The sequence below is a fragment of the Lynx rufus genome, unplaced genomic scaffold (genome assembly GCF_022079265.1).
Source record: "Lynx rufus isolate CCGP_SWC_20201006 ecotype Redwood Valley unplaced genomic scaffold, mLynRuf1.p SCAF_2, whole genome shotgun sequence".
Taxonomy (NCBI): Eukaryota; Metazoa; Chordata; class Mammalia; order Carnivora; family Felidae; genus Lynx; species Lynx rufus.
Genome location: NW_025814834.1, coordinates 11,181,014 through 11,252,472, shown reverse-complemented (window position 1 = coordinate 11,252,472; position 71,459 = coordinate 11,181,014). Strand labels below are relative to the sequence as shown.

Here is a 71,459-nt window from a genome sequence, read left to right as displayed (position 1 = left end):
CAGGAGATGATGGTAGATAGATAGATAGATAGATAAAATTGTATTTATAATTATATATATTGTTCTAATTATCTGTGTAATTTTTTAAATATTTATTTTTGAGAGAGAGAGGGTGCGAGCAGAAGAGGGCAGAAAGAGAGGGACAGAGGATCTGAAGCCGGTTCTGCGTTGACGGCTCGATGCGGGGCTCGAACTCACAAATTGTGAGATCGTGACCTGAGCCGAAGTCGGAAGCGCAACCCCCTGAGCCGCCCAGGCGCCCCTGTATACATAATTTTTGAGGAACCTATCTATCTATAGATATAATTTTTTCAGTTCTGTCCCACTGATGTAACTGTCCAGTCAGGCTCCAGAATGGTGCTCACTCACTGTGCCTTGTGCTGTGCCGGATACTGGGGCTAGGAGACAGTGAACGATGGCTCCTGGCTTCGGGCTACTCACGTGATGAGGGACACAAACAAGTACATGGGAAATACTGTGTAATGTGACAAGTGCTATGGCTGGGAGCAGCGTGCGGTGTCATAGAGATACAGGAAGACCTAACCCAGGCTTCGGGTGGGGTGCCAGGGTCATAGAAAAGCTCATGGACGAAGTGACACTTAGACCAAGTCCAGAAAGGTTAAGGCAACCTCTGGGAAGAGGGCGTGTCAGGGGACAGGGCGCGGCTGGGGTCTATCTCAGGCAGAGGCACCTAACTGTGTGCAAAGGTCAGAGGTGAGAGGCAGCGTGACCAACGGGGGCAGCCCGAGTTCGGTGTGGCTGCAGAGTGGAGGGTGACGGTGTCACGTGAGGAGACGGGGCTGGAGAGGTGAGCAAAGTCTGGACCAGGAAAAACATTGCACAAATGGGCGGACGTTGTGTTCCACACTGTGCAAGATTCTTTGGAGGGTTTCAGTGGAGGAGTGATATACTTTGGAGAAAATACCAGTCTGGCAGCACAGGGAGAATGGGCGGAGGGAGAGGGAGAAACCCAGACAAGAAGCTGCCGTGGTGATCTGGGCACTGATGATGGCGGCTGGACCTGCCATACAATGGGACATTCGAGAAACATTTCGAGGTTGAGTGGAGAAGCAAATGGACTCAAGAATCCAAGAGTGGGGGCTCCAGCCTAGACAGGTGGGTGGACACTAGATATGGCGGGTGAACGAACCAGGGCAGGTGGGGGAGCCGGGGGAACGGGTCGTTGCGTCACCCATGGAGCCAACGATATCGATGGTGGCCGCTGACATTTCTAGCAAGCCTCCTCCCATGTGGTCCACACGACAATCTAAGAGGCAGGTATGGAAATCATCCCCACTTGTGTACGTAGGAAATCAGGGTTGTGAGGGGGGTCTCTCAGCCTCTGTATGGCGGAGCCTGGATCAAATCCAGTCAGCCGGCTGCCGAGCTGGCTTTCTCAGCTCCCAGACGGTGCTGTAGAGCAGGTGTGCAGGTGGGAACCAGCTTTGCTCATCTCGGTGGCCTTGTAGAACCTGGCATGGCGTTCACGGTGGAGGCCTTTCTCCTGGAGTGATTAGAATTGGAAAGCTGCTCCAGGGGCAATGGGGTCTTAAGTCGTTTGTACTCGTCTGACCACACGTATCTTCCCTCCTGCCACAGTCTTTAATAGGGGAGGGTACGCCATGTTTGTGTTGGTAGATTTGTGGAGGCATTGAAAGAACTGGTCGGTACTAAACCGTGTTAAATGCTTGTGTAGTAAGCTGCGGGGTTGGGACGAGGGGAGGCCGAGTCGGGCAAGTGCGGTGTCCAGCCCTCTGTTTTGGTAAAATGTCGTTATGGTTTTCATCAGGGACTTCTTGCACCTACTTTGATTTCTTTTTTAAATATTGCATTAAAAATATCGTGATGAGTTCAGGTTTTGGGTGCCACCTTAAATTTTCACCCCAGGTGGGTGCCTCATTCACCCCACATTAGCCTTGGGAAGGAGCGTTACACGGATCCAAACATTCCCCACTTACTCTACCGCTGTTATTTCTATGCAGATACAAAAATAGATTTTCTACATGGAACAGTATTCATCTGTTGGAAAGAAATACCACTTTAAATTGGTTATTCGCAGACTGTGACTAGGCGCCCGTGATCCCAAAGACTGGTAAATAAATAGGAAAGCCATCCCAGTTCTGGCGATGGGAACAAAACAGGTTCCACGGAGGAGGGAAGTCAGTTGCAAAAGCTCAGAGAAGGGTGTGGCTTATTTGAGCGGGACAGAGAGCAAAAGAGGCCACCCTCGTACCCCAGTGCAGCTCGTCGGGGTATCAGGTCAAAAACAGTTTGCCTGTACTCAGAATTCCTTTTGGACTGAGCATGCTGCATAATCCAGACCAGGGTTTGGCAAACTTTTCCGTCAAGGACCCGATGAATGTCACATGATCTCTGTCGCAATGACTCAGTTTAGCCACTGTGACTGGAAACTACCATAGACAACACTTAAATGTGGGAGTGGCTTTGTTCCAATAAAACCTCGTGTACAAAGATAGGTGGCAGGCCAAAAGTGGGCCTTAGCGTGTTGACCCCTGATCTGGACGCTGAACTTTGAAGACGGGAAGTACAGGGTTGCGGCGTGGTTGAGAGGGCTGGCTCTGGGATCAGGCTGCCTGTGCCGCTGTCCTGACTCCAGTTTCTTTGTGGCCTTAAGACAATTAATGTTCCAGTGTCTTACTTTTTCTTCATCTGTAAACTGGGAGCATGGACAGTATATTCTTTGGAAGGTTATTGCAAGAATCAAGGCAGATAAAATACTTAGAATTATTTCTGGAATATTAAAAGAGCTGAAAAAAAAAATAGGGGTGGGTGGGTGGCTCAGTCGGTTAAACGACCGACTGTTGATTTTGGCTCAGGTCATGGTCTCACGGTTCATGGGATCAAGCCCCGCATCGGGTTCCACACTGAGCGCGGAGCCTGCTTCAGATTCTCTCTCACTTTCTCTCTTTCTCGCTCTGCCCTTCCCCTGCTCATGCACATACACACACCCTCTGTCTCTCTCTCAAAATAAACACACATTTTATTATTAAAAAATTTTTTTAATGTTTATTTATTATTGAGAGACAGAGAGACAATGCATGAGCGGGGGGCGGGGGGTGGCGCGGGGCAGAGAGAGGAGGAGACACAGAATCCGAAGCAGGCTCCAGGCTCCGAGCTGCCAGCACAGAGCCCGACGCGGGGCTTGAACTCACAGAGTGTGAGATCATGACCTGAGCTGAAGTCGGACGCTCAACCGACCGAGCCACCCAGGCGCCCCGAACTGTAGTCGCTTCTAAGACATAAGCCCATTGTGTTCATTAGTGAATGTAATATGACGAACAAGAGTTTTAATAAGACGTTTGCATTTGAGATCCTTGAATTTTTAATGCAGGTGGAATTTTCTACCTAGAGTCATCTCATTGGTCTCTCTCTAGGTTTTCGTCTTTAATTTATCCTACAAGCTGCTGCCAGGTACGTGCTCCTAAAATACCATTTCTAGGGGCTCCTGGGTGGCTCAGTCGGTTGGGCGTCCGACTTCGGCTCAGGTCACGATCTCGCGGTCCATGAGTTCGAGCCCCGCGTCGGGCTCTGGGCTGATGGCTCAGAGCCTGGAGTCTGTTTCCGATTCTGTGTCTCCCTCTCTCTCTGCCCCTCCCCCGTTCATGCTCTGTCTCTCTCTGTCCCCAAAATGAATAAACGTTAAAAAAAAAAATTAAAAAAATAAAATAAAATACCATTTCTACATGCCACATAATTCGCTTGCAAAAGAAACATCGAAGTCTCTCTGACCTACAGTTCAGACTTAGTTTCAACTTGTATTTGCAGCCTGAATACCTACTAATTCTCTGGAATAAACTTTCCACTATAGGCACATGTACTTTCTTTTCTGCCTCCTGGAGAAGTCTTGTATTTTCCCTTACGACATGCAGCCTACCTCGAAATACTCACGTTGGCTAACATTTATGAGGTCTGTCCCAAGCTCTATTCTAAGCGTTTCTGTGTATGATCATATTTACAGTCCTATGGTATAGGGATTATTATTTTCATCAGGAAATTGAGGTATAGAAAAATCAGGTCACACCGCTGGAGGTGGAGGGAGGAAGCAGCTCATGCAGGATGACCTCAGACTGTACCCCTACCTGCTGCTCCTTCCTCCTCTCTACCTGTTCCCATCTGGTTTCCCATTCAAGACTCAGTTTGAGCTCTGCCTGCTTCATAAAGCTTTCCTACTTTCTCTATGTGATTGGATTTAATTAGCCCCTCCTTGGAACTCTTGCAAGGCTTAATATTCACTTGGAACTTCATCAGCCCATACTCGGAGTCAACTCTTATTAGGCTATTATTTAAATCTTCTTTGTTCCTCAGTTTACCCAGTTATTTCTTCTCATCTCTCTGATCAGCTGGAGTTACTTAGAAGTACATTTCCTTGTGCTGCCCACGTGGCCTGGCACGTAAAATGGGTTCAACAAATGTTTGTTAACTTGGCTTGCTTTTGCTCAAGGGTTTATCATCCCAGGTAGAACTATAAGCAGGAAGTTAATTGATAGATGCGCTGAATGGTACCCTCTGTTTACAACAGCCACGCCTGGTTATTTTTAACTGGCATGCTTATGCATTTGAGCCAGGCTTTAGGCAAGAATTTGTGCTACTGACTAATGGGTCACACATTTCAATGCTCTCTGGTTTCCAATGACCAGGCTGTACTGCTGGGGAGTTGGGATTATTGTATCTCCCAACAGGATGAAGCTGAGCGGACGTTCCCATATCTAAGTTAATCTGAATGCGGTCACACTTTGAGAGCTGATCATTGTCCAATGTTATTTTTTCCAGCTTTGGTACAAATTCAAGAGAAGCAAAGAACCCATTCGATGGTATCTGTGTAGGAGTCTAGTCTTTGGCTAACTGTAGGGATTCCTGCACTCTTTTACAATGGAAAGCATTGTTAAGATTAAATATTATGGTGATCTTGGTGTACTCTGAGTCCTTATTTCTTTAGTCTCTGTCTTTTCCCAGCTTAACTAATTTTTCCCATCATCCCTTGGGCCCCGTGGAGTATCCCTAAAAGACATCCCCTTGCCACATCCAGTGACATCCATTCTTAACTCTAGAGTGGCAGGCGCAACTTTTCTGTCCTTTAGGAGGGAAAGAGGAACACCTTTTTACATAATGTAAAGGTCTCCTATCCTTTCACTAACAAAAAATAAGGGAAACACAGTTAAATGTTCAAGATAAAAACAAATCATTTAATTTCCTTTATAGACATTAAGTAACGTCATGCGGTGCTAATCCCTCCCGTGTCAGCCCATTTAAGAGCAGAGCTTCTGAATGACAATTTCAACTCCGTCATGATCCTGTCAATATCTTCTTTATTATTTGGATATCTTGTTTGAAAGATGGCCTGGAGAGCGGGTGATGGGGGCCCCAATGAAGAATTTCTCTAAACTTTTTCACCTTGACGTTCCACAAATACACTTGGAGCACATGTACCATATGCAGAAACTTACATATTCACCTAACGGTGGGGAGAATTGATACCAAAACAGGGAGCAATAGCAAGTATATGAAGGGGAAGGAATAGAGTTGACTGGCTCATTAAGCTAGAATAAGTAGTTGGAAAGCCATATGGGTCACCACAAATATTTATCAGTTCTGCGTTCATGATGTCACGTACATTTAGGCAATGACAGTCCCATCTGAGCCTCAGCTCTACTGGTCTGGGGATTCTGACATGTCTGGTTAGGTCTTGAGAAATGGGGAGGTGGGTCTGCCAGGGGTCACTTGGGATGAAGACTGAGGCACATCCTAACAAAAACAAAAGCAAGTAAAGTCGTTTTAAGGGACAAGAGCCAGGCGATGGGGTTAATTCCTGTGACCAATGACCCAATTACTAAAGGTCTTTTGAGTGGTTCATGTCGTGGACCTATAGAAGTTGAATCTCATGATGGACTTGGACTTGAGGCATATGGAAAAAAAGGCAATGAGAAACACTTTCTGTGAGGCCCGGTGGGTCCAGGGTGTGGTACAAGGTGGGGGAGGACATTTTCTCCATTGCAGCAGAGGGACATCAGGGCAAGATGATGTGGGTACAGATGTGGCCAGGAAGGTTGGCCGTGGTAGTTACTACGAGACAGTGTGATGGCTGGTGGCGGTGTGGGCTCCATCATGGTATGGCTTTGGCTTAGGACCTTCACCCCTCAAGCAGTACCTGCAGCAGGTGGGATCCACCATGTGCCTTCATGGTTTTTCCTGCCCCCCAGGCCTCGGACTTGCATCACTGCAGGCCCTGGGGGACTGGCCAGGGGAGAAAAGGGCCCTCTCCCAGGGCCGCTGAGTGTGCTACGTTCTTGAGCCCACTGATACCTTGTGGGGATCCCAGGATGGTGGTTGTTGGGGCAGGATGTTGCTGGACTCTGAAGAGGGGTGAGAGGACCTACATAATACATAATGATGAGCAAAATTCAGTTAATCAACTGATCAGTACATTCAACAATATTTACTGACCACTTACTGAGCAACTAAGTAGCAAATCTAGTAAAACACCGTGTGCTACTGTTAATGTGATGCTGTTTTCTCTACTGTAATGGGGCTCCTCTCGGGAATGTTCCATGCCCTGCTTACCATTTGTTCCTTCCCTCTCTCCCCCAGTCTCTAGACCGCTGAGGCTCTCAGGCTAAGACTGTTGTAAAAGCCTTTTGACTCATCCCTATTTTTTTTAATTAAAAAAAAATTTTTTTTTTAAGTTTACTTATTTATTTTGAGAAAGAGCACAAGCAGGGGAGGGGCAGAGAGAAGGAGAGGCAGAATCCCCAGCAGGCTCTGCACCATCAGCACAGAACCCGGCGTGGGGCTCAAACTCACAAACTGTGAGATCATGACCTGAGCCACGATCAAGAGTCAGAGGCTTAACTGACTGAGCCACCCAAGTGCCCCTAACTGGTCTCTGTTTTTGGTCTCGCCTTCCCACGTCCTGGTTCTGTCGTCAGTCCCCTTCCAGAACCCGGAATCCTAGTTCTCACTGACTCCACACCTCTAATGCTTCTTTACCAGAGCACAGGTGTCCCCTGCTCTCTGGAAGCGGAGCATTCCTATGAACACTTTCGAAAACCAAAGTGGCGGAAAGTGGTGAGTCAATTACCGGTAACTTACACGGAGCAAATGCTGAGCATTGCCAGAACCCCAAATCACCTCTCTGGCTTTTTTGCAACCTTAGGACACAGCTTGCCGACAGATGCACAAAATCAATGCAGACAAATCACAGATACTCAGAGACGCAGTTCAAAGCTCTGGAGGCCGGATGCGGAGACGCGGAGTTGCTGAGGGTGCGTCCCGAGAAGGAGCTGGGTGGGGGCGGGGGAGGGGGCTGCTCTTCTGCTCAGGGGCAGTGCTGCCTCTACAAATGCTGAATGCTACTGCGGCCTTTATTGTAAAAGTGAACAACCTCTTGAGATTTCTTTCCGTTAGCAAAAACAGCAGGTCCTAACGTAGGTCTTTGTAAAAGCAAAGTAGCCTAACTACTGAAGGCCTGAGCTTTCGAAACGCGGGGGACACCTGAACCCAAGGATCTCTACCCTTACCTCTACCTATGTTCCCAGGCTCGGCTCTCAGTGTCCTCAGCCCTCCCTGCTCCCCCTGGGTCCCACCTTGTAAGTGCCAGCTGCAGGCCTATGGTGGGCGCTGCCTGGATCGCTCCTCACATTTTCCCATCTCCCATCCTTACTGAAGGTCTTATATGGGAAGGAAGACTTTCCCGCGATAGAGGGTCCCTATCAGTCTTCCCAATTCCCTTTCTCCTACATAAACTCAGAATCAACTTCTTCTTTTAAACAGATGTTTATTCATTTTGAGAAAAAATGAGAGAGAGTGTGTGCATGAGAGCAGGAGGGGCAGAGAGAGAGAGAGAGAATCCCAAGCTATCAGCGCAGAGCCCAACATGGAGTTCGAGCCCACAAACTGTGGGATCATGACCTGAGCCGAAATCAAGAGTCAAACACTTAACCGGCTGAGCCACCCAGGCACCCCCAGAATCCACTCCTTTTTTTCTATAGCTCTGAGAAAGTCAATGGACAGGGTTATTCTGGTTCTTGTCCATGCATTGGAATTCTTTGCGTGGATTCATCTTGCAGATGTCAGAGTTACTTCGTCGTAAGACAAGGATAATTCAACAACTATTTATTAAATTGTGTACGCTGCTTCCCCCCAAGTTTACTCGATGGAAAATCTTAATGTGCCTGAAAACAGAAGTTCAGGGGCCCTTTCAGATAAGAACAGATGAATCTTGAAGGTCAGAGCACTGGGGAGAAATGTGTGTGAGCTGAAGGCACAGAGGAAATGCTTGCTCACTGGGTGTTTTCCAGGATAGTTATTTAAGCAATTGCATGGCTCTGTCTTTATCCTGGCACAAGAAAGAACAACTACTAAAAATCCACAGGGCATGATCACATTCCAACAAAAAAGTAGCAGCCAGAAATGAATCAGCTATTTTATACAGCGGTTATCTTAGGACTGTAGTGACTGAAGTCAGGTAGGTGCAGGCATGATTTACAGGTCTGTGCAACGGAGAGCCCCAAACCACTTCCCTGTCTTTCTGTTCTGAAAAGCAGGACACAGTTGCATTTACAAAGAAGTCATCTTTAAGACTTTAAAAAAAATTCAACTGTAATTAACCTACGGTGTGACGTTAGTTTCAGGTGTACAATGTAGGGATTCCACACTTCCTTACCTTACTCAGTGCTCATCATGGGTGAACTCTTAATCCCCTTCACCCGTTTCACCCAATCGTCCACCCACCTCCCCTCTTGGTAACCATCTGCTTGTTCTGTGTAGTTAAGAGTCTGGGTTTTTTTGCTTGTCTCTTTTTTTAATTTGTTTGTTTGCTGTGCTTCTTAAATTCCACATATGAGTGAGATCACATGGTATTCGTCTTTCTCTGACTTCTTTCACTTTGCATTACACCCTCTCGATCCATCCATGTTGTTGCAGACGGCAAGATTTCATTCTTTTCTATGGCTGAATAATATTCCATTGTAGATAGATGCCACATCTTTATCCGTTCATCTATCGATGGACCCTTGGGTGGCTTCTCTTGGCTATTGTAAGTCATGCTGCAGTAGCCATAGGACGGCATGTATCTTTCTGATTTGGTGTTTTTGTAACTTCTTGGGGAAATACCCAGGAGTGGAATTACTGAGTCATATGGTAAATTCTATTTTTAATTTTTTAAGGAATGTCCAATCTGTTTTCCACAGTGGCTGCACCAGTTTGCATTCCCACCAGTAGTGCACTAGGATTCCTTTTGCTCCGTACCCTTGCCAACACCTGTCATTTCTTGTGTTTTTTATTTTAGCCATTCTGACCAGTGTGAGGTGATTGCCCCTTGTAATTTTGAGTTTCATTTCCCTGATGATGAGTGATGTTGAGCATCTTTTCATGTGTCTGCTGGCCATCTCTACATCTTCTTTGGAAAATTGTCTGTTCATGTCCACTGACCATATATTAATTGCATCGTTGTCTTTTGGGTGTTGACTTGTATAAGTTCTTTATATATTTTGCGTATTAACCTCTTATTGGATGCATCATTTGCAAATAACCTCTATTCATCTTTTGGTTTTGTTGATGCTTGTTGTCACCGTGCAAAAGCTTTTTACTTTGATATAGTTGCAATAATTAATTTTGCTTTTGTTTTCTTTGCCAAAAGAGACATATCTGGAAAAATATTTCTTTTTTAAAAAATGCTTATTTATTTATTTTTGAGAGAGAGAGAGAGAGAGAGAGAGTGAGTGTGGGGAAGGGCAGAGAGAGAAGGAGGGAGAGAGAATCCCAAGCAGGCTCCACATTATCAGTGCAGAGCCTGACCCAGGACTTGATCCCATGAACTATGAGATCATGACTTTAGCTGAAATCAAGAGTTGGTCACTTAACCGACTGAGCCACCCAGGCACTTCTGGAAAAATATTTCTGTGGCTGATGTCAAAGAGATTACTGCCTACGTTTTTTGTTTTGTTTTGTTTTTTGTTTTGTCTTGTTTTGTTTTTTTCCTAAGAGTTTTATGGTTTCAGGTCTCACATTTAGGTCTTTCATTTTGAGTTTACTTTTGTATATGGTGTAAGAAAGTGGTCCAATTTCATTCTTTTGCATGTAACTGCCCAGCTTTCCCAACACGACTTGCTGAAGAGACTGTCTGCTTCCTATCGTATAGTCTTGCCTCTTTTGTTATAGACTAATTGACCATAAAAGCTTGGGTTTATTTCTGGACTCTTCATTTTGTTCTACTGATCTATGTACTTCTTTTTGGCCAGTACCATACTGTTTTGATTACTATAGCTTTGTAGTACACCTTGAAAACTGGGATTGTGATACATCAAGTCTTGCTCTTTTTTTTTTTTTTTTTTTCAAAATTGCTTTGGCTGTTCAGGGTCTTTTTCGGTTGCGTAGAAATTTAGGATTATTTGTTCTAGTTCTGTGAAAAATGCTGTTGGTATTTTGATAGGGATTGCATTGCATGTGCAGATTGCTTTGGGTAGTATTTTATTTTATTTTAACAATGTTGGTTCTTCCAACTCATGAACATAGACTATCTTTCCATTTACTTGTGCCGTCTTTAATTTCTTTCACCAAAGTTTTATAGTTTTCAGAGTACAGGTCATTTACCTCCTTAGTTAAGTTTTAAGGCTTCTTTAACAGCAACTAAAAAGTAACCTGAAGTGTGTCCTGTGTTAAAGGCCCGGTTCATAACATTATTCCAAGCTCCTTTGACTCAGGCTCATTCAGGGGGCTGACAGGACACCTGGGCTTGCCTCATTTGTGTGCCACTCGGACTGTCCCAGGATGGCCGGTAAAAGCAGTTTCATATTCCGCAACAGTCGACAGAACCTGACCTGCAGACTGTGCTGATTGCCTTCACTATTTACCCTTAACTGGAAAGAGTGATCTGAATACGGATGGCCGAAGGGAAGCAACCAGTTCAAGGAAGCAGTCCATGGCGGGCTGGTCCACGATCACTAGGAACTGAGCCTAGAGGTTTGTTTTTCTCTTTTAATAGGCGGATGATAGCAGAAGCCTGCTCGAGTCTGGCGCATGGCTTGGGAATGCTGTGCTCAGGATGTGCTTCTATCGTCTGGCAGAATGTGAAGGACGCTCTGTAATAACCCCTGATAACACTGGATCCCTTCTCCTTGGAACCACAGTCCCCTCCTAACTGATGTTACAGGATGAAGAAACACCCAAGGAACTCTGCCTTGGGAGGACGAAATAATATGACCTGGGATCACCTTTCCCTTTGAATCTCAAAATGTCCTCTTCTGTCTATAAAGGATGCTTCACCACTTCGCAAATGGTAATAAATGGTGCAAGAATGAAAAAAAAAATCTTTGACCTGGGCTGATAGGACCAAGAAATGTGAAACATACCCAAGGGAAACTCTGACCCACTTAGGCTTCTACCAGAAAAAAAATTGCCCCAAATCCTCCAAAACCACCCCCTCTCCCAGCAAACAAACAAAAAACCCAGGATTTCATAGTTACTTCCTGTCCTATTTTAAACAGGGCCTTAAAAAGACAAGTAAAAGATAAATTTAGCAAGGTTTACAAGTCAGAAGGACCCATTAAGGAAGTGCACAAAAGGCCATGTGAGGTTCTGCTATGGATATTTGCATCAACAACAACAACAACAGGGAAGTGGCCTTGAGTCCTGGGTCAGGACTCTCCCCCAGGGTTGGTATATAAGCCCCTCCCCCAGCAGGAGGCGGCACCAGACCTGCCTCACCTCCCGAGTCTCCCTCCTCCCCTCTCCTGAGTCCTCTCTGCCGACACCATGGGGTGCTGTGGCTGCGGAAGTTGCGGCGGCTGCGGCGGCGGCTGCGGCGGTGGCTGCGGCGGTGGCTGCGGCGGTGGCTGCGGCGGCTGCAGTAGTGGCTGCGGCGGCTGCGGCGGCGGCTGCGGCGGCGGCTGCGGCAGCTGCACCACCTGCAGGTGCTACCGGGTGGGCTGCTGCTCCAGCTGCTGTCCCTGCTGCTGCGGCTGCTGCGGGGGCTGCTGCAGCGTCCCCGTGGTCTGCTGCTGCCGCCGCTCGTGTGGCTGCGGCTCGTGCGGCTGCGGGAAGGGCTGCTGCCAGCAGAAGTGCTGTTGTCAGCAGAAGTGCTGTTGCAAGAGGCAGTGCTGCAGCTAGGCGGGCGGCCTGGCATCTGGGCACGTGCTTCGAGCGACCCTGCTTGTAGGTAAGACGTCCCCCTCCCTCCCGGCCTGCTCCTCACTTTTCAGTCACCAGCATGACCGGAGCCTTACCCCCATTCCGTCGGAATCCCCCGCTCCTGTAGTTTCTGTCATCCCATCTGCGTGTAATAAACACCAACCAAAGGAATAAATGTGTAGTCGCCTCTGTCAATCGCATTCGAATCTCGTCCTCGACAAAAATGAATCGGGATAGCTAATGTTCTCCCTTCTCGAAACGCCTTTGACTTTGTGTTTATTTATGTCCTGGTTTTGCCACTGCATTTGCCGTCTCTGTAAATGCAAAGCAACTGTCATCCTAATAAATTAGGCTGAACCCGCCTCGAAGACCCATTTTTTTTTTCTTCCCAGTCTCTAAACCGTCGATCCCTGGGGGAAAATGCATTTCAATCTCAACAGATGAGGCAGGTATGTGAAGTACAGCGATGAACCAAAGCTAAATTGTTTGCAACACATATAGATGGATTAGTGAATGGTCAACCCGCTGTGGGTTTATCAAGAAGCGGGGAACTCAGGGGCACATCCTCTGTCTTAACAGCTGAATGTCATAGAGGAAACTCTTCCCAAATCTCTCCCTTGATAGAGTCTTAGCAACAGAAGACGGACTGCATGGGCATCCATACACAACTTCCATAATCGTCCGATCACTTAGGGGCATGGTCAAAACTTCTGAGGCTTATCACTTATGACGGTCAGTTTTTGCTCCTAGAGTCTTCTTGTACTGCACGTCCATCCTGATTGTTATGGCCTCGTTGCTGGGAATTACCCCAAAAGGCAACATAAATGGAAGCCTCGGGTTTTTTGCATCTCTTTGCCCATTAGCTCTGTGGTCCGTGAGTGCTTCCCATTCAGCCATCGCCCGGCTAAGCATCCATACCCTCCTGTGCATCCCTCCCAGAAGTTTCTGCCAGATCCATGGCAGACGCCACGGAAGGCTGTCAGCCACCACAAACTACAAAGTCAGCCTTCAGATGTAAGGTCAGAAGAGGAGGTTTAGATTCAACATAATCAAAATGGGCAACTTCCATCCCACGCCTCCAGCTCTGTCCGAAGGAGTCCGCACCACACACACAATAAAATGTGTCCCGCAAACCCCCTTCTGTTAATTTCCCATAGTGCTCCCTCCTGGTTCTTTTCTGTGTAGATTCCAGATTCTTGATCCATCGTGGTTGGTTTAGCAGTGGGCTGAGAGAGAAAGGAGGCAGGGGACTCCCGGCTGGGTCTGGCGGTGGGGCTGGGGCTGAGGGAAGCCAAGCTCCTGGGGTCTGTCTCCCAGGAGAAGGACATTCTTGCTCCAACACCACAAGTCCACGTGGGGTACTTCCTTGCCATTCTAAGTAGAGCCTGACAAAGACAGATGCTTCAATAGGCTGAAGTGACCAAATGCAATGAAATCACAAAAGGAAACAGGAATTGAGTAACCATGTAAAGTAAGACCCCCAAAGGGAGCCCCTGAAAAGATAGTCTTCCTTCCCCCTGGGAATTCAGAAGATAGGGTTTGAGAAGGGGGTCTGACATGAGCTTCCTCAGACTCTAAGTTGACACCCACCCATCTCTATGTCTGGTTCCTTTTCCGCATCCAAGAGCCCTGAGCTTTTATTCAGTGCCCTCTGACTACTTGGCACTCCATAGTTACTTTCAGCCTCTAGAGTTTATCCCATGGTCCCCATCTTCTGACTCACACTTCTGCCTGGCTCCGTCTTTATTTTTTTTTAATTTTTATTTCATTTTATTTTTGAGAGAGAGAGAGACAGAGAGACAAAGCATGAGCAGGGGGAGGAGCAGAGAGAGAGGGAGACACAGAATCCGAAGCAGACTCCAGGCTCTGAGCTGTCAGCACAGAGCCTGACGCGGGGCTAGAACTCTGGACTGCGAGATCATGACCTGAGCTGAAATCAGATGCTCAACCAACTGAGCCACCCCCAGCCTCCACCTTTAGAACCACCTCCTGTCACATAACTATTCTCAGCAAGAGAGAGTCCCATCCATCTCTCCCCCAGCCTTTCCCCACTGGGGACTCCTTGTGGCAGTTTTCCCACAAAGTAAGGTTGACCGGCCGAATCCTGGGACACGCGGCCCTTGGAGCATCAAAGATGTAGCACGTCTTCAGCTTCCGCTCTCCCCGTCCCGCTCACTAGAGATGTGAGCTTATTTTCAGGCAGTAAAAGTAGGAGACGGGGGCTGTCAGGATTGGCTAAGTTGCCATCACTCAGTATTGACATCAACGGGTGAAGGAAGGATCCAGGCAGCAGGGCGAACCGGCGACCGTTCTTGAACGTTTGTTTGTCAAACATCGTGCTGGGTCCTGGGAGGGACACCAAGACGCAATTCCTTTGTTAGTTAGCTGACAATCTGATATAGAAAAGAAAGTAAGGGTAAATCTGTAATGGCTATTGGCAGAAAAAAAAAAAAAGGCAAAGTCCAGATTATATTAAACAAAGTCACTAACAAAACCACGTAAATGAAGGACAAAGCATTAGACTTCTGTATGTTTTGTTACTCTTTTGTTATGGGCTGAATTGCATGCCCCCCAAATCCGGATGTCGAAGCCCTCACTCCCAGCATCTCAGAATGTGACTATGTTTGGAAATGGGCTCTTTTTTTTTTTTTTTTCAACGTTTATTTATTTTTGGGACAGAGAGAGACAGAGCATGAACGGGGGAGGGGCAGAGAGAGAGGGAGACACAGAATCGGAAACAGGCTCCAGGCTCCGAGCCATCAGCCCAGAGCCCGACGCGGGGCTCGAACTCACGGACCGCGAGATCGTGACCTGGCTGAAGTCGGACGCTTAACCGACTGCGCCACCCAGGCGCCCCGGAAATGGGCTCTTTAAAGAGGTGATTAAGTCCAAAGAAGGTCCTTAAGGTGGGTTCTAAACAAATATGACTGGTGTTCTTAGACGACGAGAAAATTAGGACACAGACGTGCGCAGAAAGAAGACCGTGCGATGACAGAGCAAGAAGGCAGCCACCTTGCAGCTGAGGAGAAAGGCTGCAGACCAAACCCACTGCCAGCTTCATCTCGGGCCTTGAGCTACGGAACTTGGACTTGATCTTGGACTTCCTGCCTCCAGAACTGTGAGAAAGTAAATTCCTGGCGGTTAAGCCACCCCATGTATGGTATTTTGTTAGGGCCGCCCTGACAAAACAATACTTCTTTTGGGACACGCCTGATGACTGTCAACAATACGTGTGTTTGTGGGGGTCCTGAGTCACAAGCCTAAATTGATGCTGTGGCTCAGGTGAATCTGTGTGACAAGCTGTCCCTGATACTTAAAAGAAAGAAGCATGGGGCATCTGGGTGACTCAGTTGGTTAAGCATCCAACTCTTGATTTCAGCTCAGATAGTGATCTCATGGCTCATGGGATGAAGTCCCACGTTGGGCTCTGCACCGCTGTGGATTCCCAATCTCCCTCTGTCCCTAGCCCCACGCCTACCTCTCTCAAAAATAAATAAATAAACTTTAAATAATCAAGTTGAAAAAAAGAAGGAGGAAATGTAGGGCCGTTGTACCCACAATGTGGCATGTGTGTGCAGTGTGGTTCCTACTTTGCCTGCATACACTCGGCTCTCGCTTCTTCCTCCCGAGCAGGGTCCACACTCATTCCCACTATATGAAGCTATGACAAAATCCACAAGGCAATCAGACAGGATGCATGTATCGGGGCTTGGTGGCGAGGGCTGGAAAGCACGGGAAGAGCCCTCTGTGTGAGTGCATATCCCACGTCTCGCGTCAGTTGCTTGAACGTGCCTGTCTGTGACCCAATCGCAAATATGGGTCTTCATTTAGGCTGTCTGAATCACTGGGAAAACAAAGTGAGAATAATATCAGATTGGAAAATGAAGACATTTGCTGAGTTCAGTTGAACTACAGAAATATTTCCCTTAAATTGCGACCCACCTCTTTCTTTTCAGCACTCCGTCCATCTGGGAAATGTGTGCCTCGGGGCAAAAGATGAGGACAGTTATTGCAAAGACAAGGGCCGACCCTCACGTTGCAGTGACGGTAGGCTCTGCCACTCTCCGGCTCTGGTCCAAACCAGAGCAAACGTGACAGAGAGGAGTCCACAGGGAACAAGAAGCCACGAGATTCAGCGCTATGGAAACCACTCTGGATGTTTTCAAGAACTACCTCTGCACCTCTGATGGAGATGCCTACAGCCAGTATCACACTTGGCCTTGGATTATAATTCTTTGTACACAACCCACCCCACCCAATGACCCTCCAAGGCAGGATCTACTCCATCTTTGAACTGGCTTCAAACCTGCCTTTATAGCTAGGGGTTTCTCAGGGAACATTTGTCAACGGAAAGCACATTCTTCCAAAATATTTAAATCCTTCTAAATACTACTCATAATCTGAATCATAAAATGTCATTTGTATTTCGATTTGTATCTTCCAAGGGAATGAGGCTATTGAGGACCAACTGAACTGTAGTTTCCTTTTGATTTCGGCTCAGGTCATGATCTCACGGTTCATGAGTTCAAGCCCCACGTTGGGCTCTGTCCTGATGGCTCAGAGCCTGGAGCCTGCTTTGGGTTCTGCGTCTCCCTCTCTCTCTGCCCCTCCCCTGCTCATGCTCTGCCTCTATCTTTCTCTCAAAATTAAATAAACATTAAAAAAAAAAAAAAGAATGGACTACCAGGGCCATCGGGTGGGTCAGTCAGTTATGCATCCAACTCTTGAGTTCAGCTCAGGTCATGATCTCACAGTTTTGTGAGTTCGAGCCCTGAGTCGGGCTCTGCACTGACAGTGCGAATCCTACCTGGGATTCTCTCTCTCTCTCTCTCTCTCTCTCTGCCCCTCCCCCCCCCCTCTCTCTGTCTCAAAATAAATAAACTTTAAAAATAAATTTAAGAATAAATAAATAAAACAGAATGGACTACCACAGTCTGGCAAAAGGACCCAGATTAGAGGACTAGTCAGAGCCCCTCTAAGCTCATGAGTCTCAAAAATAAAACTTAAAAACATCCATCAAAGTTTAAGTTACTAAGTAAGATCTGAAATGAAGCCAGAAGTAAGCCTGAGCCTTCGCAATACCCCAACCAAGGTTAAATTAATATAAACAGAAAAGAACGAAGAGAAATCCCACATCCACCAAAGCTGACCCACTTAGCACAGCCTGATGGCATTACTTTTTGTAGTTAGGGAGATGGAAAGCTAAACTAATAATACCGAAAGTCTAAATGTGTACTGCTCGCTAAATTCATAGGGGAAAGTGATGGGGCCTGCTCTGCAGGGGTGGGGCTGTGCCCCTGATGCAAAGAATAAGTGGCCCCAGTAGATGGGAATCTAAGGCAAATGCAGCCCTCCATATTTTGGTAGTGGATGTATTTCTGAACATTTGTTTGAAATGGCTCTTTGTGAATAAAACAGCATTTTTAATCAATTAGGGACCCTTGTTTCCCTGTAACTGAAACTGTCATCTCAAAACAGAATTCCAGTTGTAGGTGAAGCACTTCCAAGTGCTCTGTTGGTGTCAGTAGCTGAAATGCATGGGCAGCGGGGGCAGGAAGGCTGTTCTCATGGTTCCTTGCCTTGCTCTGCTCTCACTGCCCATCTTCCAAGTGACTTTTAAGTGAGATTAAGATGTTCCGGGAGGGGGGATATGGTAAAATCAAAACAAAGGCAAAAACACACTCTTCATGCTAAAAGTTTGTATTTATTAGGACATTTAGAAAAACGCTGTCGACAAATAGGAATACAAGATTAAAAAAGGAGCAGAGGTAAAAGCACAGACATGGGAAGGAAATAATCACATAGGTCTAAAGAACGTTAATTGCGATCCTATCTCACGGAGCCCCATGAGGTCAGCTCTTCATTCAGAGCGAGCATGTTGTGCTCGCGTCCTTGTTTTCACTGTTGGCTATTTGATTAGAAACTTTTCAGATGGGAAACCTGAAAACACCCAAAGCAGAAAAGAAAAACAAAAACAGGAACCTCAATGCAGGAGCAAAGAGGGTCAGTCTCAGAACAGCAGATGAGGACAGGGGCGGTTAGGCGAATGGAGCAGAGGAACGTTCCAGGGTCTCCTGGGCAGGGACACAGGCCAGGTGGCCCGCCTAGCTGCAGCACTGCCTCTTGCAACAGCACTTCTGCTGACAACAGCACTTCTGCTGGCAGCAGCCCTTCCCGCAGCCGCACGAGCCGCAGCCACACGAGCGGCGGCAGCAGCAGACCACGGGGACGCTGCAGCAGCCCCCGCAGCAGCCGCAGCAGCAGGGACAGCAGCTGGAGCAGCAGCCCACCCGGTAGCACCTGCAGGTGGTGCAGCTGCCGCAGCCGCCGCCGCAGCCGCCGCCGCAGCCGCCGCAGCCACTACTGCAGCCGCCGCAGCCACCGCCGCAGCCACCGCCGCAGCCGCCGCAGCCGCCGCAACTTCCGCAGCCACAGCACCCCATGGTGTCGGCAGAGAGGACTCGGGAGAGGGGAGGAGGGAGACTCGGGAGGTGAGGGAGGTCTGGTGCCGCCTCCTGCTGGGGGAGGGGCTTATATAGCATCTTGAAGCGGGTGGGGATGGAGCCGCCCAGGACCCGTGACCCTGAGCACTTCCTCATTGCCGCAGCTTCCAGGATAAGCTCATCTAGGGTTGTTCCTTGTTTACATTCTAGCCGATGACATTTGACCCAATACATTTGCTAATTTTAGCTTTTCTTCTTAAAGTCATTTTATTTTTTTAATGTTTATTTATTTTGAGGCAGAGAGAATGAGCACCCACGTGCACAGGGGAGGGGCAGAGAGACAGAGAGAGAGAGAGAGGGAGAGACTCCCAGCAGCCTCCGTGCTGTCAACTCAGAGCCCGACTCAGAGCTCGATCTCCTGAACCGTGAGATCATGATCTGAGCCGAAATCAAGAGCTGGACGCTTAACCGACTGAGTCGTGCAGGTGTCCTTTCTTACAGTCATTTTAGAGGCAGACTAAGAGATGCTCACATTTGGGAGGTGATCTCCATTTCCACAGAAACACAGCTGAACCTTTGAGATGTTAACCTAAGAAAGCACTTGATTACTGCCAGCTCCTTTTCACCTCGGTGATTTTCTCTCCATATATTCAGTTGGAGCCCTCCGCCCCCCACCCCCCACCCCGCTCTAACAGAAACTTCCAAGAGGTCGAGTCCATATGAACAACCGAGTTGAACAAACCATTTGTCTCCGGTTTTGTCACATCTATCACTGTTGTGTGGCTCACACCTCGTTAAATGGGTCCCTTTGGTTCTTGCGAGGTTTACATGTTCACAGCTACCTTTCCAAAGAAATGTGGACTATTTTTAAACTAAATGATCCTCTTTTCTCCCTCAACCCCACAAGTTTTCTACTGAAAGTCTTGACCCGACACTCCCTTCTCTCCCACGACACTCCCTCCCTACGTGCTCACATCCAGAACCGTGGCTTCAGTTTCCGTGTGCATTTCACGGATCCCTTCCTCCCATTTAGAGTCTCCTCCACACCCCAAATCCACCGACATCCAACTGGTGCTCCGCCCTCTTCCCAAGGCTTTTCCGAGGCACCTGCCATGTCCCAGGCCACAGACTCAAGGCATAATCACCAACCCCACGACACAAAAGGTACATTCCTCCACTGCATGCCTTCTCCATCAAATGGACAATCCACTAAAATGTCGGCTTTGAATCCTTTGTTTCTCTCAGCCCCATTTCTGGTCTTCTATCCAATTCTGTTGATTCTGCTTCCTTAAAAGCTCTCAAATCTCTTAAAACCTCTTATCTCTTGCCCCACTGCACCCCCCACCCCAGCTCAAGCACCACCACTCCCCCCACCCCCCGGTGGCTGAAAGGCTCTAGTCCACATACCACAAAAACAGTTTGGGATCATTAATAACAATGTCAACATGCCCCGGGGACCTTACAGCATTTTCTGTCACTCAGATTCCTGAAGGATAATCTCACTGGACTGGGAAAATAAACTCCGAGCAGCAAGCCATTTACAAAACGTTGTTTGGGGAATCTGTTGATCTCTGAAGATCCCCACGAAGGTCCTCAGAACTCCCTGAAAGGCCAGAGTGCCCCTCCATCAGCACACGCAGTACAGAGCCCGCTTTTGCTCTCATCCTTTTGTCTTCTGTTTTTCCAGCCTCCTTGTTGGTCGCTAGCACTCAGACCCCACAGGACCCCAGCTACACATTCACCACATCTCACACTTCCTTTCTCCCCACATCGGGCCTCTCCTCACTTCTCAGGCATCTGCACCTGTGTCCCCCAAGGTACCACCCTGCTCTCAAAATTGCCTAGGTCAGCCTCCTTAGCAGACATCAACGATGTCAAAGCCAAAAACTAATTCCTCATCCAGAGCAAAATACACCGAGGATTACACCATTAAAATGCAGACTCTTAAGAGGATTTATTTCCATTTTTAAAATAATCAGGGGTTGCTTGGGTGACTCAGTCCGTTAGGCATCCGACTTCGGCTCAGGTCATGATCTCCCAGTTCATGGGTTCGAGCCCCACGTCAGGTTCTGTGCTGACAGCTCAGAGCCTGGAGCCTGCTTTGGATTCAGTGTCTCCCTCTCTTTCGCTGCCCCTCCCCCACTTGCACTCTGCCTCTCTGTTTCAAAAGTAAATAAATAAAATAAAATAAAATAAAATAAAATAAAATAAATCAGTATGACCTGGGTATAAGAAATCACCATGACAAGGTGCCTGGCTGGCATAGTCGGTAGAACATCTGATTCTTGATCTCAGAATCATGACTTCAAGCCCCCCATTGGGTATGGAGCCTGTTAAAAAAAAAAAAAAAAAAGGATAGAAATACTGTTATTGGAACGCCCGGGGGGCTCCGTTGGTTGAGCATCCAACTCTTGATCTCAGATCGGGTCTTGATCTCAGGGTTGTGAGTTCTGGCCCTGAGCCTAATTAAAAAAAAAAAAAAAAAAATCACAATGGTATCTTTAGTTTCCCCTGGCCAACAAATGCAATGATGGCATCTGGCCTTGGCAGTGACCTTTGAATCTGTTGCCAATTTCACATCCCCAGCTCCCAGGGTCATTTCTATCACAAGCTCTTTGAGGTCAGGGACGACACCTTGACCTTCACTGTAGCAGCTCCCTCAGAGCTCACAGATCACCTGACCCAGGGGCTGCCTGATGACGGGTGTGGTCCGCACGCCCCGCGGGCACAGGCGGCTTGGGAAGGCGGAGATGTTGCCTGGTCCCGTGGGTAGCCTCACCACGCTCCTGGTTCCCAGGAGGATTCCCTAGATTTTTGTAAGTGTTTTAAACTTAAACTGGAATATAGGTTTATTTAAACAGTAAACTACACAGGTGATGAAGCCAAAGATATCTCAAAGGGAAGCACATAAGAGATGATGCGATTCTTCCCTGTAAATAGAGCCAAAGAGCAACAAGGAAGTGGTCACGTGTCTTCCTGCTCCTGCTCCCGGGTTGGTATATAAGCCCCTCCCCCAGCAGGAGGCAGCACCAGACCTCCCTCACCTCCCGAGTCTCCCTCCTCCCCTCTCCTGAGTCCTCTCTGCCGACACCATGGGGTGCTGTGGCTGCGGAAGTTGCGGCGGCTGCGGCGGTGGCTGCGGCGGCTGCAGTAGTGGCTGCGGCGGCTGCGGCGGCTGCAGTAGTGGCTGCGGCGGCTGCGGCGGCGGCTGCGGCAGCTGCACCACCTGCAGGTGCTACCGGGTGGGCTGCTGCTCCAGCTGCTGTCCCTGCTGCTGCGGCTGCTGCGGGGGCTGCTGCAGCGTCCCCGTGGTCTGCTGCTGCCGCCGCTCGTGTGGCTGCGGCTCGTGCGGCTGCGGGAAGGGCTGCTGCCAGCAGAAGTGCTGTTGTCAGCAGAAGTGCTGTTGCAAGAGGCAGTGCTGCAGCTAAGGCTGCGGTGTGCAGAGCTGGTAAGACTTCCTCTTCCCCCGCCTTGAAAATACTCCCTTCCTGTCTCTCTTCGGTGCCTTAAGTCCTTCGATCAGAAGTCCCCGAACCAAGAGAAATTACCTAATGGAAGAAATCCGTATGCAGCCCAGCACCAGAGCAATTGTGCAAATTACTAATGAAGTCGTGATTCCGAATACCTGGTTGGCTGGAACTATCCACTGTCTTTCAGTTCTGTCTTTGCCCACTTTTTCTCGTCTTCTTGCATAGTTTTTTCCCCTTTTTTCTTCTGTGTTCTTAGTCATTGCATAATCCTGTCTAAATTTCCTAATAAAATAAAAACTAGAAGTCCATCAAAAGTGTTGTTTTTGCCTTTGTTGTGTTTGGGCGCGTGGAATCCTGGTTTGTGCTGAAGATTGCGAGAGAATTTATCTTTGCAGGAAGTCTTAAGAGCCCAACGGTGGCAGCACGTTCAAGGGTGGTCCTAGAAGCCCCTGCCAGGTCTCCGGGGACCAATGTCTCCCCTCAGTGAAACTTCACCCTCCTCACAGACCCCTCACTCCCTTATAGCCCCGTGTGCCGTCTCCCCAGAGGTCCAGTTCCTTTGTGTCGATGTATGGACATGCCCCTTTAGTGGCCTATTGAACCCTCCATGGGCATTCCCATCAGGACTCAAATACAGAATTTCATGGTGGGCCTGAGACCATCTGGGCTTTGCACGGGGTCTCTTTTGTTGACACATTCAATCTTTTCCTTCCCTTCTTTCTGCTGTTTTGTGTATACGGTTTTCTTCTTTCATCTTTTTCAGTACACCGGAACGTTCAATTACAGAAATCTGAAACATGCATTCGAGCTGTAAATTCTCCCAGTACCTCTGTCTTCTGAACTACCTCTAGCAAAAGTGATAAATGAAAAGGAGATCGGATGAAAGGAAGCCCAGTGGAAAGGGGGTTTTCAGTGCTTCTTTGAGTGAGGAAGTCTTTTCTTCCACTGCTTCAATTTCATTTACAACAAGAGGGTAAACTGCTCTTTTCTTTTTTCTTCCCTTCTCCTGTTTTCCATTTTTTCTTTTCTTTTCCTTTCTTTTCTTTTCTCTTCTCTTCTCTTCTTTCTTCTCCTCTCCCCTCCTTGTCCTTTCCTTTCCTTTTTTCTTTTTCTGATTATTTTCTACAGCTTTTTCCAGCTGTTTTATTAGCAGTAGAGACCATAGGCTGACGAGAATTTGGATCAGGGTGATCCAGTATTTTCACACATTGATGTATCTGTCCAGAAAGGATGGGGGGGGGAAGCTATGGCAGATAACATGTTCTAATAAAATAAATGAACCACATAGCTAGGCTCAAAAACAAGCGAACTATTTCTGTGGACCAAACATAGAATGGAAATGCTGACTGCAAGGCTGTATTCATGACCTTGCTGGGGTCAAGGTCTAGAAGTGCGCTGTAGGCATGAGGAGAGTGGGAATATGATCACAGAGATCAGATATTCGATGTAGAGAGGGGATGACAGCACGGCAAACTTTTGGGATTTTGTGCCAGAGTGGGGCCCCTTTCGTCTTGAAAAAAATTCTATGACTCTTTTCCACCTGGGGCTCTGGCCTGTGAACTGGTACCCATCAAAGACATATGGACCTCGTCCCAAGGTCACAAATTGTCTTAAATTATCTGCAGGCTTGAGAACAATCTATGATATCCCACTACACTATGGGATGGGGCTTGGAGGCGGGGCAGGAAAATATTCTAGGAAAACTTCTAGACAGGTAAAAGCCAAGGCAAGAGTTGGGGTAAGGAGAGAGAAAGCAAAAGAAATGAAAGGGGAAGCAAAACAGCTCTCCCCTAGAGGAAGCTGGCAAAATTTCAAAACCTCCTTGTAGTAGGAAGTCTCAAACATGGTGCCCAATGATCCCTGCCTCCTGGTGTTCACACTCTTGTGAAATCATCTGCTCTTCATTATGTGCTGGCTCTAGGTACAGGTGAAGAGAATGCCACGAAAGTGACAGGATATCACATCCTTGATTAGGTTACAACAGTCTGTGACTTCCATCTTCAAGCCAACCCTTGATTTGTTGGCTTGCACTCTCTGATGAAACAAGCTGACATCTTGGAAAGGCCCACATGGCCAGGAACTGAGGGCAGTCTCCAGTCAACAGCCAGCAAAGAATTGAAGCTCTCAGCTCAGTAGCCACGAGGAGCTGAATCCTGCCAACAATTACATGAACTTGGAAATGCATTATGGCCCAGTCAGCATCCTGCCCCCTTGACATGACCACGGCCTGGTCAACACCTTGACTGGAGCCTATAAGAGACCCTGAAGTAGAGGACCCAGCTACGATGTGCCCAGATTCCTGGGACTCAGAAACTGTGAGATAATAAATGTGCAGTGTTTTAAGCCACAAGGGTTGGGTTAACTTGTTACATAATGCTGACTAACTAACACACATTTGAAAATATCTAATATCAAGAACGGACAACAAAATAAGCTTGCAACATGAATTCATTTCAGATTAAATTGACTTTGTAGAACTAACAATGTCTTTTAAATTATATTTTTTTGGATCTTTAACACAATAAGTAAGAGAATGACTTCTATTTAAAAAAAAAGAAGGATTTATAGTGAAAATACAGGTAAAAACAAGAATAGATTGATATCAAAATCTCAGGAATAAAAAGATATGTGAGTTGAAATAAAAACTCAATCAACAAAATAAGACACCCTCAAAGAGAGAATTTGTGAATTGCAAGATAGACGTTGGCTGCTCACTCAGTATACAACAGAGAGAAACAGAGTCCCAGAGTAGAAACTGAAGTTGTTTGTCTCGACATGATAACTAATCCGAGAAAAGGGTTTTGAAGACTTTTCCAATGGGAAAAGTCCTGCCTCCTATGCCCAAGGATTTCTTTCTACTACCCTCAAGCGTATTTACCTTGGGCTTAAATTCCAGACACTCCTGGATGGATTAGATTTTAGGCAAATTTTTACTCTAAAAAACATCGGACTCCAAATTATCATGAAGCAATGGTAGCATTTTCCATTATGACTGCTCTTGAATATTAAGTTGCTTAAAATTCATTAGAACACTTTCGCTCATGCAGATCAAGTAAGAATTTGGTAAATTGTTCATCCACTTCTTTTCTAGGGATACCAACCAGCCAACACCACAAGTATCCATGAGGTAGACTATTCTGACCACTGCTTTGGCTCCGTTGTCCATTATGGTAACCATACCTGTCTTGTCTTTAGCAACTCAATGTCTCCATGTGGCTCTTGCCACCCTGGGATCCCATCATCTCCACTGTAGTTGAGTGTCCCCAGTTCATGGGTAGCAGCTCCCACTGGAATTTCTGACCCATAGAGCAAAGCAGCCACAGAGTTCTAGAATGCTGGGCTGCTCTCACAAATATGTTCTCAAAGTTATGGCAAAAGATGTGTCTTCTGGACCTTCCCATGATGGGTGAACAGATCCGCATGATAAATCCACTCTAATATGCTTTGCCTAAGCTTTGGAATACCTTCCTCTATAGCACACCAAGGCACCTCTGGCATTTCAACTTCTTTAGGGTGGGCTTCATGTTTCAGCTAACCAACCAAACTGGCAACCCGTATCAACAAATCCCGCTTGATCCAACTTTATGTTCCCTCTATCATGATCCTACATCCTTAAGGTCCATTTCCACACATATTATCTAGATTTCTAGGTTTCCATACAAGCTGGGGGAACCGTGTGTCTCTTTTGGAGTGAAATGCTTCTCCATACATTTTGTATTTTACCTTTTGGGGCCTGCTGAAACAGCTGCCATTATAGGACCCCCTCGTTAAGCAGGGGTGGAAGGGCAGCCTCTAAGGGCAAAGACTCGGCAGATCTAGGGGTCAGGTGTCCCCAGCTTTATTGAGATCTGACCATATGTCTCCATTCCAGTTTTCAGGATTTCATTTATTCCCAACGAGTGTCCTCACTTTATCAGAAGACACCCTGCAGGGTTAGGAATTCAATTTATGTTGTAAATCAGCCACTTGCAGAACGAGACTCTGGGTTTGGTTATCGGAAATCTCAGCTCTGTGGCTGCAGGAGATTTGTGTTTGTTTCAGGGATGATATTAGAGCTTTCAGGTCATTAATGCAGCACTTTGAGCTGGGAATTTGAAGCCCTGAGGTCATCCTTATTTCTCCCTTATTTTCTCCAGTGAGAATATATATGTGTGTGTGTGTGTGTGTGTGTGTGTACTGTTCCAGGAGCAGCGTGCCAATTCCATTATTCTCTTCAGGTTAAGTAAAACATCCTGAACTGACAAATACACAGCAATCCAGAACCTCACCTCCTATAGGTATTTCAACTGGGCTGAATATTGTCCCGTCCAAAATTGATGCTCATCTGGAACCTATTAATGTGACTTTATTAGGGTCAACCCTAAATCCAACATGATTGGTCTCCTTATACTAAGAGGGGACTTTGGACATAGAGACACAGACACAAAGGGAGAACATCATGTGACACCAGAAGAACAGACTGGAGTGATGTGTCTACAAGTCAAGGGAGGCTAAGAATCGCCAGCAACTGCTAAAATCTAGGAAGAGGCAAGGAAGAACCCTCCCCGAGACCCAAGTTTTCAGAGAGCAAGTATGACCTCGCCAACACCTTGATTTTAGACTTCTAGCCTTCATAACTTGGAGAAAATAAGTTCCTGTTGCTTAATGCCACTCCATTTGTGGCAGTTTGTTATAAGATCATTAGGAAACCGATGTAGTATTTGATTAGGAGGGCCCAATGGTGACACTTGTATGTCTAAAACGACATCATGCCATGACTATTAGTGCTCTCTTTATGACCGGAAACAGATTCATAGTGGCTCAAAACCTAACTAGATTAGATACCCAGTTCCAGGAAACCCAGAAGCAGTTCAGAAAAGTTGGCCTTGTAGATGTGTCCTCTACAACCACTCCTGGTACCAAAATCTGTATCAATCAGGATTCAACCTGAGAAACAGAACCAGTGGAGATATATAGTAAAAAATGTATTTCAAGGAGTTGGCTTACTTGATTGTCAGGGCTGATGAGGCTAAGTTCAAAACTCATAGGGCAGACCATCAGGATGCGTGGGCTAGAACTCTCAGGCATGACCCGAAGCTCCTGTCCACAGATGGAACTTCTCCTTCTTCTGGGAAGGCTCAGTTCTTCTCTTAAGGCCTTTCAACTGATTGGATTGGTCCCATCTAGATTATCTGGGATAATCCCCCTTACTGAAAGTCAACTGATTGTGAACTTTGATCACATCTGCAAAATACATCACAGCAATACCTCCATTAGTGTTTATTAGAATCAATGAGAAACTTGGCCCAGTCAAGTGGACACATAAGACCGTCACAAATTGCAACAAATTTATAAATTAGTTTGAGAAGAACTGAAATCATTACAACATTCAGTCTTTTCATGTAGGGTCATGGTAAGGTTTAAGGAAAAGTCTTCCCTTAATTTTTTGGCCTCCTTTTGGGGGAATTAAATTATTTTCCCCATTCTAACGTTTTTGGTAGTATACAATATGAATACAATATGGTTATCACATATTTTATTTTTTTTGAGAGAGAGAGAGCATGTGCTCCCAGGTGAGTGGGGGAGGGGCAGAGAGAGAGAGAGAGGGAGAGAGAACATCCTAAGCAGACCTCGTGCCGTCAGTGGGGAGTCTGATGCGAGGCTCGATATCATGACCCTGAGATCATGACCTGAGCCGAAATCAAGAGTCTGATGCTTAACTGACCAAGTCACCCAGGAGTCCCGGTTATCACGTGTTGATCATTTAATATGTATCAGACCTGTGCTAGAAACTTCTTTATTACCTAGATCAAAACAAATCACACTTTAATGAGGTTGGGCTCAGAAAGCTAATATATATCATTAACTCTGGGATATTTCATGTTTCTGTTTTTGGATGGTCCCACTTGTCTGATTTCCATGTTGTTTTGGGATGGACTTCAAAGTATTCAAACAGTACTCAGGGTCCCAGTTGCTCACCGAGGCCATAAAGATGGCTGGTTTCAACTTGGTCAACTCCAGTTTCTGGTTGCACCCTGCTCACCGGCCCGTAGCTGAGGTTTTGATGTAGTGTTGATGATAATTCTGTCTTTTACGGTGTCTTAATCTAGGACAAAAAATTAAAATGCCATGTAGGAACAGGCCGTCTTCTGAGTCCATGATAGGAGAGACCAGGCTAAAACTGTGTCACTGTGTTCGTATCAGAAATGGAGTCCTCTGGATCATGTAGATTCTGGTCAGTAGTAGAATTACATCTTCCCTGTCTGCATTTGGCTGAATAGATTATGTAAACGCTTCTCATTAGGAAAATTCCAGCAATAACAGAGAAATAACTCCCATAAATTAAAAACTAAAAGAAGACAAAAAAAAAAGAGAGAAATCATGAATGATATAAAAATGGATGTTCAACACTACAGGTAGGTAATGATGCTTTACTACTAGCTGTGAGATTTAAAAAAATTTTTTTTTTCAACGTTTATTTATTTTTCTTCGGACAGAGAGAGACAGAGCATGAACGGGGGAGGGGCAGAGAGAGAGGGAGACACAGAATCGGAAACAGGCTCCAGGCTCCGAGCCATCAGCCCAGAGCCCGACGCGGGGCTCGAACTCACGGACCGCGAGATCGTGACCTGGCTGAAGTCGGACGCTTAACCGACTGTGCCACCCAGGCGCCCCTACTAGCTGTGAGATTTTAAACAGATCATGGATCTTCTCTCTGCCTCAGTTTTCCAAATTGTAAAATTACAATAAAACCCATAGTTACACATTTGTTGTGAGGATTAGATGAGTTATTACATGTAGGGTGCACAGAAAAGTACCCACATAGTGGAATTCAATCAATGTCAACTGTTTCCGTAGTTCTGAAGTTCTCCATCTATACAGACTCTATATAGACTTCCTTCTTGTTTTTCCTCCTTTTTTTCTATTCACATTTAGTATATGAAATTGGGAGTTCATTTTTTTCTTAGACCGTAACATACTTGACAGTGTTCCTATCCAAAATATTGAAATGATATTAATAGATAGGTAGAATTTTAGAACGCAGATATATTACTAATGAATACATTAACCTTGAATCATTTGTTAAAAAATTATTTATTTATTTATTTATTTATTTATTTAGAGAACCAGCAAGAAAGGGGCAGAGAGAGAGGTGGGGGACAGAGGATCCCAAGTGGGCTCTCTGCTGACAGCAGAGAGCCTGATGACGGGCTTAAACTCACAAACCGTGGGATCATAAACTGAGCTGAAGTCGGATGCCCAACCGACTGAGCACCCAGGTGCCCCGAATTTTAATCATTTTTAATGACTCTCCTTAGATATATAGATCAAGAGGACTTAATTATGCTTTGTCTTTTAAAAAATTTAACTATATTAACTCTTAAAATTTTTGTTTGCATCATATGAATTTTCCCTCCCCACTCCAAACTTTAGATGTCTTTCCATTTTAGATGTGTTTTCTGTAAATAGACCATAGTTGTAAGACTCTAACCTGAAAATATTTTTATTGTCTTTATTCGTTTTTTTTGTTGTTGTTTTTTTTTTTTACTGGTCTGTCTAGCTTGGAATCACTTAACTTTTATTTTTGGAAAATTATAAACATTCACAAAAGTGGACAGAATAGTATACAAATGCCCATAAATCCGTGATCTGGTTTCATCAATTATCAGCTCATAGCCAGTCTTGCTTCCATAGTGCCCCAACCACTTACCTTTTCATCTCACAGATTAATTTGAATCTAGTATCATATCATGTAATGAATATTTCAGTTTATATCTTTTTTTAAAAAAAATTTTTTTTCAACGTTTTTTATTTATTTTTGGGACAGAGAGAGACAGAGCATGAACGGGGGAGGGGCAGAGAGAGAGGGAGACACAGAATCGGAAACAGGCTCCAGGCTCCGAGCCATCAGCCCAGAGCCCGACGCGGGGCTCGAACTCACGGACCGCGAGATCGTGACCTGGCTGAAGTCGGACGCTTAACCGACTGCGCCACCCAGGCGCCCCAAGTTTATATCTTTTTAATAAATGTTTATTTATTTCGAGAGAGAGCAAGAGAGGGCATGCTTGCAAGCTGGGGAGGGACAGAGAGAGAGGATCCCAAGCGGGCTCAGCAATGTCACAGCTGAGCCCCAGGGTTCCATCTCATGGGATGAGGTGAGATCGTGATCCGAGCCAAAATCAAGACTGACTTAGCCACCCAGGCGCCCCTCAGTTTGTATCTTTAAAAATAGGGATGCACAGGGGCACCTTGGTGGCTTAGTCGGTTAAGGTTAAGCGTCTAACTTCGGTTCAGGTCATGATCTCACAGCTCGGGAGTTGGAGCCCCGCGTTGGGCTCTGTGCTGACAGCTCAGACCCTGGGGCCTGCTTCTCTGCCCCTCCCCCACTCACACTTGCTCTCTCTCTCTCTCTCTCTCTCTGTCAAAAATAAACATTAAAAAAATAAAAATAAAGATACACAAAAGCATAACCACAAATAATTATCACACTTAAAAAATTAACAATTAAAAAAATAATTTTCTTTTCTTTTTTTTAATTCTCATTTTCTTTTTTTCATTTAAAAATTTAAATTTAGGAATCATAACCTGAGCCGAAATCAAGGGTCGAACACTCAACGGCGGACCCTAACAATTCTTTAATATTGTCTAGTCAGGGCTCAAATTTCCCTGCTTGTCTCAGAATAGTTTTACTTTCTGGGTATGAATCAGATTTCAAAGAAGATCCACACATCGTGATTGATTGCTGAATTTCTCAAGACATGATCAGTCTTCATTTTATTTGTTGGAAACCTGTCCTTTCCCAGACTCTGGTGTTTTATGGGTGACATCCCTGGACGTCACTTAATGAGTTCTTCTGCTTCTCCTGTTTCCTGTGTGTTGGCAGTTCAACCCATGAGTTAATTTATTATTTAGCGATAATTAACCTATTTGTATTTTTTACCGCCCTGTTTTCCCTATTCCTCACGCTCTTCAATTTTCCCCTCCTTTCTCGAACTCTTTCGTGTGACCGTTTTTCCATGTGCTATGCTTTATTTCTCTCTCCTGTATAATAATTGCGTAATCTACGTCTAATTCTTTCCTAGTTACACTTGAAATAGCAGCTCTTTTTTTTTATAAATTTTTTTTTCAACGTTTATTTATTTTTGCGACAGAGAGAGACAGAGCATGAACGGGGGAGGGGCAGGAGAGAGGGAGACACAGAATCGGAAACAGGCTCCAGGCTCTGAGCCATCAGCCCAGAGCCCGACGCGGGGCTCGAACTCACGGACTGCGAGATCGTGACCTGGCTGAAGTCGGACGCTTAACCGACTGCGCCACCCAGGCGCCCCGAAATAGCAGCTCTTAAATAAAGCAGTGGTGTGTTAAGCTCACGCTGGTGGCTGTTGCATGCCTCAGGTACAGGCAGTAAGGGGGAGAACTGTCTGCAGAGAACTTCAAAACTGTAGCAAAACTGATTTAAAAGTCTGTTGCGTGTCGTTATCGTCACGCTGTGGCAATTTGAACAATGCAGGTGATGAAACCCACCTCCCCGCCGGAGGGACTTACACCCCGTTCCCCGCTTGGTGTGTGCCCCCCAGCAGTGTCCCATCGGTAATTCCTGCCCTCCTCTGCAACAGTACAAAATCTTTCGTTCTGAACATCCTTCTGCTGACAGCTATCACTGCTGTCTGCTACTTTGGACATCTTTTAAAGAAACTCCTCAAGGTGTAAAATGTAACTGTTTTAAATGCTTCGTGTTTTGATTTACTCACACCTTTCTTTCTTTCTTTCTTTCTTTCTTTCTTTCTTTCTTTCTTCTTTCTTTGCTTTTCTTTCTTTCTTTCTTCTTTCTTTGCTTTTCTTTCTTTTCTTTCTTTCTTCTTTCCTTTCCTTCTTTCTTCTCTTTCTTTCTTTGCTTTTCTTTCTTTCTTTCTTTTTCTTTCTTCTTTCTTTGCTTCTTTCTTTCTTCTTTCTTTCTTTCTTCTTTCTTTCTTTCTTTCCTTCTTTCTTTCCTTCTTCTCTTTCTTTCTTTGCTTTTCTTTCTTTCTTTCTTTCTTTCTTTCTTTTTCTTTCTTCTTTCTTTGCTTCTTTCTTCCTTTGCTTCTTTCTTTCTTTCTTTCTTTCTTTCACATTCCTTCTTTTGGGAAATACCTTCCTCTTGGGATAATTTTCCTTCTTCCTCAGGTGCATCTTTGAGAAATTGCTTCTGTAAAGGTTTGTTGGTGATAACACATTCATCCCATTTCTGTTTGTTTGCAAATGTCTTCACTGTGCTCTCGTATTTATTTATTATTTTTTTAATGTGCCCTCAGTTTTATTTATTTATTTATTTTTTACTGTTTAGTTGGAGGGAGAGACAGAGGGAGAGCTCAATGAGTGGGGGAGTGTGAGAGAGAGAGATAGAGAGACAGAGAGACAGAGGGAGAGAATCCCAAGCAGGTTCTGTGCTGTCAGTACACAGCCCGACGTGGGGCTGGGTCTCATGAACCGTGAGATCACGACCTGAGCCAAAACCAAGAATCCAAACGCTTAACTGACTGAGCCACCCAGATAGTCCTTGCTCTCCTATTTATTTATTTATTTGTTTTTCAATTTTTTTCTAATGTTTATTTTTGAGACGGAGACAGAGCGCGAGTAGGGGAGGGGCAGAGAGAGCAGGAGACACGGAATCCGAAGCAGGCTCCAGGCTCCCAGCGGTCAGCACAGAGCCCGACGCGGGGCTCGAACTCACAGACTGTGAAATCATGACCTGACCCGAAGTCAGACGCTTAACCGACTGAACCACCCAGGCGCCCTCCTTGCTCTCTTTTCTAAAACGTGGTTTCTCTTTGTCTATAATTCCAGGCTGGCAGTTTTTGTCTCCGACACTTGAAGTCATTGATTTTCTGACTTCCGCGTGAGCTACTGAAAAGTCCGTTGTCTATTATAATTTCTCTATAGCTGATGTTCTGTTTCTCTATTTTTAAGATTTCTTTTTCTTTGATTTTCTGCATTTAACCCAGTGTGTTTAGATATGAATTTTCTTTGACTTACTCTTTTTGAGATTTTGGGGGGCTTCTTAATTCTGAGAACACATGCTTTTGATTACTAGTGGAAAATTCTCAGTGTATATTTATTTGCCTCTCTGCTACCTTAGAATTTTTTTTAATGTTTATTTATTTTTGAGAGAGAGAGACAGAGAGAGAGTGAGAGAGAGAGACAGAGAGAGAGAGAGAGCATGAGCAGGGGGAGGGGCAGAGAGAGAGGGAGACACAGAATCTGAAGCAGGCTCCAGGCTCTGAGCTGTCAGCACAGAGCGCACTGCGGGGCTTGAATCCGCAAACCTTTGAGATCAGGACCTGAGCCGAAGTCGGATGCTTAACCGACTGAGCCACCCATGTGCCCCTCTATTACCTTTATTATCTCCTCAAAGAACTCGAAATAGGTATTTGTTGAACTTTCTCATTTTAATCCCCATGCATATGAATAATTTTTCCACTTCTCTCACTCTCTGTGCTGCATTCTTGGTGATTTCTTCCCATTCAGTAATTTTTCCTATGTATGTGTCTACGTTGCCCGTAACATGTTTAAGTTCCTAATTCTGGTTAGTTCTATTTTTCCCAGATCTTCATGATGTATCTTGTTCCATTCTTATGTTATCATTTTCCTCTGTGTATAGACGTGTTAAACATCTTACTTTACATTCTGATGCTAATTCCTCTGTCTCAAATCTCTGTCGGTCTGATTCTTTATTACTTCAGTTGGCTTGCTCATGGTACTTTATATCTATGCATGATTTTGGACTTTTAAAAAATCATAATCTCATATTTGGTGGAATTTTATCTGCGGCAGGTTTTTTGATTTCTGCGTGGAAGGACAGTCTTCCAGACAGCATTTATTTGGACACGTATAAGTGCCTGGGGCCATTACCAACCAGGGGCACTTTAAACTAAACACTCAGCTTGAAAAATAATGTTTAGCATGTAGAAATTGGGCCCTGGAATTATGTGAGTGCTGGCTTATGAAGCAAATCTCTAGAATAAATTCCTCTGGCATCACCCCGGTTCATCTTCTTTGCTGGAGGTCCCCCCACCCCCGCCATAATTTCATGTTCTATTTCATCACTCACCGACAGTGTAGATTTGGGGTCGCCACTAACACCAAAATTCCAGGTCACTGGGAGAATCAGTCCAGCATGTGCTGGAGCACATGATAGACCCGGTGTGCCCTTATCTATCCGGTTTCCTGTTCCTGCTTTGACCTCTGGGGCGTTTTCTTATTTCTTACCAATTCAGCCATTTATTAAAAAATCTTCAATTTATATCCAGGAGTTTTAGGTGTTCTATAGCGTCATGTGTTTTTCCGATAACTAGTCGATGGCTTTAGTGGAACGAGGCCTCTCTTATTTTAATATCTTTAAAAGTACGTAGCTTTTAATGAAAGTCTTTCTTAATTTAATATTTTGACATTTGTTTAAACTTTAAACTTACAACCTGGACATCCACCCTTCTTCTCCTTCTTCAAATGCAATCCCTTAACCCCAATTCCTCTAAGGTACCTGCATTCAGATCATTTCCACTAGAACAGAAGAGTAGGAAAGCAAGACAATGTCTGAAGGTCAGGACCCAAACTCATTGAAAATCCATGTAAGTATTTTGTTTGATAATGAAAATCCGGCTTCACCTTCAGCTATTCTTTGGGTTAAGAATCCAGGGGCGCCTGGGTGGCGCAGTCGGTTAAGCGTCCGGCTTCAGCCAGGTCACGATCTCGCGGTCCGTGAGTTCGAGCCCCACCTCAGGCTCTGGGTGGATGGCTCGGAGCCTGGAGCCTGTTTCTGATTCTGTGTCTCCCTCTCTCTCTGCCCCTCCCCCGTTCATGCTCTGTCTCTCTCTGTCCCAAAAATAAATAAACACGTTGAGAAAAAAAAAAAAATTAAAAAAAAAAGAAAAAAGATTCCAAAATAGTTTACAAAGTAGCGAAACCTAAGTCCGACAGAACACGTATCTCATGTTTGAGGTAATGAGTGTGAACTGAACACGCTCATCTGAGCTATCTAGACCGGCAAATATTCCATGATTTCAACACATCTGAAAAATTTCAGGTTTGATGTATGGGAGGCTGCCCAATACCTGAACGAATCCCCATTTCATGCACTTAAAATAATAGCATCGCTGTTCTCCTTTTTGTGAGATAATCTTTCTGTTTAGAGTGCCCCTTCCCTTATTAAGCCCTTTGGGGTTAAAACTAAAAATCCATTTTCATGATTCTAATTTTTATTTAATTTAAGGCAGACGAAAGTACCAGTTATCCTAGCCAGATAATCTAATGGAGTGCGTAATCAGGGTCCATCTGGTCCCAGAGTGTCTGAGTGCAGTGGCTTCCTGCTAAGAGAGCTGGTGAGGATCATTTTGCATTTCTCAGTGAGGACAGGGAAGCCAGAGCAGGGCGGCAGCTGTGGTTTTTATGACATTGAGGGATCACTTTACTCCCATGCCCTTTCCCTTTTCTTTTTCATGTGTACTTCCCCCCACTTGCTGGTGATAGGGTTCAGGACAATTTACCCCCAAATATGGCACTTAGGCACAGTGAATATTTTTTACCTGAAGGAATCTGAGATATAGCAGGTGCAGGAAGGACTTTCTGACCGTCCCCTGGAGCAGGTCACAAGACCCTAGTGTCTATATTCGGAGGAAAGGAACATCCTTATCGCCGAAGATAAAGGGACACGGAAAGAAATCTGAATGAACAGGCTGTGTGAAGCTTCCCCAGCTTACTATTCTTAGCTCGTAACCTTCTTGTCCTATCGTGTTTTTTTCCCCCAACTCTCTTTATCAAATCTAGCACAAAAACACTCCAGCTTATTTCTTTGTGTCTTCACTTCCTCATGAAGGCTCCCGCGTTACATAAAACTTACAACCAAACACAGTTGCGTACTTTTGTTAATCTTTGTTACAGAGACCCAGCTGACAACCAAGTAGGGTAGGAAGAAACAATATTTTGACATCAAGCGTTGCTCTTCATAGCTTAAGCCTCAAGACTATCCAGGGAGAAGGAGGGTAATGAGATTCATGAATGGGAGTTGAATGAATGGCATCTCCCACAATCAACATGAAATTTCTGGTTACCAATGTGTTACACATTCCAAGGGGTATCTCTGCAACTTGGAGGGGGGAGCGGGGTCTGGGGGTGGGAGGTATGGAGGGCTATAGTAACGGGTAACCAACCTGGAAATAGTTGGGTGTCTTGGGGTGAAACTTGTGAGGTGTTATCACCTCTTTCACCTGACAAAAAGAGTACTTTTTAAAAAATCAGCCTTTTTGGAGTTGTGTGTTACTCACCCATTCCCTCCAAAAGTCCCTCATAACTTTAGACTTAATGGATTTCACTTATTTTTTTTTTAAAAACGAAACTTCCCCAGAAAATTATTTTATATCATCAGTATACCGCAGTATTATCTTATGCCTTTAGTAAAAACACACTTTAAAGTTACCACTTCTTACACAACTAGCTCAATTACTCCTTAGCTTTTTCTAGATGAGGTAAAAAGATGCTTTTAACTTTTCTCATGGGCCTTTTCCCCTTAGCCTTTTAGTAATATTCGAAGATGTACATGGAACCTCTTTTCAAGATCTCTGTGGTCCTTTTAAGTTGAGAAAGTTATAAAAAGCTTATTCTGTGATAACAGTTTGAGAAATAATGCAAAAATGGGGGACTTAGTTCAGGATGTCTCAACACAGACTTCTCTCTGCTGAATCTCTAAGTCATACGAAAATGCTGACTTAGGTTGTATTTTCTATTTTTTAGATTCCAATCTTTTAAAATGGCACTTGAAATTATAGTAGGAAGCTCATGGGCTATCGTAAGTGCATAATCAATGACAAATAGGCATTTAGGATTGAGATTTGGGAGTTATTAATCAATATATCTGTATATTCTTGGCTCTCCAAAGTTTAATTCAAGCATATTCAATCAGATTCTTACCCAAAATCAATTTTTAAGAAGGTTGCTTTTCAAAACCAGGGATCTGCAATGAGACTTCTTTTGTCTGGGGAATATTTTATAGAAATAGGATTTGTCTTCTGTTATGCCTTTGGACTAAATATTTTTTGCTTACCCGGCTCTGGCATCCAGGTAAACTAGTCCTTTACTCAGGAGTTTTTACATTAAGTAACTTACACGAAAGAACCTCTATAAAAATTGTGCTAGCATTGAGGATATTGGCAGAGACTACAAAAGAAGATAGAAATATAATGAAAGATTTTATAGGAGTGCCCCGAATCTAGATTCCCCTTTGTTGCGAAGATAAAACCATTTGGAAGTCTTGAATTATCAGGGGAAACAAAGGTGGAGCTTGACTTTTACTGCCAAATTTAATTTTCACCCCCAGCTCTTGATGTTTGCGAGAACTCCTCAGAAAGGTCAAAATGTATTGATTTTCCCACAAAGCAGTCGTTTAAATCAGATTACACAAAATAGTGGCAGAGAGGAGGACAGGCAGATGGACGGGCAATTTTCTTCTCAAGTTCTATTTTGCCTCCTTCTGTTCTAGGAATTCATTAATTTCAGATTAAGACACAATGGATTTGTAGAAAAATGAAGGAAATATCTGGAGGTGTGATGTATGAAGAAGTCCTTAGAAACAATAAGTGCATCCTAACAGTGTTGACTAATGTGAATAATTATTCTTTTTTTCTATTAAGAAAAGAGAGGAACGCATCCACATATTGAGTACACTACCGGCCAGGAATGGTGTATTTTACAGGTGGGCATCTAATCTAAGATCTCATAAAGTAGGTTTTATATTTTCTATTTTACTGAACAGAAAACTGAGACATTAAAACAAAGCTACATCTCCAGGGTAAGGATAAAGAACTGGGTGGCAGGTGCAGCGAAAACAAGATTGGCCATAAAATGATAATTGCTAAATTTGGGTGATGGGTGCCTGAGACATCATGACGCTATTCTCTCTATTTTTAAAATGTATTTGAAATTTTCCCAAATAAAAAGTTCTTAAGAAATCACTAATGAACATCAAGGTTCAAATCCACTCTTGGTTGTTTTCAAGCTTGTGCTCTCTCGATCACATCACCTATCTAGTAATTTCTAAAAAGCTGGACAACAAATTTCAAGCTGGGTAATAAACCAGGAATTTAAATTTTATGTTAGAAACTAACAGTTGCTTGTTTTATGTTCTCAAAAAGAATTGAGTCTGAATCAATCTTAGTGTTGTATTTATTCAATGAAGATGTCTTTCTTTCTATTGAACTAGTGTGAGATTAAAATAAACCTCTTTTTTAAAAAAAATTTCTTTTAAGTTTATTTATTTTTGAGACAGAGAGAGGGACAGAGCATGAACGGGGGGAAGGTCAGAGAGAGAGGGAGACGCAGAATCTGAAACAGGCTCCAGGCTCTGAGCTGTCAGCACAGAGCCCAAAGCAGGGCTAGAACTCACGGACCGCGAGATCATGACCTGAGCTGAAGTCAGACGCTCAACCGACTGAGCCACCCAGGCTCCCCTAAAATAAACTTCTTAAATGTCCCGGTGTCGTGTTTCCTGAAATGACTTCTTTTTCTCTTTTTCTTTTTAAAGAAGACATTTCAATATTCTAAACATTTGCATTGGATATGTAGAGACATGTAAGATCAACCATTTTGTCCGTAAGACTGAGTAGGCTTACGAAATTTGTGAACTAAGCTCTAATAAGATTGAACTTTAGCCAGAACAAGAAAAACCTTTAGCTGTGGGTAATGAGAACCACCACTTAAAGTGGAATGACTTCATGGCTCTATTTTAGGTCATTCTTTCACTCTAGCACCTACTTAATGAAAAGTTCACCTGTTTAATAAAAAATTTTCTTAAGAAATAGAATGCATTGGGGTGCCTGGATGGCTTAAATGGTTGGGTGTCCGACTCTTGATTTTGGCTCAGATCATGATCCCAGGGTCGTGGTATTGAGTCGCATGTTGGGCTCTAGGCTCAGTGTGGAGCCTGCTTGAGATTCTCTCTCTCTCTCTCTCTCTCTCTCCCCCCGTCTGCCCCTCTCCCCTGCTTGTGTGAGCACGTGCTCTATATCTCTACAATTAAAAAAATTAAAAAAGAACTAGAATATATCTTAACCTCATCATGTTTATATCTCTCAATACAAAATTATTCCATTGAAGACACATATGCTAAATGAAAAAAGCCAGAAACAAAAGGCTATAGACACTATGATTCCATTTATGACTTAAAAAAACATTTATTTATTTTGAGAGAGAGAGAGAATGAGAGCAAGCGAGCAGGGGAGGGGCAGAAAGAGAGGGAGAGAGAGAATCCTAAGCAGGCTCCATGCTGTCAGCACAGAGCCCGATGTGGGGCTCGATCTCACGAACCATGAGATCATGACCTGGGTGAAATCAAGAGTCAGACACTCAACTGACTGAGCCACCCAGGTGCCCCATTTATATGACTTTCTGAAATGACAAACCTATAGGGATAGAAAAGTGATGAGTGGGTTTCTGGGGGTGCTGTGGAGAGAGGCAACTGACTGTAGAGGGACATGGGCATTTTCTCGGTGAAGGCACTCTTCTTTATTTTCATGTGGTGGTAGCTACACAGCTGTGTTTTTGCCTAAATTAATAAAACTGTATATACATTTATTCATGTGTCAATTTATTGTATGAAAATTATATCTCAGAAAGTCTGATTACTATGTATAATAATATAAATGTGTGTGTGTGTGTGTGTGTGTGTGTGTGTGTGTATAGTTTCCAAAGTATGCCTCTGTGTCAGTGAGAGCACAGAATCATGCACTTACCTGTATGCTGACCGGAAGCCCCAGTCCCTGGTTGTCAACCACAGCTATAGTCATGACAGTCTGGATCACCAAGGCAATGAAGGTGTTGATTCCAAATATCAGGGCATAGCGTTCCACGCTGAGGTTAACTGCAATCTGAAATCTAACATTGTACAAATGGAAAGAGCTTTGAAAGCATACATATGTGGGCTTTTAAATACAGAGCAACGAATCGTGTTGTTCCCAAGACTGGGCTCCCCTCAGGAAGCCCAGGCTTCTGTTGACAGTTTCTTGCTAAAAGCTCTTCTAGCAGACAAAAAAGGAGTGAAGGGTAAATGAAATAGTGAAGTGTTGTATTTTCACATTCCATGCGATGTGATGTATTTTAAGAATTTAAAATGAACGAACCTTTTCTAAAATTGAACCAAATATTCCAAATGTTCTGCAATGAGGGAGCACTGAACATCACTGGATGTGGCTATGGTTTATCAGTCACTTTTTAACTTAGACGTATCAATGAGTAAATCACAAGCCCCTTTGATGACTTTTTATTTATTTGGAGATTGTTCACTGGATCACTGACTGTCTACGTTAGCGGTTTCAGAGTCTAATAGGGGAATTTTTCTCTGGAAAACTCACAAATTATTTTCTTTCACAGTTGATTCAATCTGGCATTAGTTCATTTTAAATAATTTATTGGGTTTTTAATGTTAGCCAGGCAAGACTGACATGTATGCATTAGAATTGTTCCACCTAATTTAGCTAAGACATTTATAACCTGAATCTATTTAAAAATATGAAAACAAATGGAAAGTTTTAACTATTTTCACATCCCCTCCCCAAATCCACACAGCAAAAAACAATCCAAGCATTTAAAAATTATGTGATTCAATGAAAATGTATTATTTCAGTGCAAAAACTTACCAGTTAAACATAGCAAAGCCCATAAATAATCCTAGATCCCACAAAGTGAATATAACGGGTGGTCCAAATAGGCTTTATATAATTTCGGGATTTTCTTGCTCAGCTAACAATTGTTCCTTTGGAAAGAAATGTTACAGGAGACAGATGCTTTTGAAACCTAGATTAAGCCAAATGGCAGATTCCCTTTTAGTGTGCAAATTATTCCAGGTTGGAATCTTGATTTAATATTTACAGATGCTTCAACAGCTTATCAGTGATTACTTGGTTTGGGAGGGAGACACAGAATCTGAAGCAGGCTCCAGGCTCTGAGCTGTCAGCACAGAGCCCAATAGGGGGCTCAAAACTGCGAATGGTGAGATCATGACCTGAGCCAAAGTCAGACACTTGACCAACTGAGCCACCCAGGCACCCCCTGATTAAAATCTTTTTTCAAAGCTCCTACTGGATTATTTCTATGTAGGCATAAAGCAACCACTGGCCAGGGCTGGTAAGTTCTTGGAAAGAGAATTGTATCATGTTCGTCCGTGAAGCATTTAGCACTAAATACAGATGAACCTCTGAGATAGTCTATACTTTTATAAGATAGTACCACTTAGAAATTTTATTTGATCATTTATGTTCCACATATTGTGAAAATACAGGATTGGCACTTATCAATTTACCTTATAACTTAAAGGAAAGTAATAGCAACGTTTTCTAAAGCATTAAAAAAAAAATACATTGGTGTGCTGGGATGGCTCAGTCGGTTAAGAATCTGACTCCTGATTTCGGCTCAGGTCCTGATCTCACATTTCATGAGATCAAGCCCCACATTGGGTTCTGTGCTGACATCATGGAGCCTGCTTGGGATTCTCTCTCTCCCTCTTTTTGCCCCTCCCTCCCTCATGATTTTTCTCAAAAATAAATCAATGAACTTTAAAAGCACATTACTTTGTGCCTATAAAAAATAGAATGGTTAAATTAAAAAAAATCAATAGCCCAAAGTTTTTTTTTTTAATATTGTATTATTGTATTCACTTTTTTTTTCAAGAAGTGCTAACCAAATGCTTATTATGAGGCAAAAACTAGGGTAAAACACCAAGGTATACAATAACAAACTTGATTCTATCCTCACAGAGCTTATACTCCAACAGGGAATATTTAACTGTTACCAGATAACTGCTTTGACTAATATTTAATTAAATTTATCAGTTTTTATCATGAAAAAGATACAGGTAGTAAATATCTTTTTGTAGAAAAATCAAATTATTTTTTATGAACTTCTTGTATCACGTGATGGTTGAAACCATGGCTGGTCAATTATCTTAGAATTCCTTCCAAATCTGAACACTAACCCTTTGTACTAGAGATACATGTATCCAACACTTGCCAAATTTATTTGAAAATTTTCTTAGAAGCTGGAGAAGTAATAAGATGTAAATGGAGTTAGAGTGATTGGATTCACCTACAGAGAAAATGATATTCAATCAGTATTCTGAAGGTGGACATGTGTGTGATAATTTCATTCAGCACCAAATTTGACAGATCTATGAAGTCAAGTTCTCTTCTTTTCCCCACGGTGAGTGTGTATCCTGACATTAAGATACTATCTGTCGAGCGCTGTTTAGTAATTAGATAATCTAAATAATGTAGCCAAAGTTAATTATGTCTAAAATAATTCTTCACTAAACCTAACAGTCACCTGACTGAATGGACAAATTAGATGATCACTGAGTTTTATGTAGAATGCTCTGAACATACCGTCTGGGAAAACCCTGATGGTCAGTGTATAAGTTCCATCGTCACGGGCTCCCAGAATCGCAGCATTCTTACTATTCGTGTGGCTTACCCCTCTACTTCTGTATGTCTATAATAAATCATTCTGAGAATTTATCAATACACCAAAACATTTGGGTTGTGTTTTTTCTGAAACCATCTCACATTCTGACAGTTAATCTAGCTTTTTTTCCTTCAAATTTTCTTATTTGTTTCTTTAGTAGAACAATATTGACTTGCTTCATGGTATGCAGTAGAAATGCAGATAGCTGTGAACCAATCTGTTCTGAAACATTCAAGAATAATACTTTTATTTTTTCATTGTGTAGAAGCTGTGGCCGGGGACAGTACAAATAACTCTGAAAAAATATTGTTGCTAACTTTCAGGTTCTCCAGGTTCTCCATTTTCCTACATATAGCCATTGAGCGTTAAACCAAACGGATTTAGGTTTGGCTTGAGTTCTTTTTCCTAATCAAGAGTTAGATTTCGAAGACAAAACAAACAAACAAACAGCAAAACAACACAAAACAATTCCAAATATTTTCTAGAACAAAAAGTGGGGGAAGACAGCGATCTCGTTAGGATGTTGAAGGTCAGAAAAGACTGAAATAACAATAAGAAAGTAACAGGGTAAGCCAAAAATCATGCTATCCCATTAAGAAAACATAAGTATAGTCAAACTTCTGAAAACCAAATAAAAACAGAAAATCTTAGAAGCAGCCTAGAGCAAAATTACCATCACATTTAGGGGAACAGCAATGAGAATGACAACTAACTCCTTAATGCAAGCTGAAAGACAATGGAAGGATAAATCTTGAACATGCTGAACGGAAAAACAAAACAAAGTATAACAAAACACTATCAACTAAGAATTCTGATCAGCAGAACTGTACTTAGAAATGACAGTAAACTTCACTTTTAAATGCATAAAATTTGAGAGAAATTGTCACCAGGAGGTTTTACTACAAGAAATGGTAAAGGAAGTTTTCAGGCTGAAGGGAATCAAGAGCAGATGGAAACTTGGATAGAGAAAGAAATGAAAAGTACTGAGAAAGGTAAATCTATGAGCAAACATAAGAGATTATTTTTTCCTGTCTTCATTTTTAAAAGATAACTTTCAGTTTATAGCAAATGGAATAATAACGTATTGTAGGGTTTATAACAGTTACTGAAGTACAATCTGTGAAACAGTACAAGGGACAGGGAGTAAATGGAATTATGTTGCTCTAAAGTATTTATACAAGAAGTGGTACAACATTAATTTAAGGAAAACTGATGAGTTAAGAAACCTAATCCCACTAAAGACATAAAGACTTAGCCAAGAAAAACCAATACAGGAAATAAAATGGAATTAATACGAAAGCTCAATTGACTTCAAAAAAAGAATAAAGAAAAAAAAAAAGAATAAAGACAAATGAACAGGTGGGACAAATAGTAAACAAATAACAAACTGGTAGACTTAAACGTAAACACGTTACATGGAGTTCATGGGTGAGCTCCTTGAATGTGTAAATTCACATTTTAAATTAATATTTATGGTTTCTTGGATATGTAAAGTAATGCTTCTCATCAAATTTGGGAACTTTTTGGCCATTATGTCTTTACATGTTTTTTTCTCCCTCTTTGTGTTCTCTTCTTCTGGAACTACATAATGCATATATTGATTGACTTCATGATGTTCCACACGCCTCTAAAAAAGTCTAAGGCCAAACAGCACATCCAAGATTATGCAGCTGATAATGTTAGGTCAAGGAAACTATTTCAGCTGCTTGCTTTATCACTGATCAACTTCCTAACTAAAATGAAACACATTGCCACATAGGAAATGAGGAGCTATACCTACCTAATCCTTTAGGCAACACTCATCACCTCTTCAGCTCATTTTCTTTCCTTTTTCATTAATCTAGATAAAATATTTCCTATGTTTCAACCACTGTGTCATTTAACATTTATTATATTCATATGTGGTTTTATAGAACAGCTTCGCCTTGGGGCGCCTGGGTGGCGCAGTCGGTTAAGCGTCCGACTTCAGCCAGGTCACGATCTCGCGGTCCGTGAGTTCGAGCCCCGCGTCAGGCTCTGGGCTGATGGCTCGGAGCCTGGAGCCTGTTTCCGATTCTGTGTCTCCCTCTCTCTCTGCCCCTCCCCCGCTCATGCTCTGTCTCTCTCTGTCCCAAAAATAAATAAACGTTGAAAAAAAAAATTTTTAAAAAAAGAACCGCTTCACCTTTACAACTGCTCTGAGGCTATTCAATGAGTTGTTTCAAAAAGAAACCGATGTGCCATGATTATTCAAGCAGGTAGGGAAAATTGGGAGTGCAAACTAACTTAGTCAAAATTAGATACAATCACATATCATTAAATGATGCTGCTAAAAAACCAAAATCAAAGTGCAGAAACTGGAACACTGGTACACTGTTGGTGGGAATACAAAATAGTGCAGTCACTATGGAAAATAGTGCAGAGGTTCCTCAACAAGTTAAAAATAGAACTACCCTACAATCCAGAAGCTCCCACTTGCGAGTATTTATCCAGAAGCATCGAAATCAGGATCTAGAAGAGATATGAGCACTCCCATGTTTGTTACAGTGCTATTTTCAATAGCCAAGACGTGAATAAAGATAATGTGGTATATACACACACATGACTACTATTTGCCCTTCAAAAGAAGGAAATTCTGGGGTGCCTGGGTGGCTCAGTCAGTTAAGTGGCCGACTTCAGCTCAGGTCACGATCTCGCGGTCCGTGAGTTCGAGCCCTGCGTCGGGCTCTGGGCTGATGGCTCAGAGCCTGGAGCCTGCTTCCGATTCTGTGTCTCCCTCTCTCTCTGCCCCTCCCCCGTTCATGCTCTGTCTCTCTCTGTCTCAAAAATAAATAAAAAACGTTATAAAAAAATTAAAAAAAAAAGAAGGAAATTCTGCAATATGGGACAACATGGATGAAACCTGGAAACATTCCGTTACATAAAATGTGTCAGTCATAGAAGGGCAGATGTTGCACGATTCTATTTATATGAGGTGTCTAAAGTAATCAGATTCAAAGAAGCGAAGAATAGAAAGAATGGTGGTTTCCAGGGGCTGGGTGGAGGGGAAAATGAAGAGTTGCTACTTAATGTGTATAAATACCGATCTTTCAGTAATGCAACATAAAAAATTTCTAGCGGTCTGATGAACAACATTGTGCCTATAGACAGCAATACTGTAGAGTGCACTTAAAAGTCTGCTAAGAGGCGTAGATCTCAAGTTGTGTTTTTACTAAAATAAAAAAAAAGGGAACTACAAAATAAAAAAAAAATCAATAAAATTATTCCATTAAGTAAATAAAAAATAAAAAAAGATAAAAAACCAAAATGTTAGGACATATCACTGTTTATTACTTGTGAGAACTTTGAATTTTCTTTGCCTGATTAATAACTTTAACCAAGTCCCAAGAGAGAGCTGGTTAAAATAAGAATATAGTTGTATTGTCTCTTATTTTTTTTAAAGTTTATGTATTTATTTTGAGAGAGAGAGAGACAGAGAAAGAGAGAGAGAAAAAGAGGAGCAGAGAAAGAGGGAGATAGAGAATCCCATGCAGGCCCCAGGCTATCAGCATGGAACCCGACACAGGGCTCGAATTCAAAAACAGTGAGATCATGACCTGAGCTGAAACCAAGAGTCCAAAGCTTAACTGACTAAGCCACCCAGGTGCCTCCCCCCGCCCCCCCCCCCCATTGTCGCTTACATTTAGCATTAAATATAACATTGCAAATGCCATTCAGAAGAACTGGAAGAATAAATAAACATACTTTGTTGCTTCAGATTTAGATAAAGAAAGAAATGACAAATACTTACGCTGCTATCGTTATGAGAAGCATGTAACTTGACTTGAATATCAAAAAACCGGCATAGCACACCCAAATATTAGTTGTGTAATGCATGAGAAGCAGAGAACCTGCATCTGGCGCTGAGAAGATCGCCAGAGCCAGCTCTCCCAGGAGGTTCCAATTGACTTTCACACAGCCCGCTGTGAAGGCTGCCAGAGCCCCTGGAAAGAAAGGAATCAACGTATATTACATCTTGTCATTCCGTGCATAACAAAGTAGCGTGCCGCTTTGTTAAAATTCACATTGGATAGAAATTGAAGCATTTCCAGTCTTTGGTAAAAAAAAAAAAAAAAAAAAAAAATAGACTTATCGTGAACATCGATTGAATGAAAATCACTTGATCTGGCTTTGTGAAGTGTACATAACTTTTCCTCTTAAAGTTTGAAATAGATCAACTGAATCTGGGTGTCCATAAATCACACACTGGAATGGACCCGTAGAGCCCATTTTTTCCTTTCTTCTTCCCTTTGCAGAGGATAAAACTCAGGCTCAGAAATCTGGTGTCAAACAAAAAACAAATTCAGACTTTGATAGGGAGAGGCTTTATTTAGAAGAAAGGCTTGTAACAGCACACTCTGATTGCCAAAATCTGCAAGCATCTTGAAAATCAAACAGAAAAAGGATTTTCTTTTATAGGGTAATCCTTCCCTATAGGGCAAGCAGACATAAGCAGGATCTTGAAGGGGAAGCTGGACAAGCAAGGGGAAATGATCAGGGGAGTCTGATAGGAAAGTGTCCCGCTGTGGTCAGCTAATTTTCGGGAGAAACTGATGGGGGCTGGGGCACATTCCGTATTGTGTCGTGTTTACTCAGAGTTGGAGAAGGCAGAATGTCCAGGGATCTGTAGTAAGGAGAGGAGTCTGACCAAAGTTTAGTCAAGACAAAGCAGACTGTATGGAATGGTAAATTGGGAATACTTGGTGACCTAGTGAGATGCCAAGTTTTTCAAGCTGAATGCCAGCTCTTGCTTCCAAGTCTTTCTCTGTGCCACGTTACGGCTACTCTAGCAAGGAGAGACTCGCTCTCAGTGTCCCTGTCTCTGTTTTCTTTATCTTCTCTATAACACTGATTTAAAAATTTCCTCAAATTCCTGACAGGTACCAAACTTCTTTTAAAGAATTCTCTCTATACACTTTCCCACCATTTGTTGGTTTGATCATTCCCCTTTATACTTGTTCACACATTCATTCACCTACTCACCCATCAACTGTTTTGGAGCTTCTCTGTGGAAAAATGTGGTAAATGTTGGATCCTTGCTCTTGAAAATAGTATAGCCTACTGGAGAAATTGGATCTGTCAATTTATAGTGTTACTAAGAGTGCGGTAAGGATTGTAAAAACACTGATTCTGACTCAAATTTAAACAAGCCATAACCCAGTGGTTCTCACATGGGCCTTTTGCCCTTCAGGGGACAGATGGCAATATTTGAAGACAGTTTTGGTTTTCATGACTTGGCAGGGGTGGTGGTGGTGGTGGTATGCTAACAGGATCTAGTGGGTTAAGACCAGTGATGGTGTGGAACATCTTACAATGCACAGGACAGCACCCCCCCCCCCCCCCGCCCACGACAATTTCCCCAACCCAAATGTCAGTGTTGTTGAGGATGAGAAACTTTGACCCAAGCCCAACATGTAGTCCCTAGACATATCCTTAGGACAAATCGATACAATGTGCATTATATACACGTTCTTATAATGTGTTCCTATAACGTGCTGTGAACAAAGTAACCACTTGTCAGGTTTCTTACTACCCTTAGCTTTCTTTCTTAAAGACATGGCTTAGTTTACATGAGGTCTTAAGTCAGCAAACCACTCCTTTTTCTCCTGGTTTTACCTAAAAATTTGACACTAATTAGGATCCTCGCTATCACAAAGAGACTAAAGAACAGCTGTGTTTAGGGGGCTTTTAAAGAATAAACTTTATGAACACTTTACCTTTTCTACACATTATCTGAAGAGAAGAGGATTTTTTTTTCTCCCTTTTCTCCAGGAGCAAGTCCCTAGAGAGGAAATGGGTTTAAGGTAAACAAATACAAGACCAGGTTTCTAGGAGCCAAAATGGAATTTTTAGAAAGGGAAATGGGAAGACTCTTACCTCAACAATGGACCCTGAAATGTTCAATAAATATGTGGGTGTGGAACACCCCAACTTCAAAAATAATATCTTCAAAGTCTTATTTGATGTGAAAGCTTTGTTATGTCAGGAAAATCCATGCGTTGTTGGGCTCACTTCAAAGACAGCTCTGACCTCTACCCTTCTGACTTTAGACCATTAACTCTTGACTCTTGTGTCAACCCACCTTCCCTCACTCTTTTCACCTCACTCCCTTTGGAAAAGTATTTCAAACTGTACAAAATAGGTTCTGGGAAAAAGGAAGAGTCCATGGACAAGAATCTAAAATTCCCCCAAAACTGCTGTAGCTTCTCAGCCAGGAGGGAAATTTTTCAAAAGAAGGAAGCCCAGGACAGGGTTGAAGGGTGAATCTAGTGGTACAAGTTGGAAACACTCAATCCCCCAGAGACCTTCTCAAGGTCATTCAGTCTTGCTGCCTCTTTTTTGGTGGACAAAATGCAGTATCAGAAATCCATCTATGGGTGAATAAGGTTGAAGCAGACACTTGCCAGTCAGCTCAAGGAGAAGCAATAAATACTCAGAAACACACATAGTCTCTTGGAGGGCCCGCCTCTGCCACCTTGCCATTTTCTCCATAATCAAAGATTACTATTGGGGCGCCTGAGTGGCTCAGTCGGTTAAGCGTCCGACTTGGGCTCAGGTCGTAATCTCACAGTTTGTGAGTTTGAGCCCCGCGTCGGGCTCTGTGCTGACAGCTCGGAGCCTGGAGCCTGCTTTGGATTCTGTGTCCCGCTCTCTCTCTGCCCCTCCGTCGCTCATGCTCTAACTCTCTCTCTCAAGAATAAATAAAACATTAAAAAAAAAAAAAGATCACTATTTGTTAAGGGCTATTGTGGAGGGACACACTTCTTACTGGCTCTTACTAAACATTTGAATGAAAGTATAATACATATGAAGGGCCAGAGAGAAAATTATACAATACAATAACCTGGCTGTGGAGAAGAGATAGGGTAGAAGATTGTAAGAATCCAAGCTGGATTCACTATTATTCTAGAAAATATTTGGATATGGTAGGTAATGGGGAAGCTGAGTATGGAAAATAATCTTAATCAGAAGACAACAAGCTTTGGCAAATTCCCACATGTAGAATGAAGGAAAGATCTAAATATATTATTTAAGTTGTCTTGATGGGAACCTTTGAAATGGTAAAGCAGTTCTTAGAACAGTAGCTTTCAAACTTCTTTGACCATAGCCTGAAAAGGAAATATATTTCATATGTCCACTGGTACATTTATATGTGAGCGTAAACAGAATTTTCATAAAATGAAACTTACAAGCTGCTATGCTCCCTATTCTCTATTCTTTATTCTATTCTATTTTATTCTATTCTATTCCATTCCATTCCATTCCATTCTAAATTTTCTATTCTGTTCTTTGATTTAAAAATGCTGGTTAGAAATCCACTACATTAATCTCAAGATCTATAAAGGCCCAAATAGTAAATATTTTAGGCTTGTGGGCCACATAGCCTCCTTTGTTTTTATTTGGTTGCTTGCTTGGATTTATTACTTTTACAACCCTTGTCATATATTGTTTTTTTTCCCCTTACAACTTCCTCTTAAAAATGTAAAAAGTATTATCTCTGGTGGGCCATGGGCCATCGTTTGCCCACTTCTATTAATGGTTTGCAAACCATAGTTTAAAGGCTAGTGTTACAGAGTGGTTAGAGAGGAAAGTGATTTGGTAGTTTTACCTTAAACTGTCCAACTCTTTATGGCCAGTGGGACACAAATTCGCAGTCCCTATTTTTAGGGGTGGATTACACTATTTTCCATGGATAGTTTTGTCAATCTTCCCTTGAATTCATTGCCTTTTTAAAATTTGGTGACAAGAGCTCTTTTCGTTTTCGAAATATTTGGTATTCATTGTTGACATCTCTACAACCAATCTCTCCGAGACTATGATTTGAAAGAATATATTTCCGCCACACTGAAAAGAGAAAGTCTGGTGGACCTACCTCCAAACGTTGCAAGGGCTTCTACTGCTCCATTATAGATCGCAGAGCTCTGGGATGGTGCCTTGTAATCCCACAGGATTTGAACATAGTTCAAAACCTGGTTAAAACCTGCTGTGGAAAAAGCCCACCACAGGGACCAGTAAAAAAGATGCTTTGAGGAGTAGCAACCCTTCAAATCTTGGAACCACTGCACAAAAACTCTCAGCGTTACATTTCCCGGCTTTGGATCGTTCAGCGGATCGTCGTCACCCAGGTTCCCTGAAAAGGTGACTAATCCTTTGCAGACTGGTTTGCGATCCTTTTGTGGTTCCTTTGAGAAAGCATCCTTTCCCGGCGGCTTGGGAGGAGCTCCTTTGCCGGGCTGTACATGAAAAAACATGCTCTTCTCAGGCATTGGTAGGAACAGGGCGAAAAGAAGGGCCACACAGACAGAGGCCAAGGATATGACGTTGAGGTGAAAGTACGATAGGCTGGCCAGGGATACCAGGAGCTGGGCCAGCACCGAGGCCGCCGTGTAGGCCACCAGGGTGACGCTCCTGCAGTAGCCGCTCACTTTCTGGTAGTGCTCCGGGCTGACCACGCTGTAAATGTAGGCATAGTAGGCCACCTCGGAGGCGGAGACCATCCCATAGAAGAACTCTAGCACCTGCATGGCTCTCAATCCTTGACCAAACACAAGCAGCAGCCAGGTGACGACGAAGCTGATCCCTTGCAGGATAATGACTGGCTTGTAGCGGACGTAGTCGGTGGCGATGAACACCGGGAGCAGCAGTGCCAGGTAAGAGTATGTCCAGATGGGAAAGACCTCTTTTGTGATCTGTGAGGTTAAACGGGGAGGGTGTGAGGACACAAGCACGAGGAAGCGGAACACACACCTGACATATATCTTATCCACACGACGCGTATCCATCCCAGGACGCATTGCTGGGCCCCCGTCAGTTTGACCCTTCACAGGACTTTCTGACAATACGGTGGAAAGCAACGGGAAACTGAAACTCAAGGGAAAGAAGTCCCCAAATCATAGAAACTCATGACATGTGGGTGCCTTCCTCCAGGTATAAAGAAAGAGCGGTTGCCGTCCTCAGTGATCTGCTTCTTACATTTTTAAAATGTAATATGATCTGCCTACGCTCGCCAGGCTGGGAAAAGAGGCCCTAATGCATATACTAAGCTCAACAGTTTTTCCGGGGCGGTTCAGGGCTGCTCAGGTGCTGTTCCTGTCCATTTAAGATAGTTTCCTCTCCTTCAATAAGGTTAAAAGGAATGTTTCAGGCACTGGCAGAACCTGACCATATTTACCTTTGATTCCCATCAGTATGTAAAATGTACAGACCATCAGGCCGTCGTCTGGGTGATCAGGAAAATATAGAACAAATGACCAGTTCAAGACTCAGCATCAGAAGAAGGGATCTGTTCTTCGGTTCTTCTGCATTCTTGGCCTCACTTTCTTGGGCTGCTTTGGAGGACCCAAAACCCAAACCAAACTGCTTAGTGTCTTGTCTCTCTCTTGCTCAAATCGGCTTTGGCCACGATTTTCCAGGGAACACTGGTTATATCAGCAAATCATCTGAGCCCATCCACAGTACATGATAATTTCCGCTTCTGTAAGCGGAATCTACAGCAGATAGAAGATGACGTAAAGAAGGCTGGTAGACCCTCTTTTGGGGTCTCCCTGACCCTCTCAAACCTTAGGATCTCAGATCACTGACATAAACCACCCACTTACTGAGCCTAGGAGTGTCCTTTGTTTTGACCTAATCTGTGCCCTCACCCCTTGAGTTCCCAGGTCCCCCTTTACCTACGTGTTCTCACAGTTTGGTAGAACTTTATTCTTGTTCTTCCTGACACTCAGGGGTAGTCACTAACCCGGGAGAAGATACGTCCCAGATCTGCTTTTTGTGACTGTCCCTGGCGTCTAAATCCAGCCCGGGGCTCTCTCCCAGCCAAACCTGTCTGCACCTAATGGCATTCAAGACTGGCACATGCTTTTCTTATTGGGAGGGAAAAGGGTGGATTGGTTCACAAGGCAGTTTCCTTGGCGTCGGGTAGGGACACAGGCATGGTTTCTGGGAGAGGGTGGCCAAGGGGGATGTAATTGTTATGCCCCATTTGCTGAATAACCAGCCTGTAAAACAGGTGTGACTCCCCCCCCCCCCCCCCGGAAGAAATCAAACTGATACAGGGCTTTGTCTGGCCTTCTTATTGTTCGGTGGCTGAAAGAGGTGGTTCTCAAATGTTCGCACAGATCAGATTCACCTGGAGGGTTTGTTAAACACCAGACATTCAGACTCTGGAGATCTGGGGTGGGGCCTGAAAATGAATATTTCTAACCAGTTTCCCAGTGATGCTGGTGCACTAGTCCAAGGACCACACTTTGAGACCCACTGACTAACAGGCTCCCTAGGATTAGATCCTATGGCCTGACTAAAAGCTGACAATGGTCTTAATATTGATATGTAAAGAGGCAAAAAAAATCTTCGGAGGACTTTTTCAGATGCCTTTGTATAACTTTTTCCTTCCCAATCTTACACTACCCTGTAAGGTTTGTATTTATACCTAGGGATGGCTTTATTTCTTTTTTTTTTTTTTTTAATTTTTTTTTTTCAACGTTTATTTATTTTTGGGACAGAGACAGAGCATGAACGGGGGAGGGGCAGAGAGAGAGGGAGACACAGAATCGGAAGCAGGCTCCAGGCTCCGAGCCATCAGCCCAGAGCCTGACGCGGGGCTCGAACTCACGGACCGCGAGATCGTGACCTGGCTGAAGTCGGACGCTTAACCGACTGCGCCACCCAGGCGCCCCGGGATGGCTTTATTTCTAAAGGTTCATGATAATCAGCAATGACATCCTGGAGTATGATTTGTGTGCAGCTGGAAGACTGTTTTGGATTCACCCCTTTTTTGTTGTATCAAAAAGTTTTACATTTTTGCACGACAGACATGCAGAAATTATTAAGACCCGTTTTTTCGCATTTGAGTTTGCGAGAAGTTCTGATATTTTGCTTCTACCCAAAACTTTAGACGCCGGTTTTCACAAGATGTAAAACTAAGATCAACATGTGAGTAATCTTACCGTGCTGAGGCTTATATTTTTATCTGGTCCTGCTAAATAAGGTACAACAAATGGTTCTGATGGTTTCATCATTGAGAAAAATCCAAAGCAGCAGAGGATGACTGTGGGAAAAACCCAGGAATGGCTTGGTGATGTCTGGCAACAATTCATGGATGGTTACGCTTAAAAAAAAAAAAAAAAAAAAAAAAGCAAGTCAGAAGATTGATGGTTTCTTTTCATAAAACTTGTGTTCTCTTCCCCATGTTCCATTTGTCCTTTGGTCCCAAAAAGGAAAAAACGAAAAGCATTGCGACAGTAAATATATACCACAGGTCAAAACGCAGGAACTTGAGTCTTGCCTTTGCATTTCTTGGTTTAAAGAGAAAACTGATGATTATTTGAAAACACTGCAGTCGGGATTAAATTTCATCTCAGCTGGAATGGCAGGGTCGCTGATGAAAAACCAGTTCCCAGCATTGCAAGCCAGTCAGCCATGCTCTCCTGTAATCTTTCATAGTAGAAAAAAGTCAGGGAATTTCTCCTAAGGTGGAAATCTTGGGCCTGAGATAAGATTGGTGGAATTTTGATAGACACAGTTGCTAAGCAAACGTCTGCTTCATGGTCCCCATCCTGAGCCTATTACCCTGTAGTGGTTGATGACCTGGAAATTCATTAATGAATGCTTGAAAATGGTGAATAAAATAGCCTTTGGGGGAGTAAAGATTTATAAAGCAGATAGACCCCTTGCTTCTTCTAAGCATTGAATTCAAAGTAAACATTGGTTTAGCATCAGAAGCCTCAACTAATTAAAACTGTCATCCACCCAGGTGATTTGGATTGTTTGTAATACCTACTTTCAGAAGAATTACATGACAATATCGCATCATGGATGAAATTCAACGGTATTTAAAAGTATTTTCCTGAGTTGATACTTGGTTCCTGCTCTACTTTTTCCCCCACTTATGTTGCTAATACTGAAATGTCAGAACTTCCGTCCGGGAGGATAAACCTTAAGGTTGGCTGACTGAAGGAAGACATGGTTAGCCTGAAGAAAGGCAATCCACTGCTCTGACAGAATCTCCCTCGCTCAGTCTTCAACCGTTTTTCCTCCCCGAAGCTTCCTGACCCTCTCCAGCTCCTCTCCTGCCTTAGTCTATGCTCTGTCTCCGTTACAGCCCTGGCGAGGCATTATGGCATGGAAGTCAAGGGCAGGGCTCTGGAGTCAATAAGGTCCACATTCTTCTCCGCTGCTTACAAGCATGTAAACTCTGGCAAGTTACCGGATGTCTTCGGTACCTCGGATTTCTCATCTGTAAAATAGGGAAAATAATACCTACCTCACGTTGTGGAGACTACCCACATCCGGACATGTTAGAACGATGCCAATCAGTAAGCCTAAACTATGCAGTCTGCAGGGTGGATGGCTTTCAGAGGCACTGATGTATTGACATCCATACCTGCTAGTTAGCCTGGGAGCTCCGTGGGGGCAGGGATTCCTTTTTGTCACCGAGTCTAGCACAGAATCATATATATCAAAGGTCTCCTGGAAGGTGTCTTCAACTCCTTGGTGAAAGTACATCCGTTGGACCAAACAGGGTTTTCTAACTGAGCAAAAAAATTCATATAATAATAAGGAGATATTTCCCAAGTGTTCTGGTTATTTAAAGTTGTCCTCTGGAGTGGGAACTATAAGCCACCATTGGATTTTCAAGAATATGGAGGTTACTCTGAAAATCGTTTTGGAGTAATGAAAGGGGAATTCCTGGTGAGAAGAACACGGGCTTTGCAGTTGAGCAAATACAGATCTCCGATCCACCTTTTAAGTTGTGTGACCCTGGACAAGTTTCTTAATGGACAGAGGCCTCAGGTTTCCTCACCTGTAGAGTGGATAACTTCCCATTCTACCCCAAGTGTTGGCAGCCAGGGTGTCAAAGAATGTTGAACTCAAAATGGGTGGATTGGTTGGTTTGACTAGACTATGGAATCTGTTCCACCGCGATGGAAGGATTCACGTAGCAAGTGATCATGTGGAGAAACAGCTACAATAAATCTTGAATATGGAATTTGGACTGCGGGTGTGAGGACGGGCTCCAAGTTCGCCCCCTGCTGGTATCTTCGCTTATTGCAAAAAGACGGTGTCATTTGATCTCTGGTGTTTTGCCTGCACAGACCTTCTGGATTGAACTGCTTGCTCTATGGCCTGTGGAAAACTAATGGCTCCCTAGAAAGAACCTTGAAACACGAAGCATACGCTATTCCCTGATATGAGGTCTCTGCTGAGGTTGAAGGGAGCAAAGAACCCAACGTGAAAGATGCAAACATTCCTTCCTCGGACCTTGCTAATTCCAAGGCATTTTTCGCTTTTTAAAATTAATGGCAGAGTTACTGCTTTAAAAAGGGACGACTACTGAATTTACAATCCCAGGTTATCTTAGTGGTGTGGTTGTTAATAGTTCAAACAGATGATAATTCGTAGTTGATTTTTAACCTGTTGCTTCAAAGGTCATTGGAAATCAGTTAAAACGTTACCAAACGGATGCTTCGATTTGCTCCTAATTATGTCAAAACGCAAATTTCTAGTCTTCCTGAGGATGTCGGGTGCATCGAACGCAGTGGGCTTCTGTTTCGGGACACAGGGCTATTTCAGCTGCTTCAGGTGGGGAGTCCTGCCGCTTTGTGGAGCTGCTGTACTGGAAGGACTGGGTGGGCATCTAATAGATATCCTGGCTATTACTGTGCCGTGCACCTTCTGATAATAGGGTTTTTTTCTGTTGTATTAACTAACCATAGCTGGCTGAACTTACTTGAATTCCTTTACCTCTCCTAGTCCCACTGATTACAAGAAGGTAACAATGATCTACTTTATTGTTTCCGGGGAGTAAATGAGGTCAACAGGAGAGGACTGGGGCTCTGCGTAACGCGATAAATACCAGGGTTTTCCCCTAGCCTTTCTTTGAGAATCTGCTCTAGTCCCATGACTCAGGAAATCACAAGACCAATGAATTGCTGATAACGTTAACAGCTCATATTGATAGCCCCAGCTAAGTTGAATCATTGATCATCAGTACAAAATGTATAAGTAATTTCAAAATTATTTTAAGATAATAAGAAGACACTAAAAAAGTAAGTTTATGGTTTGAGATTAGATTTGCAAGGAAAACTATTCCTTTAAGGACCTAAATAGTCTGAAAGCCCTTTATAACTATTAACTTACATATGAAAGGTCATAAGTCATACGTATTTGCCTTTTAATCAGGCCTTTACGGTCAGGCCATTACGGAGAACACTTGGTCAGTTTAGTTAGGTTCTGCTCCAAATACATGCTGTCCACACCTATTCTTTTCCATGACGTTTTACTAAATTCAGTTAGCATCGTCTCTAAATTAGTGAACATTCACTGTATATACTTATTAAGAATTAAAAGAAAATAATCTCTATGCTCCAGCTCACCATGACTAAGTATTAAAAGTGGTGGTGTTTTCTAAAATCTAGATTTCTTAAATCAGCTCTCCATGCCAGCATTTTCCATCTGGACCTTGCTCTGCCCTTTCTAACCGGCAGTGTTGTTTAACACACAGTGACCACGTGGCCTCATCATTTTTAATGGCGATTTGACAGATTTCTTTCTAGTTGACTTTCAACGGCCACATCACTCATCTTGCTGTTCGGAGGCCGTCAGGTAGGACTAGGGACTCATTTCATTGGCACGTTTCCCTCGCATCCAGGAAATCATGAGGACTAATGCATTGTTGATACCGACGTTGGTGCTGGGAGGTGATGTGGTCTGTAACAAATATGTAAAAACGTGGAGGTGGCTTTGGAACTGGATAATGGATCGGGGCTAGAAGAATTTGGGGGTATTTGATAGAAAAAAATTTAGAATGCCTTGAAGAGATTGTTGGTGGAAATACTACTGTTTAAGGCAATTCTGTCGAGGGCTCAGAAAGAAGAGAAGAGGGCTACGGAGAAAGTGCCTATTGTCTTAAAGAGGACCTATATCACCAGGAACAGAATGTGGCTAGAAATAGGAATGGTAAAGGTGTTTCCGATGATGTCCCAGATGGGAAGGAGAAGCACGCTATTGGACACTGGAGGAAAGGTGAATTTTGTTAGAAAACGGCAGAGAACATGATGGAATTTTGTTCTGTTGTTGGAAGGAAAGTACAACTTGTAAGAAACGAATCTGGATATCTTGCTTGGACAGCTCCAAGCAGTGTTGAAGGCACAACCTGGCTTCTCCTTGCTGGTTATAGTAAAATATGAGGGAAAAGAAAGAAATTGAGGAAGGAACTGCAAAGCAAAAAGGAACCAGTCTTCAATGATTTGAAAGATTCTCGGCCCATCTAGATAGCATACTTTGCAAACAGTGCCAAGAGCGTAGCTGGACAATCATTTGCCAAAGAGCTCGGCTGTGTGGCTAATGGATCCAATGAACCATGTTAGCAAAAGCTGGGAATAGAGATGGGGTTCCCCAGGAATGCTCCGTGGAGGGCCCTCTTGCCTGATGGTTTGCACCTCTCTGAATTGCACAGGAGTCTGAAGGATCTTTGAGAATTTTATATCCACAGAATCACTACTCGTCTGGACTAACGGGGGCAGGGGAAGCAGGAAATGAAAAAAGAATGACCCCGAAGGCAGAGGCACAGATGCAGAAGTTTGGGCTGATGAGATCCCCTCAAGGCCAACACGGGGAGGCTGCCGCCCTATCTGGCCCAGAGGACAGAGCATCGAGGCACACGGGATTATTCTCAGGGCTTGAAATCTGATAGAACTTGCCCTGATACTTTTTAAGACTTCCTTAGGGCCCATTACCCCCTTTTTTCCTTTCAATTTCTCCTGGTTGGAAAGAAAATGTCTACTCTATCCTGTGATATTGTGTCCTGTAAGCAGATACCTTGTTCTCTGGTTCACAGGTGAAGGGGAGTTTTACCAAAGGATGAATCATATCCCTTGGGTCTCACCCATATTGATCTATATGATTTAGATGATGAAGTTTGGGACTCTGAATTGATGACAGCCTGGACTTAGAGTGGATGCTGGGATGGTGAAGACCTTTGGAAATGTTGGGAAATGGGTGAACGTAATGTCGCATGCGGGAAGGATGTAAATTTTGAGAGGCCAGAAGGCGGACTGTTATGGGCTGAATTGTGTCCCCCACACAAAGAAAGTATGTTGAAGTCCTAATTCCCAGCACCTCAAAATGGAAATTATTTGGAAACAGGGTTGTTGCAGATATAATTAAGATGAGGTCATCCTAGAGTAGGGTGGGTGTTTATTCCAATATGACTGAGATGCTTAAGGAGAAACACAGGTACAAAGACACACAGGGAGAAGGTGGCCATGTGATAACAAGGCAGATTGGAGAGAGGCACGGGAACCTGGGTGGCTCAGCAGGTTAAGCATCTGACTCTTGATTTCAGCTCAGGTCATGATGTCATGGTTCATGAGTTTGAGTCCCACTTGGGCGCCTGCTTGGAATTTTCTCTCTCCTTCTCTCTCTGCCTCTCCCCCTGCTCTCTCTTAAAAGTAAATAAACTTAAAAAAAAAAAAAAGATTGGAGAGAGGCATCCACAAACCAAAGAACAGCAAGGATTGCCAGCAAACACCGTTAAGTTGACTGAGGCAAGGAAGGCTCTTGCCCTATAGATTTCAGAAGGTGGAGGGTCCTGCTGACACCTTCGTTCTAGATGTCTCATCTCCAGAACTATGAGAGAGAGAATACATTTCTGTTGTTTTAAACCACCCAGTTTTGTGGCACTTTTTTTTTTAACGTTTATTTATTTTTGAGACAGAGAGAGACAGAGCATGAACAGGGCAGGGGCAGAGAGAGAGGGAGACACAGAATCGGAAGCAGGCTCCAGGCTCCGAGCCGTCAGCCCAGAGCCCGACGCGGGGCTCGAACTCACGGACCGCGAGATCGTGACCTGAGTCGAAGTCGGACGTTTAACCGACTGAGCCACCCAGGCGCCCCGCGCTTACTTGTTTTTTTTTTTTTTTTTTTTTTTACAGTCATCTTAGGAAGCTGATATTGACTTTGATATACCTAATAGGAATTTTTGATAATTTGGACAAAATGTATGATGTATTTCACGTTTAAAATTTTTCATGAAACATATTCTAGCCCAGATTTCTTTGTATTCATACTTTCATTATTGTTAAATATAAAAAGGAAAATGCATCTTTATTTACATACGGAGTGAAATTTCCCAGTTTGTTTTTGTAGCTAATTATAAATATCTTCAGCTAGGTAATAAACATTGTTTATACCCCATATGGTGGTTGTTCAAAAACTGAAATGTTCTCATAAAAGACTGAAATGTTAGGTTTTTAAATTTTTTTTTAACGTTTATTTATTTATTTTTTTTGAGACAGAGAGAGACAGAGCATGAACAGGGGGAGGGTCAGAGAGAGGGAGACACAGAATCTGAAACAGGCTCCAGGCTCTGAGCTGTCAGCACAGAGCCCGATGCGGGGCTTGAACTCACAGACTGAGAGATCATGACCTGAGCCGAAGTTGGACGCTTAACCGACTGAGCCACCCAGGCGCCCCTTAGGTTTTTAAATTTAATGTTGTACGAATTGCAGAAATGATACTTACCCTTTGAGGTCACCCGCTTAAGCAAACTATAATTTAAAAAATTTTTTCTTTTAGTTTATTTACTTTTTGAGAGAGAGAAAGAGCAGAGGAGGGGCAGAGAGAGAGGGAGAGAGAGGATCCCAAGCAGGCTATGCACTGTCAATGCATAGTCCAATGTGGGGCTCAAACCCATGAACCATGAGATCATAACCTGAGCTGAAATCAAGAGCTGGACGCTTAACCAACTGAGCCACCCAGGTGCTCCATTAAACTGTATTTTTTAAATAAAAATTTATAAATTTCCCTATGGCTTAGTCACTACTCTACGTGTAAGTTTTATATTGATTTTTCCATTGAGATACTGATGCTTATAACAATTGCTCTCCTTTTTACCGAATCTGTCTTCTTTGTCAAGTTATCAAGTTTTAGAAAGAAGTGTGTGACGGTGGCAATGAAGGTGTCTCTTGTACGGGAGGCTGATGTTCCCAGGGCACGTTTAGTAGGGTTCTGTTTTCAGCCAACAGAGCCTTCATCCACCCCCAAGTACTCAGGAAGCCTTTGGGGAAAGAAGAAAAAAAAGGAAGGAAGGAAGGAAGGAAGCCAGTTTTATTGTAGCTGTAGGAAAATTGCTCTAAACCATTCATGCACCTTTATTTGATCTCCTGGTCTGAACAGAGCATAAATTCAGCACGGCTGGCCAGATTAAAAGACTTAACGATGGAAACACCATCCTGCACACGCGATAAACGCGGGCTAGAGCTACGGGGATTTCACGATGCAAACCCTCTTTTTTTTTTTTTTTTCCAATGGGCATTATCACTGCAGACACTTTCTGTTAAAGAAAAGATGACCAGGTTCATTCTAGAACCTTCTTTGATTATTCATGGCAGTGCTACAAATACATTGGGTCCAGTGTATTGTTGGAATGCAAGTAACTCCTATTGAGTCAGAAAGAATGGCCTAAAGTGAAAATTGCTGAACTGCTAGGTATAGAAACTCCTTTGTGAATTTTTGGGTTTTGACAGGCTGTCCCGAGTCCATTTTTACCCCTTAATTGAAGGCAGCATGGTACAAAAAAAGAAAAAATTGGTAGGAGAATGTGCTAAAACGGGAGACACCGTCCAGTGGGTCTCTCCCCACTCACTGATTCAGCAGGTCTCAGCCTGGAGGGTTGAGACTGGGAATTTTCATTTCTAACAAGTTTCCAGGCGATGCTGAGGCTGCCATTTGGGGGACCTCACGTTGAGAGTCACAGCTTAGCAAACAGCAGTTTGGAGGCAGTTCTGAGGCTGGAAATTTGAACGAGATTTCGGGGTTGGTTTTGGCTTTACGCTCCTTGAAGATTAGACACTAGAGGGCGGTGTGATCCTGGCACACGGGGACAGAGAGCAGATGATGTCCCATCAGATCCAGACCTTTGCTTCAGCCCAGACATCTCTGATTTTTATCTGTTTTGTTTATTGACCGTTCACATAGGAATTTATTTTTTTTTTAATTTTTTTTTAATGTTCATTTATTTGTGAGACAGAGAGAGACAGAGCACAAGTGGGGGAGGGGCAGAGAGAGAGAGGGAGACACAGAATCGGAAGCAGGCTCCAGGCTCTGAGCTGTCAGCACAGAGCCCGACACGGGGCTCGAACTCACGGACCGCGAGATCATGACCTGAGTCAAAGTAGGACACTTAACCAACTGAGTCAGCCAGGCACCCCGGAATGTATTTATTTTTTTCCACATATGAATTTATATGTAAGAAAGGTTCTACATCCAGGAATAAATTTAAAAGCTGCTCTCTTTTTGCTGGAGATGAGGGGTGAATGGGGGGGGGTGTGATTTTATGTCCCATTGTTCAGACTGCTTTAGAATTGAAAGATAAATGGGCTCTTTAGAGTCTGGCGTTTCTAAAAGTGTTTTCAATGAATTCAAATTCGATTCATAATAGAAATAGAATTTTGGGACCAAGTAAGTTCAGAAGCATTGGGTTAAGTCAAGTCACACGAGTTCTCTTGCTGGAATGTTCCTCACAATCTTTATGTGTACGTTGGAGTTCCTTGAGAGGGGGCAGAGAATGCAGAGCCACTGTGAGTGTTTTGGAAAGAGACACCAGTCTGGTCCTAATGCTTCATGTCTCTAGAAAGAAGTAGAGACTGGAAGATAACGTGACTGCTGAGTAATGACAGGGCCTGTCTCCTGACCGCGGCTCAGCGTACCTTCCACAGGAAAAACCTACACGACCGTGTGCTGCCCATGCCCAGGTGAGTCAAATGCACTTGGTTTTGGGGGCCTTGAATCCTTCCCGTTCCACCTGTTGGAATACTTTTCCTTCAGGCACCTGAAGGTGGGCTGCATCCCACACGTTCATACAGGTTGTGCTCCAATGCCCCTTTTGACTTCTCAAAACACCCTGTCCGAGATGGTTGTTTTTTCTTCTGTCACTCTCTATATGCCTAACGGTTCTTGTTCAAATCTTCCCTTTGTTTTTGTTAACGTTTATTTATTTATCTTTTGGGGGGGCAGGGACAGAGAGAGAGAGAAGGAGAGAGAGAATCCCAAGCAGGCTTCCCACTGTCAGCACGGAGCCTGATGCGGGGCTCAAACCCATGAACTGTGAGATCATGACCTGAGCTGAAATCAAAGAGTCAGACGCTTAACCGACTCAGCCCCCAGGCACCCCTATTTCTTCCCTTTAAAAAGAAGAGCTGGGGGCGCCTGGGTGGCGCAGTCGGTTAAGCGTCCGACTTCAGCCAGGTCACGATCTCGCGGTCCGTGAGTTCGAGCCCCGCCTCGGGCTCTGGGCTGATGGCTCAGAGCCTGGAGCCTGTTTCCGATTCTGTGTCTCCCTCTCTCTCTGCCCCTCCCCCGTTCATACTCTGTCTCTCTCTGTCCCAAAAATAAATAAACGTTGAAAAAAAAATTTAAAAAAAATAAAATAAAATAAAAAGAAGAGCTGTATCCATCCATTGTGGTGTCTACTATATTTAGTATTTAGTAGGTCCTCAATTAGCATTTTTTTAGGATAAATTACCTAGTGCTATCAAAGAATATAGCATAAGATTCACTATTGTACCCAACAGGGTTCTCCAGAGAAATAGAACCAATAGGAGTTTTTACATATTGCGTGTTAAAATGGCAAAAACTAGTGTGTTTTATGAAATAGTTCTGACAGGACCCAGATAATCCAAACACTATATGAATTTATGGAAAAATCTCCACTTGCATTTCTGGGTTTAAAATTCCAACATCTGACACTTTCCAGTAACTGTTTAAATTTAATCATATTTTATTTTTATACACCCTGGTATGTTAGAGAATATTCTTCCAGGCTTCAGGAAATTTGGATTCAAATATTATTAAGGGAGTGGGGATTTTGTATGTATCCAAAGGCCTCTCTGAGAAGGAATTCTACACTGGATTTTACTGCAATTAAGGTAACTGCCTTGGAAAATCCTGGCCACTTTTTTTTTTTTTTTTTTTTGAATTTTCCATCTTCCAAATCTCACAGGGGTGCTTCTCGTAAGCAGGTTGACCTGTAACCGCACAGTGGAAGCGAGTTCAGGCAAATATCATTCCAGGCTTCTTCCGTGCAGGAGGGAGGATGCCCCGACAGGCGGTTGTGGTGGGGACGATCTGGAGTTGCCGACGGACAAAGAAGCACAGACGTTCGTGAGGTGAACGAGCTTAAGATAAAAGTCCACCTTCTGAGGAGCCTTCCCCTGCTGAGTCTCACAGAATTTTTTTTATCCCTTCTCCTTGACTCGCAAGGTCCCTCCTGCCCTGCGGACCATTGAGATAATGGGGGCAGGGAGTGCGTGTATGTGTGTGCGGTGCCTTAGATATAAAACAAAGCCTGGAAATCGATGTGCTGTGTTAAAGAACTCCTGTGTTAAGGACTTGGCTTCTGGTATTCTTAGTGGCAGCGATCTACACGCGTGCGGTCTACAGTGAGCAATACACGTAGTTCCGTAAGTGTGTTCGCACACACTTGCTAGTAACAATCACCTGGCTGTCTGGTAATTTCACTTTGAAAGGAGGTTAGAGATAACGTTCACCACAGAAGATGAAGTTCCCTGGAAAAGGGTGAGTTGCTTTGGGTGGAATTTCGGCTTTCCGTGGGCAAAGAGCTTTGGGAGGGATGATCTTCCGGATTACCCCATGTTATCTACCACCCACTCTGTTCCTTCACAAGGTGGGCCCCCATGAAGACTGGCTTATTTGGGGACCTATTACGTTGACTGGCCTCTTCTTCGAGGTAAAATAAATGCCGATCCAAATTCTATCAATAAAGCTCTTACCTAAGTGGAGTAGGCGGCAATGACAGACGCTAAATTACATCAGTCAAGACGGATAATGACAATGAAAACTATTTGCCAGTGGTTGGGGTGAGAGATCTGTTTTCCATTTACTTCTACTTCACAGAGAGTAGGGATATGCTCTTCCATATGGAACGTTTCTGGGGTGTTCTAGGTGTTTCTTGTGTAAGTGGCTGAGGAAATGACTATCTGCGGAGCCATCGATGAGCCATACTGACACCCATCTGGAAGCCTGCTCTCTTCTTTCATTCATCATATTTCTGTTCAGCCTGCCTGTGGGTTGTTGCACAATTCTACAGTTGAACTTTGAGCTGAACTTCTGGTCTCTTCTTCTCCATGACTTCCATGGGCCTACCTACAGCTATTTCCACTGTCCTGGAGAAGCTGGAATTCCTCCACCCTCTGAATTTTGGCTTGAGAAAACCAGAGATCAATCTAAGGGAAGAAACACAATCTCCCACTTGATGGGGATGGAAGAGGACCACAGCCTCTTTGGAGAGAGGAGGAGAAGAATAGGCCACAGTGCCAGGATTAGGCCTCATTTCCAAGGACCCTTTTTTCCATTCTACCTCAGCTCCCCATTCTCATGGCCGTACTGTATTCTCCCTCTGATAAGGGATCCAGTCGTCTGGCTGTGTCTACAAACATCTCTTCTCGCTATGTCATCAGCTACGGTCACTGTACTATTCCTTAGCTCCGTTGGGATATCTGTCCCCCCCGCCCCCCAATATTCCAGCCTTCTCCTTTCGTTCTTTCCCTTATTTCTACAACAATCATACCAATGCCTTAAGCTCCATCACCTGCCCATGTTTAGATCACATCTGTGTGGAAAAAAACCTCATTCTAAGGGTTTTTGTTTGGACAACATTTCTCAGTTGGTGATTTTGCATTCTTTATCTCGTCTGTTGGATGAATGGCTGAGCTCTCCATCAGGGCTTTCCCCATCTTTCATGGAGTTCCTGGAGTGCCCTTCCAAGAGGAAGTACCGGACTCTCCTGGGTGCAATTTTCAGCCGCTACTCAGAGATTCTCCAGATTCCGATGCACCCCACCCCCAAGCCGAGAACCACTCCGAGACCTCTGCCCAGATTACTTTCCCAAAAAGGGAGCCCCTGAGGGTCAGGTCTGCACGCTGCCGGATTTAGTGCTGCACGAGGCGAGTGTGGAGGGCCACACTCTTTAAATGACTTGTGCACACAAATATCTGAACTGCTTCAGCCCACAAAAGACTTTCAGCCGCTCCGCACCCCTGGAAGCACGTGGGTAGTCAAGTGAAACCTGTCTTCTCCTGATACCTTTGAATGACCACCCATAATTATTACTTCCAGCGACCTTCTAGAATCTGGCTTTACCGGTCTGTCCACATGTCCTGAGATTCTGAGTGCTCAGCGTGTACTCCAAGGACGCAATTCCCAGTCAAAACCAAATCAGTGCTTCCTAACACATACCATCAACAAGCACAGAAAAATAATACCTCCGGCACGTGCCGTTTAACCTAATACCTGCTTGGACAGGCATTGATACTACATGCTTTCTACGCCTCATTTTGAATCCTCGGAAGTTCACAAAGCAGATATTGTCTCAACCTGGCAGATGGGTAGGCAGACATCCAGGAGAGAGAACGTGGCTTGCCCGGGGTCATGCAGTTTAGAATCCAGTTCTGTAAGGATGTAAAGCTCGAAATCTTCTTCTGCCTGCTCGGTGGGGCGTGCTGATCTGAAGTTCCCTTCTCTCATTCCTTTCAAGTTGTTCTACAGCCTTGTTTCCCTCCTCCTCTGTCCAGGTCGCCCTCCCCCCACCCCCAAATTTCCACTGTGTGACGTACAGCTTCAGGTTGCCGTCTACAACGATGCGCGTCACGAAATGTCACGTATTATCTATCCCTACTGCTATAAGATGCGGCATGCATACCCTTTTTCTCATTAAAATTAAAAAAAAAATCTTTATTTTTGAGAGAGAGAGAGAGAAACAGAACGCGAGTGGGGGAGGAACACAGAGAGAGAGGGACACACAGAATCTGAAGCAAGCTGCAGGCTCTGAGCTGTCAGCCCAGAGCCCAGTGCGGGGCTCGAACTCATGAACCGCAAGTTCACGGCCTCAGCCGAAGTCAGAGGCTCAACCAACTGAGCCACCCAGGCGCCCCATTCTCTTTTTCTTATTGAAGGATAAGAATAACTGACATCCAACATCCTGTTAGTTTCGGGTGTACATCACAGTGATTTGATATTTTTAGACCATTATGAAATGATCCTCACAATAAGTGTAGTTACCATCTATTGCCATACAAAGGTATTACAACATGACTCATTATATTCCCTATGCTGTGTAATACATTGGCATGGTTTATTTTAAAGCTGGAAGTTTGTACCTCTTCATCCTTTTCATGTATTTTGCCCCTTCCCAGCCCCCCCTCCCCCAATTTGGCTTATGTATCTGTGAGTCTCTTTCTGTTTTGTTTCATTCGTTTTGTTTTTTAGATTCCACACACAAATGAAATCATATAGTATTTTTCTCTGACTTATTTCACTTAGCTTTGTACTCTCTGGATCCATCCATTTTGTCACAAATGGCGAGATTTCATTCATTTCATGGCTGAGTAATGCAGCATGTATTCTTGAAATCAGTTCAGTGGACATTTACAGAGGTTTTCTTTGAACAGTTTAAGCCCCCCACAAGCTGTTCCTCGGGCCGAAGAGATCCTGCGCTATTTATTGCTAGTGGCATCTAAGAGTTGTCAGGCTTTCCGGGATGGGGTGCTTAATTCCCAGCTGGAAAGGTTCCTAGATTGAAAGTTCAGATGCAGGGGGAAGAGCGTCTGCATTGACAGCCAGCTCTATCCTTTGGATGCTATGAGGCATCGACCCCTTCTGTTCCAGCCTGCTGCTGATGCTGCTAGCCGACTTTCAGAAGTTGTTTCAAGGATGCTTTGCCTTTACCACCACACTTAACAGCATACAATTTTGAGTAAATGTGGCAGCCCCCCTCCAGCCTTGGGCAAATGATAAAAAGCAATGACATTTTAATTATTATGTGATTCACGTACCTTCTCCATCACAAGGAGTAGAAATAAGAATTCTATACAAATTATTCTTTTCCTATGGCCCTCTCTGTTCTGATATAATTTTTTTTTTCCTCTCTGGAAGGAATACTTGTCCGTATTTTATTTTGCCCTACTAGGACGAAGCAAGGGTGGTCCCCTATTGGGTGAAACCGGTGTCTGAAGCAGACACTGGAAAGGGGTCTTTGCACACGCTGTTCCCTCCAGCAGAAAAGTAAAGGTTGTCTGGGCTTACCTTTGTGGTCTTAAAAGCGAGAGAAGAGGACGCTTTGCACAGAAGGAGAGCATTAGTCAGCAAAAAAAAAAAAAAACAGAAAAGAAAAAAAAGAAATTCACAAGGTGAGCGCGGCGTTCTGTCCTCTGCTCCGCTGGGACACGAGGCCAGCCGCCGTCCGCCGCGATGTCCAAGTTCCGGTCTGCAGGGCAGATCTGCAACACCTGCCGAAAATCTTGATTGAGCAATGAGGCACGCCGTGGCGTGCTGCAATCCGCAGCAGACCGGAAGGACCGGGCAGAGTTCATTACCACGGATTAATGAGCCCTCCGCCTTTGCATCCGCAGAGAATTGACTTTTTTCCTTGTATTAAAAATAGATCACTGCTATCACATTAACAGCTTCTTGGAGAAGCGAAGTTTTCGGGTTTTCTCAGCACCTATTTTTGTTAGTGGCAAGAAGACCAGTCGGTCACACTCCCGCTACTATCTTACTAGCTTCGTATTTGGATCTCACACCCCGGGTCTTTTCCCAAGTCACAGTGTTCTTCCTTGGAACATCTAATTGGGTTGAATTTTTGAGGGCACATACTTGCCTTTTTCTTCCATGACATTTTACTTGAGTGCTTATCTCCAAAGCTTGATGCATTTCCCACCCCCAACCATTTCCTTCGAGCAAGCCTCGGTTGCTAGAATCTCCAAAGCAATTTGGTCTCTGAGGCTGAAGATTCAGCCACCTGCCTCTCTTTGTTGCCATTGTTAATGAGCTACATCTTTTTTTTTTTTTTTTTTTTTCTGCTGTATCACTTACAACCTGCTTTTGAGCCACCTCCTTCCGGACATTTGCAGCTGGTTCCAGGCCAGTATTCTTCTCCCTGTTTGTGGGTGTAGCTCCCAGGGCTGGCACTGGCCAGTCAGCACTGCGGATTTTAGATAATGACCTCAAAACTCACATACATTCTTAGATTAGGTCAGTTGCCCTAATAATTGTTTCCAAAGGTAGGAAAGGAAACAAAAGGAAAGGGCAGTGCTGTCCAAAATTCTCCTTCTGTGTTTAGTAGAAGAGAACAGGGTGTGTGTGGGATGCCCCCCCCCCGCCCCCCTCCCCCCTCAATGCTCTAAGAACTTGCTGTGGGTATTTTAGCCCCCTCCAACTCTTCAACATTCTCTCCTTAGCTTTCTGGGTCACCCTGACTGTGGAAGAGAAACCCCAAGAGGTGTATACCAAGAGGTATCCAGTGTGATACCTCAGATAACAGTGTCTGTGGAGTGGACACAGTTAAGTTTCCTAATATTGTTTTTTCCCCTCACCCAGCCTTTTTTTTAAATTCCCAAGATCTGGAAAATCTAAGCTAGAGATAATGAATTTGTAGAATGATTTGCTTCCCGCTGCCAAAAATGCCTACATTACTTTGGCAACTATGTTTTACACCCTCTTTATAACCACCCCCCCAATTCCTACAGTGTCCTCAGAATATACTAGAAAGTTACAGACCAAAGATGGGGATAAGGTCTGCCAAAATTGGACACCTGTAAATGAAATTTAAGCATTTAGTTAAATTTCATATACTTGCAAATAAAATAACATTTTAGTTTACTCTTTAGCGTTGAAGCAGGAAAAGCCCGGTAAATTTAGATAAAGCCAGCATATGTTGTTCTAATCCGGGCCAGGATCAGATGGAGAAGAAGCTGATGCTGTAGGAAGTAAGGAGAGTTGTTTAATTTCTCTTTCTCTGCCGCAAATAGAAAACAAAGGAGGATTTTTTTTTTTTTTAAGACCTCTGAGTAAAAATACGCTGGTTGCAGGGGCTAGAACAATGCCTAGTTTGTAGTAAGCCCTGAATTAATTGTTAATAAGAGGGGTTAGTACTTTAGAAGGAATCTCTACCAATGCCATTCAGTCGTTTCCTCCTCATGCAGTCTCGTCTCAAAACTTCTCATTTTCCCATTAGTGCAATGGCTGTGGGTTCCCAGACTCACACGTATGCTCTGCGATGTAATCAGGCAGTAACAGGAGATGTTCCAATTCCGACTGTCTTAGCAAAATGCTAGAAATGTGGTCTTGCCATCAAACCTCAGGCAGCCCAAGAAAAGGGGTGCCTGGCCATGTCACATTTCGAAAAATAATTGCTAACAGTAACGTCAGCCCAGACTTACCAAGCCTTGCCTGTGGGCTGGCCACTTGACGCACGTCTTAACCTCTTTAATCTTCGCGACAATCCGACGAAGTATGACTGTTCTTGTCCCCATTTTGCAGGTGAGAAAATTGAGGTGCAGAAAAGTGAAGTAACTTTCCCCAGGTCATGCAGCGTGCCGGACTCTCTTCAGCGGGGCGGGTTGGCTGCACGAACGAAACAAATGTCCCTCCATCAAAGACCATCTTGGGCCATCTCCTTCCTTCTTCTGTTGTCGGGGACACAGGAGGTTGGCAAATTGGACCAGTTAGCTTTTCTCAGGTCTGCTGGTTTCTGTTCCTTTCTGGACGAGTCCTGATCTCTGCTTCTCCTGCTTCCGGTATCTGAGATGGCCCAGCTCCCAGTCCTCTGTGCCCCCTCCCTGCCTGGCCAAGCTGTCGGCGCATAGTCCACACAGTGAAGTGTGCACCCTGCTCGAGCCAACTTCCTTTGTAAAGTCACACAGAGACTCGGGTTTGGGATCTAGATCTTTCTGGGAATATAGGTGTCTGGGGGCAGGGGAAGGGGGGCAGGGGGGGAGGCCAACATCTTTTCCAGACTGCTGTGACCAAAGAAACCTAATTCAGAATTTCTTTAGAATTTTGTGCTCAGTAGTTTAAAGTCCTAGAACCAGATTTAGAAAAGACTCCCAGCGCCGCCTCCCACCTGGTGTAGACGCCACCCTCCCCTCCCCTCCCCTCCCCCCCCCCTCCCCACAGATGATGTTTTCCAGCCTCTGCAAGAGTAAAGGGGCATCAGATGGTCAGCTCACAATGTTGTTGCTTTTACCTTGCTTTTTCACTTTCCACCTGAATAGGAGGTGTTTTGGTATGTAGGGAAGAATCTATATGCGTCAGGAAAGAACTAGACATTGTCTCGACTCTGAAGCACATTCTTCCCAGTTACCTGATCCTAGCCTTTCATCGCCAGGTGGGCTGTTTTCCAGACCTGTACACTGTAGATAACTACATGCAACATGAAATAATTCTTATTTCATGCAGGTGAACTCTGCCCAGTAGAGGGACCGTCCTTCCTCCATGTGGTAAAAACTCTAAATGTTTCCAGTAAGGATGTAAATGAGAAAGGACGCTACATTCTTTTCTGGATGTTGGAATAAATAGTAAAGAAGAAGCCATTTGTCACGTGTCCTGGGTGGCTCTATCACCATCCTCCTCGAGATGGCATTCCAGGGCCTCCCCCAGCAGAAGGCGGCACCAGACCTCCCTCACCTCCAGAGTCTCCCTCCTCCCCTCTCCCGAGTCCTCTCTACCGACACCATGGGGTGCTGTGGCTGTGGAAGTTGCGGTGGCTGAGGCGGTCGCTGCGACAGGTGCATCACCTGCAGGTGCTACCGGGTGGGCTGCTGCCCCTGCTGCTGCGGCTGCGGGAAGGGCTGTGGGAAGGGCAAGACGCAGTGCTGTTGCTAGGTGGCTGGGGGGTAAGAGGCCGTGGGGCATCTGCTCCCTCCAGTTAATGAGATTTTCCTGTCTGCCTCTGCTCCCACACCTCCCCGCTTGCTATCACCTGGGTGCCCTGGACTTACTCTTTTTTTTTTTTTTAATTTTGTAAATGTTTATTTGAGAGAGAGAGAGAGTGTGTGAGCACGGAAGGGGCAGAGAGAGAGAGAGGGAAACACAGAATCTAAAGGAGCCTCCAGGCTCTGAGTTGTCAGCA

General features: G+C 44.0%; 3 protein-coding genes across 3 annotated transcripts; 2 read left to right on the top strand and 1 right to left on the bottom strand.

Annotated features, from left to right (window-relative positions):
• Positions 1 to 11,769: 11,769 nt before the first annotated feature.
• On the top strand, positions 11,770 to 12,123 carry LOC124516442 (small cysteine and glycine repeat-containing protein 4). Its single transcript, XM_047085773.1, has one exon. It carries the CDS (start codon positions 11,770 to 11,772, stop codon positions 12,121 to 12,123), a length of 354 nt encoding a protein of 117 aa, XP_046941729.1.
• Positions 12,124 to 21,679: 9,556 nt separating this feature from the next.
• On the top strand, positions 21,680 to 22,015 carry LOC124516437 (small cysteine and glycine repeat-containing protein 7). Its single transcript, XM_047085759.1, has one exon. It carries the CDS (start codon positions 21,680 to 21,682, stop codon positions 22,013 to 22,015), a length of 336 nt encoding a protein of 111 aa, XP_046941715.1.
• Positions 22,016 to 28,211: 6,196 nt separating this feature from the next.
• On the bottom strand, positions 28,212 to 53,628 carry LOC124515979 (thiamine transporter 2-like). Its single transcript, XM_047085085.1, has 5 exons — positions 53,479 to 53,628; positions 50,406 to 51,222; positions 46,284 to 46,476; positions 39,793 to 39,934; positions 28,212 to 28,385 (listed from the first exon to the last, which is right to left on the bottom strand). The coding sequence occupies exons 1-5, from the start codon at positions 53,626 to 53,628 to the stop codon at positions 28,212 to 28,214; spliced, it is 1,476 nt and encodes a 491-aa protein (XP_046941041.1).
• Positions 53,629 to 71,459: the final 17,831 nt, after the last annotated feature.

Excerpts from the sequence above, each read along its gene's own strand:
- LOC124515979 (XM_047085085.1), bottom strand. The coding sequence starts at position 53,628 with ATGAATTGTTGCCAGACATCACCAAGCCATTCCTGGGTTTTTCCCACA. Across the intron at positions 46,477-50,405 it reads AGCCCTTGCAACGTTTGGAG|GGGCTCTGGCAGCCTTCACA; the intron begins GTAGGTCCACCA and ends CTTTCTTTCCAG. Across the intron at positions 39,935-46,283 it reads CTTCTCATAACGATAGCAGC|ATTTCAGATTGCAGTTAACC; the intron begins GTAAGTATTTGT and ends GTACAATGTTAG.
- LOC124516442 (XM_047085773.1), top strand. The coding sequence starts at position 11,770 with ATGGGGTGCTGTGGCTGCGGAAGTTGCGGCGGCTGCGGCGGCGGCTGC.
- LOC124516437 (XM_047085759.1), top strand. The coding sequence starts at position 21,680 with ATGGGGTGCTGTGGCTGCGGAAGTTGCGGCGGCTGCGGCGGTGGCTGC.